The sequence below is a fragment of the Carassius carassius genome, chromosome 41 (assembly GCF_963082965.1).
Source record: "Carassius carassius chromosome 41, fCarCar2.1, whole genome shotgun sequence".
Taxonomy (NCBI): domain Eukaryota; kingdom Metazoa; phylum Chordata; class Actinopteri; order Cypriniformes; family Cyprinidae; genus Carassius; species Carassius carassius.
In genome coordinates this window covers 22,415,094-22,487,182 of record NC_081795.1, presented here as the reverse complement: position 1 = coordinate 22,487,182, position 72,089 = coordinate 22,415,094, and the positions used below count along the sequence as shown (strand labels likewise).

The 72,089-nt window shown below is 39.5% G+C and overlaps 1 protein-coding gene across 1 annotated transcript; it reads left to right on the top strand.

Moving 5' to 3' along the window:
- The first annotated feature begins 29,022 nt into the window (after nucleotides 1-29,022).
- On the top strand, nucleotides 29,023-59,801 carry LOC132122961 (beta-secretase 2-like). Its single transcript, XM_059533489.1, has 9 exons — nucleotides 29,023-29,507; nucleotides 50,801-50,889; nucleotides 51,466-51,682; nucleotides 52,279-52,410; nucleotides 54,487-54,621; nucleotides 54,852-54,953; nucleotides 55,088-55,237; nucleotides 56,255-56,423; nucleotides 57,948-59,801. Exons 1-9 carry the CDS (start codon nucleotides 29,232-29,234, stop codon nucleotides 58,187-58,189), a joined length of 1,512 nt encoding a protein of 503 aa, XP_059389472.1. The 5' UTR covers nucleotides 29,023-29,231; the 3' UTR covers nucleotides 58,190-59,801.
- Nucleotides 59,802-72,089: the final 12,288 nt, after the last annotated feature.

The following is a 72,089-nucleotide window of genomic DNA, read 5'->3' as shown; positions in this document are numbered from 1 at the left end:
GACAACGCCGTATCATCCTCAGGGTGACCCGCAGCCTGAGCGGTTCAATCGTACCCTCTTAGCTATGCTTGGAACCCTGAATGCTGAGAAAAAACGAAATTGGAGCCAACAGATACCTTACTTGGTGCATGCTTATAATAGTACCAAAAATGATGCTACTGGGTATTCGCCCTATTTCCTGATGTTCGGGAGAGAAGCCCGGTTACCTGTAGATATCTGTTTTGGAACTTCACCAGATGGGATGGATGATGTGTCACACTCACAGTATATAAGCAATATGAAAAAAGAGCTGAAACGGGCTTACCAGTCAGCAATGGAAGAGGCTGACAAAGTCCATCAAAGGAATAAAAGATCATATGACAAACGAGTGTCATTTCAATCCTTGAATTCTGGGGATCGTTTGTTGATCAAGAACTTAGGGTTGAAAGGTAAACACAAGCTTCAAACCAGATGGAGTCCAGTACCCTATGTAGTCTGTGAGAAACTCCCAAATATACCAGTATATCGGGTAAAACCTGAAACAGGAAGCGGAAAGGTCAGAACACTTCACAGAGACCAACTGTTACCCATAGGGCAACTTGTGAGGTGGCCACAGAGCAAAGTGGAGAGAAACCCAGTGAGGAGGAAGAAAAGAACGGATGTTGATGCTCCTGCACTGACAAATGAAGATATATCATCTTCTGAGACTTCCTCTGAGTTTGAATACAATGTTTCAAAACCTTACAGATCATATCTGGAGGGAACACTGAATAAGAATGACACTTTGCCCAGCCAGTCAGAATTGGTATACCAGGAAAGGAACCTGCTCCATGAAGACCTTGGTACTGAGGAAGAAGAATTGGTACATGAAGAGGATGCAGAGAGCGACGTTTCAAGTTCGTCCAGTTCTTCTGTAGAAGATGAAGAGGAAAGTCAAGAAGAGACAAGCGAGCAAATGGAAGAAAGTGAACCAGTTAGGGAAAAAAGGAGAGTAAAGCCAGTTGTTAAACTCACCTATGACAAGCCAGGGAAGTCTAGAGATCAGCCCCTAACTATTGTGCACAGAGGAGTAATAATTCAAATAGGAAAAAAAGTCAATCACAAGAAACGTAAAGCAGTAGTGTAGGTAAGATCCTAAAAGAAAATATAAGGTAGTCCACTAGTCTGTATGGGGACATCCAGACATTTAAAGGGGGGAGGGTGAAGCCCGGTTGAAATTTATTCATATAGTTTGGGTATTCATTTGGTTTAGTAATATTTCCTTAATATTATTTTCTAATATTTTATTTATATACATGTATTGTATGTGTATTGGTTTCCTTGTATAATATTATTTTCATTGAAAAGGAAGGAAAATGTATGATTATGTGTTGAGTTAAAAGTACTTGCCACTGTTAAGAGCTGGGATTGGTTAAATGTTGAGGGGCGGGGACGGGAGTGACGTCCGGGGAGAAGAGGTGATGGCTGGAAGATCGTTCATGTCTGAGAACTAGTTTGATAAAAGATACCATTTTAGGACAGTTGTCCATACGAGAACTGATTTAAAGTTGGTAAAATGTTGTTTGAACGTGTGGGGATAGTAATTTCCCCTTTGATTATCAAATGACTGAGTAGCGCGATTCTCAAGAAACAGCGCTTATCATACGTGAGAGACGCGAGGTCGCGTGTGTGGAAAACTACCGTGAATCGTCTCTCTTACCAAATCCATAGAAGACATCCAGATAGCGCCCTGAGATACCAGGGATTCTCAGTGGTTCCTCTGGCAGCGTTGGACGAGTTTGCTGATCTGCCGTCAGTTAGTCGGACAGCAATCCCCCTCGTGCTGGAAGTTTGTGCGTCATGAAAGCCGGCTTGAACTAACGATCGGTAAGACAGTTGTTTATTTCGTTTACTCGTTGAGTGAAGCGGCAACCTGTTTTGTGCCTCAACGAACCCCAGCATCGTATCAGGCCTGCATCAGGGTATTTATTTTATTTAAATTTGTATATTTGAATTGACACCCGGGTGTTTTTGATTACTGTTGGGGAATGTTTTGTGAGCCGTAACCGTTGTGTTGAGACAACAAAGACTCGTTGAACTTGAGTATACTAATCAACACATTGGTGATATTGGTGGCATTTTGTGTTTACTGTCCATCTTATTAGTTTATCTGTTATATAAATAACCAGAGTGATACGGAATATTAATACAGTGTTGTATTTGTAAATTGTTGATTTGAGTTTGAAGGAGGAAAGATCCTTTTGTTGTAAAACTTTAAAGGGTTAACTTTTATTTTATCTCCAATTGCTATTTGATTTTTTAAATTTTTTTATTTGAGTAAACTACTAAAAGTTTATATTTTATTTCTGACTCTGTGGTTATTGTAGTCTATTATTAAGCACACTAATTGAAAAGATAAGGGTTTATTGAAATAAAATTAATAATATTCAGAGGCTACTTAGAGAGATCTAAAAATAAACTTACCCAGGGCCCCTCCCACTTAAATCGAAGGGAGAAGGGCGCTACAATTAATTAACATTAAATAAATAAAATAGAATTAAATGTATGCATTTAGCAGACGCTTTTATCCAAAGCGAGTTAGAGTGCATTCAGGCTTACATAAATAACATAAATAATAATGAACAATATTTCCACAGAATTTATTAATCTTAGTTCATGTTAATTTCAGCATTTACTAAATTAGCATTTACTGCACTGTGGACTAACAGGAACAATGAATTACTCTATTTACATTTATAAATTGTGTAATAAATGTATTGTTGATTGTTCATTCATATTAGTTAATACATTAATGTTAACAAATGGCATCTTATTGTAAAGTGTTACCATTAATATTTAATCATCATACTGTTGAACTTGACAGTATTTTCTCTCTTGTTATTTTATAGGAGCTTAAATAAAGCTCCTATAAAACCCCCAAGGTTTTCTATAGATATCACGATATATCAATATTATGAATTCTTATGGCCACAATAACCATGATATGAAAAATCTAATATCGTGACAGCCCTATTACATACGTAACTTAGAGGTATTCCTTTTTCAGGGACTCGAGCTGTGTCAAAGACACTTGATGGCCATGCCACCAGACTTCCAAATCCCTGCCTAGTGTGGAAGAGCACAACTAATGCGAGAGAAAAGGGAGCCAGGAGTGGCTAAAGTAGGTGGGGCCCACCATCCCGAAGGCCAACTTCTGAAGGAGTGAGCTTTGACCCCCAAAGTAGAGGGGAGATAAGAGGATTCGAGGCTATGGACTACCATCCTGATCCACCACTTAGCATAAGCTCATCTGGCCAGAGGCCTCAGCCACAGTGCACCATGGAGGGAACGTGTAACTAGGGGGTGTCTTCCCACTGAATGGCCACCATGAAGACCTCTAGGGTGGAGTGGGTTAGCCCTGTGGCAAATCGGTCCTGCTGGAACTCCTCGCCCCTCGCGGACGACTGATGCGCACAAATAAAAACCAAAACATGAAATAAAGCCCAGGTCTGGCCCTCTCTCGTCCTTCACTGTCGTCGCTCCGGTTTTATATCCTCCCATCTCCTCCTTGGGACTCAAGACCGGTGGGTCGAACAGGTGTTGTTCATCTCCAATCACTCCACCGGCCTCGCTCGTTCCCACGTCCCTCGGCCCCGCCCCACTCTTCCCAATGGAGTATGTATCTTTTCAGATCGATCGTGACACCAGTCCTTGGACTTAATCTGAGACACAACCTGTTTGAGTGCGAGCATGCTGATCTTCAGTCCCCTGACTGATCGGGTCAAAGGACGCAGATCCAAAATAGGACGCAACCTTTCATCCTTCCTCGGAACGGTGAAGTACCGGCTGTAGGACCCAGACTCTGCTACATGAGGAGGGACAACCTCGATGGCCTCCATCCTCAGAGAGTGTCTACTTCTGTTCCATTACCAGAGCCTGCTTGGGACCCACTAGAGTGGGGGTAATCCCGTTGAACCGAGGAGGAGGAGAACCAAACTGGATTCTATAGCCTCTCTCTACATTGTGCAGGACCCATTGAGACACATTTAGCAGTAGTTTCCAAGCTGCTAAATAGTCTACTAAGGAAATCAGTCTCTCGAGACTGACCTCTGGTGTAATCACAGCAACTGGCTCAGTGCCCTGAATTGGCAAACCGGCAGGGGACAGCCAAACTAGCTGCTCTAGAGACCTAAGTGGAGGTTGCGAGCCACTTAGCACCGCTACGTTTCCAGTCGGTAACTGAGAGAAGTGCTCGCTGGATAATGCTGCACCCTAGAACACCAGCAGGGTTGGCAGACTGATCTCCTGAGGGCACTGAGGAGAGACTGGCACCGTGTAATCCGGTGTATACCACTCTTCCACAGAGGGGCCTTACCTCCAGAGCCACAGCATCAGGAGTCTCATAGCAGAAGTCTCCTATTAAAAATTATGGTCTTCAGACCCACATCGTCTACTAGGAAGAATAGACCAGAGCCTGCTCTGGGCAGGACCCCAATGAAGCACACTTGGCAGGCGCTCCCACACCGCAATGTAACCTCCTAAGGGAACCAGTCTCGCAAGACTGGCCTCTGGTGCGCCTAGAGCCACTAGCTCGGTGCCCTGAAGCGGCAGACTGGCAGAGGACGACCATACTAGCTGCTCTAGATACCTCCGTAGAGGTAGCGAGCCTATTAGGTCTCGTTTACACTGCAGGTCTTGATGCCCAATACTGATTTGTTGCGTATATCCGATTTTTTAGGATGTCCGTTTACACGTTATTTCAACCCATATCTGATTCATGTGTTTACACTTGCCATACCATCTGAAACATTGCGCATGTGTTTTTGCCATTTACCGGCTCAACGTGCTTCCTCCTGAAAATAATGTGATCTGTGCTGACAAAATGAGTCACAATGATGAAAATATATATGAATAAATAAATAAATAAATTACATTTTCCATTAAAAGATCTTAAACCTTGATTAATGATTTATTTGAATCTGACAAAAAATGACTAAGCCACACCCATTTGAAGACGATGGAGTGAAGTCCTCCGTCTTTTCTTATTATTAATTACTATATTAATAATCCCACAATACAGCTATTTGTTTATTTTATCTTTGCATTTATAAATAAGAACAGATAGCATAGAAACAAACAACAAATAATGCATTACCTTTATCTTTTTATATTCAAACTAAAGCGTTCATGTACGAAAAAAAACAAATAATCAAATGTAAAAATAATTTAAGTGTGTTCACTACATATAAATTGTTTATTAATACTACAAAAAAAACAGTTCAATGAAGTGCAGTGAGCGATTCCTTCTTTTCATAGCGTGCTGCAGAGTGGTTTGTGATTGCAGCTCGCTTTTCTGTTGAATCTCTATCGTACTATCACTCTCTGTTGTCTAAAGTAATAAAATATAAACGTAATTCCCACAATTCCCACCACTCTCTCTGTCGGCAACGAGGAATTCACATGTGATAAATTCAGGGAAATAGTTAGGTTGACAGAGAAGGTTTCAGAATTAGAGACAAGCATTAGGGCTGGCCAATATATCTAACGATATGATCATGCGCATCTAATCAGTAAATCTGGTTTCGTGATTACCGCTAAATCACCATCACCTGCTTTCAAATGGAGCGGCACTTAATAAACAGCGGTAGATCACCGACAAGCTACGCAATATCACGTTCATTATCCCAGATGAATCGCTTTTGATAATGAACGCGATATTGCGTAGCTTGTCAGTGATCTACAGCCCTGTCTATTAAGTGCCGCTCCATTTGAAAGCAGGTGATGGTGATTTAGCGGTAATCACGTAACCAGATTTACTGATTAGATATGCATGATCACATCGTTAGATATCGTGGGTCAAAACACAGTCTTCTGTTCCGATCAAAACATTGAACAGGTTCTCCCCACTCAGTGACATTGTCTTAGAGTTTGCACTTGACTAACTGGGGCCCAGGTCAGGAAGCAGACAGACTGGCTAAACCAACTATCTGCTAGCTGACTCACACCACAGAAATGATTACATTATTTTAAATAAGTCTACCCCCCAGATTTCTTTTATAAACATAAGCTGTGTCCAAAATGTAAAGGCTAAAAATTGTTGCTACAATTTATATAAATATTTTCAGTATTTCTCAGAGGGCGGGCTTCAGGTATAACTAGTTTTAAGTAATGGTGCTTCATATAAAATTATCCAGAGAAACAAGTGTTAATGACAAATCCCCTGTGATGCTTGTACTGGGTACTGTATACAGGCCACCAGGGCACCATAAAGTCAAAGTCACCTTTATTTATATAGCGCTTTAAACAAAATACATTGCGTCAAAGCAACTGAACAACATTCATTAGGAAAACAGTGTCAATAATGAAAAAATGATAGTTAAAGGCAGTTCATTATTGAATTCAGTTATGTCATCTCTGTTCAATTAAATAGTGTCTGTGCATTTATTTGCAATCAAGTCAACGATATCGCTGTAGATGAAGTGTCCCCAACTAAGCAAGCCAGAGGCGACAGCGGCAAGGAACCAAAACTCCATCGGTGACAGAATGGAGAAAAAAACCTTGGGAGAAACCAGGCTCAGTTGGGGGGCCAGTTCTCCTCTGACCAGACGAAACCAGTAGTTCAATTCCAGGCTGCAGCAAAGTCAGATTGTGCAGAGGAATCATCTGTTTCCTGTGGTCTTGTCCTGGTGCTCCTTTGAGACAAGGTCTTTACAGGGGATCTGTATCTGGGGCTCTAGTTGTCCTGGTCTCCGCTGTCTTTCAGGAATGTAGAGTTCCTTTCTAGGTGCTGATCCAGCATCTGGTCTGGATACGTACTGGATCCGGGTGACTGCAGTGACCCTCTGATCTGGACACAGACTGGATCTGGTGGCCACGGTGACCTCGGAACAAAAGAGAGAAACACACAAATATTAGCGTAGATGCCATTCTTCTAATGATGTAGCAAGTACATAGGGTGTTATGGGAAGTGTTTCCGGTTCCGGTTTACCTAATTAATGCAGCCTAAAAATCCTTTAACGGATTTGGATAATAAAAGCATATTAGTATGTTATGTGTATGCCAGGTTAAAGAGATGGGTCTTTAATCTAGATTTAAACTGCAAGAGTGTGTTTGCCTCCCGAACAATGTTAGGTAGGTTATTCCAGAGTTTAGGCGCCAAATAGGAAAAGGATCTGCCGCCCGCAGTTGATTTTGATATTCTAGGTATTATCAAATTGCCTGAGTTTTGAGAACGTAGCGGACGTAGAGGATTATAATGTAAAAGGAGCTCATTCAAATACTGAGGTGCTAAACCATTCAGGGCTTTATAGGTAATAAGCAATATTTTAAAATCTATACGATGCTTGATAGGGAGCCAGTGCAGTGTTGACAGGACCGGGCTAATATGGTCATACTTCCTGGTTCTAGTAAGAACTCTTGCTGCTGCATTTTGGACTAGCTGTAGTTTGTTTACTAAGCGTGCAGAACAACCACCCAATAAAGCATTACAATAATCTAACCTTGAGGTCATAAAAGCATGGATTAACATTTCTGCATTTGACATTGAGAGCATAGGTCGTAATTTAGATATATTTTTGAGATGGAAAAATGCAGTTTTACAAATGTTAGAAACGTGGCTTTCTAAGGAAAGATTGCGATCAAATAGCACACCTAGGTTCCAAACTGATGACGAAGAATTGACAGAGCAACCATCAAGTCTTAGACAGTGTTCTAGGTTATTACAAGCGGAGTTTTTAGGTCCTATAATTAACACCTCTGTTTTTTCAGAATTTAGCAGTAAGAAATTACTTGTCATCCAGTTTTTTATATCGACTAAGCAATCCATTAGTTTTTCAAATTGGTGTGTTTCACCGGGCTGCGAAGAAATATAGAGTTGAGTATCATCAGCATAACAGTGAAAGCTAACACCATGTTTCCTGATGATATCTCCCAAGGGTAACATATAGAGCGTGAAGAGTAGCGGCCCTAGTACTGAGCCTTGAGGTACTCCATACTGCACTTGTGATCGATAGGATACATCTTCATTCACTGCTACGAACTGATGGCGGTCATATAAGTACGATTTAAACTTTGCCAACAAAGTGTTCAAGTCTATGCAAAAGAATTTTGTGGTCAATTGTGTCAAACGCAGCACTAAGATCCAATAAAACTAATAGAGAGATACACCCACGATCAGATGATAAGAGCAGATCATTTGTAACTCTAAGGAGAGCAGTCTCAGTACTATGATACGGTCTAAATCCTGACTGGAAATCCTCACATATACCATTTTTCTCTAAGAAGGAATATAATTGTGAGGATACCACCTTTTCTAGTATCTTGGACAGAAAAGGGAGATTCGAGATTGGTCTATAATTAACTAGTTCTTTGGGGTCAAGCTGTGGTTTTTTGATGAGAGGCTTAATAACAGCCAGTTTGAAGGTTTTGGGGACATATCCTAATGACAATGAGGAATTAATAATAGTCAGAAGAGGATCTATGACTTCTGGAAGCACCTCTATTAGGAGCTTAGATGGTATAGGGTCTAACATACATGTTGTTGGTTTAGATGATTTAACAAGTTTATACAATTCTTCCTCTCCTATAGTAGAGAATGAGTGGAACTGTTCCTCAGGGGGTCTATAGTGCACTGTGTGATATGATACTGTATCTGACAGCTGAATGGTTGCAATTTTATCTCTAATAGTATCGATTTTAGAAGTAAAGTAGTTCATAAAGTCATTACTGCTGTGATGTTGGGAAATGTCAACACTTGTTGAGGCTTTATTTTTTGTTAATTTAGCCACTGTATTGAATAAATACCTGGGGTTATGTTTGTTTTCTTCTAAAAGAGAAGAAAAGTAATCGGATCTAGCAGTTTTTAATGCTTTTCTGTAGGATATGTTACATTCCCGCCAAGCAATACGAAATACCTCTAGTTTTGTTTTCCTCCAGCTGCGCTCCATTTTTCGGGCTGCTCTCTTTAGGGTGCGAGTATGCTCATTATACCATGGTGTCAAACTGTTTTCCTTAACCTTCCTTAAGCGTAAAGGAGCAACTGTATTTAAAGTGCTAGAAAAGAGAGAGTCCATAGTTTCTGTTACATCATCAAGTTCTGAGGTTTTGGATATGCTAAGGAATTTGGATACATCAGGAAGATAACTTAAAAAGCAGTCTTTTGTGTTAGAAGTGATGGTTCTTCCATACTTGTAACAAGAAGTAGGATTTACAATTTTGGCTATATGAAGTTTGCACAGAACTAAATAATGATCTGAGATATCATCACTTGGCTGAATAATTTCAACACCATCAACATCAATTCCATGTGACAGTATTAAATCTAGAGTATGATTTCGACAATGAGTAGGTCCTGAAACGTGTTGTCTAACACCAATAGAGTTCAGAATGTCTGTAAATGCTGATCCCAATGCATCGTTTTCATTATCAACATGGATATTAAAATCCACAGCTATTAAGACTTTATCTGCAGCCAGAACTAACTCGGATGTAAAATCACCAAACTCTTTAATAAAGTCTGTATGGTGCCCTGGTGGCCTGTATACAGTAGCCAGTACAAACATAACAGAGGATTTATCATTAACATTTGTTTCTCTGGATAATGTTATATGAAGCACCATTACTTCAAACGAGTTATACTTGAAGCCTGCTCTCTGAGAGATCCTGAAAACGTTGTTATAAATTGAAGCAACACCTCCACCTTTGCCTTTTAGACGCGGCTCATGTTTATAACAGTAATCTTGAGGGGTGGACTCATTTAAAATAATGTAATCATCAGGTTTTAGCCAGGTCTCTGTCAAACAGAGTACATCTATATTATGATCAGTGATCATATTATTTACAAAAAGTGTTTTCGTAGAAAGGGATCTGATATTCAATAAGCCAAGCTTCATCATTTGTTTATCCATATTGCTTCTGTTTTTTATTTGTTGAACCTCAATTAAATTGTTAATCTTAACTTGGTTTGGACGTTTTTTGTTTTTTCTAGTTCGGGGAACAGACACAGTCTCTATAGTGTGATATCTAGGTGAAAAAGTCTCTATGTGCTGAGAATTAACTGACCTCTGTGACGGGAGGCGGCTAGCAGACGGTCGGTTTAGCCAGTCTGTCTGCTTCCTGACCTGGGCCCCAGTTAGTCAAGTATAAACACGAAGACTATTTGCCAAATTTCTAGAGAGAAGAGTGGCGCCACCCCAGGAGGGATGAAGACCATCTCTTTTAAGCAGGTCAGGTCTGCCCCAAAAGCTTGTCCAATTGTCTATGAAACCTATGTTATTCTGTGGGCACCACTTAGACATCCAGCCATTGAGTGATGACAATCTGCTATGCATCTCATCACCACGGTAAGCAGGATTTTATGACAGAATTTATGAAAGTATTTGCTGATTTTATATCCGAGTTAGTGCTGGCTGCAGATAAAGCTTTAATTATTAGTGATTTTAAAATCCATGTCGAAAAGATGCATTGGGATCAGCATTCATAGACATTTTGAATTATTAGTTTACTCTATTTATTAGGTTAGACAACATGTGTCAGGTCCTACTCATTGTCAAAATCATACTCTAGATTTACTACTGTCACATGGAATTGATGTTAATGGTGTTGAAATTATGCAGCCAAGTGATGATATCACAGATCATTATCTAGTCGCCTCTGGCTTGCTTAGTTGGGGACATTAAATTACTAGTGTTTTTGTTTACTTAATTGCACAGATACTATTTAAACTGAACTGAGCTGAATGATGACATAATTAAATGATGAACTACCTTTTTTGCTTTATTGACACAATATTTTCCTATTTAATGCTTTTCAGTTGCTTTGTTACAATCTACAGGTGCATCTCAATAAATTAGAATGTTGTGGAAAAGTTCATTTATTTCAGTAATTCAACTCAAATTGTGAATCTCGTGTATTAAATAAATTCAGTGTACACAGACTGAAGTAGTGTAAGTCTTTGGTTGTTTTAATAGTGATGATTTTGGCTCGCATTTAACAAAAACCCACCAATTCACTATCTCAACAAAATAGAATATGGTAGAATATGGAATAGAAAATGTTAAGAGAGAGAGAGAGAGAGAGAGAGAGAGAAGGAATATAACTAAAACATAAATAAAGTGAAATAACAACATAATCAGTAAGTAATACTGTATGCTCAATGTAAGCTTCTAATAACTATGAATTGAGAAGTGAACATTAACCTGGGACAAATTTAATCTCGACAAACTATGTATCATTATTAAGATCTAAGCATCAAGCATCGACGACAGATCGCTGTTTTTCAATGGAAAGCTTATAAAGACTGTATTTTCTACATTTGTGTAAGCAGTACACATACAAACATGAACAATGGAAACGCTGTACATACCAGATACGCCGTAATAACGAGTGATAAACATATCCACTTCTGTAAATCCCAGTTTAGTTAGAAAGGGAAGGGTCCACTGAACGACATCTCATGGAGCACGTTTAGTCCAACGAAGCAATAACGTTGTAATATTGATCATAATTCCTTTGTTTACGTTTCAGTTCTTCAGCGACAGAACTGTTTGTGTCCGTTAGGGAATAACTCACGGTCAGAAACTGCGTCTTGGTAGTAAAAAAACAGCATGGTTTTGCAGCGTACAGTGTCACAAACAGAATGGGACAATCCACCGGAAAAAAGAATGAATAAAGATAGGCGAAAGATAGTATATTTGAATTTTGGCGCTCTCTCCTGACGGCTCTTGACGCGATTTGACGCACCTGTCAGCTAATGGAGGTGGAACTTATAGCGATCGCCTTTTTCTTTGTTTGTTTTATTTTTAAACAGTTTTTATATATGTGAGAGTGTGTTTTATGTTGAATGTGAATGTATCCGCATAATTACCATCTGTTTGAGTGCAAATCAGCCCAGATCAGCTTGCTATTACTGTATGATCACGGCTATCAAAGTGAACGCGTCTATATGAATAGGGAGTGGATTATTTACTTTTATGGCGCATTTGTGTTATTATCATCTGTATAAGTGGCCATCAGCACTTATTTGCATCGTAATTCATTGTAAATGCTACATTTCTAGCAATCTCAGGATTTTCTGTAATTGGCAAACAAAGTTAAATCTTTTTTTATTTTTCTTATTATTCTTATTTTTCTTAATCAGATTATTCTTATTGTATTTTTCTAGTGCTCAAATGAATCACTTATATGATGTCTAAGTTTCTTGAATTGTTTTATGATTGAAAAAGCTATGCAATAGTATGGTTAATGACTAAATAGTTTGTAGTTTTTTAAATATATTTGGGGGTGGGGGGTGTAGACATAGTCTCATAAAAATATTTGCAGGAGTCTCATTTTTCATGACATCTTATTCAGATTTGAAATAGAAACTAATGAGACATGTGACTTTAAACCCTTTACTTTTCTAGATTGCTCCAGGACTGATTTCATGTATTTTATATTAAATAAAAAATATTTAAGTGTGGTAAAAAAAAATTCAAGGCCCCTCAGTGTCTATAACTTTTAATATTTTTGAGCATTATCAAAAAGTAAAGCCCAAAGGGTCTTCTTTCCAAAGACACCAAAGTTATGTTTGTAACACACTGAAGTAGAAAACTGTAGATATAGTAGACTCAAATTGGAGAGTACTCACCGCTGGGCGTGGGGGATGAGAGGGGCACATCTTATTGAAATGCCCCAGGATTCCACAGTACAGACATAACCCCGAGGCTAGATGTCGGGCACAATCCATGCGTGAAAGGCGACTGGTATCTAGCTGCATCGGTTCTGGTACTGGAGGACAGGCAGCCGGGCTGTACATTGGACTGACATCTCGAGAGACATTGGGAGATCTTGACGGCCTTCTACGTGAAGCTCTCCAGGCCGACATTGTCATCATATAACGCCATTTGTACTCTTATCAGTGGATCTAAAGCCTGTCAGTAAGCAGTGAGTAGCACTGTTTAGTTCCATCCACAAGATGCCGCCAGAGTCCGAAACTGCAGAGTGTAATCAGTGGCCGAGGAATGAATCGGTCGGCGATGGAGAGCGAGCTGGTGGATAGGCCAAAAACCTCCTTGAAGTGGGAAGAGAAAGCATCGAGCAAGTTAATTAGTGTGCTCTGCAAATTCCAGATTGGCTCGCGCCCAGAGCAGAGCTCGTCCTGCTAACAGGGAGATCAGAAAGGCCACTTCAGAACGTTCAGTAGAAAACTTATGGGATTGCATCTCAATATAGATAGAAACTTGTAGAAGAAAACCGTTACATTCAACCACCTCACCCGAATAAATGGCAGGGATGGCCATGGGACAGGCAGAGTCAGACTGAGAGCCATTCTAAAAGCGCTGACCAGCTTACACTGAACAAAATTATAAGTGCAACACTTTTATTTTTGCCCCCATTTTTCATGAGCTGAACTCAAAGATCTAAGACTTTTTCTATGTACACAAAAGGCCTATTTCTCTCAAATATTGTTCACAAATCTGTCTAAATCTGTGTTAGTGAGCACTTCTCCTTTGCCGAGATAATCCATCCTCCTCACATGTGTGGCATATCAAGATGCTCATTAGACAGCATGATTATTGCACAGGTGTGCCTTAGGCTGGCCACAATAAAAGGCCACTCTAAAATGTGCAGTTTTATTGTATTGGGGGGTCCGTGGGGGGGCGAAAACCAGTCAGTGTCTGGTGTGACCACCGTTTGCCTCACGCAGTGTAATACATCTCCTTCACATAGAATTGATCAGGTTGTTGATTGTGGCCTCTGGAATGTTGGTCCACTCATCTTCCATGGCTGTGCGAAGTTGCTGGATATTGGCAGGAACTGGAAGATGCTGTCCTATCCACAGCATCCCAAACATGCTGAATGGGTGACATGTCTGGTGCGTATGCTGGCCATCCAAGAACTAAGATGTTTTCAGCTTCCAGGAATTGTGTACAGATCCTTGCAACATGGGGCCGTGCATTATCATGCTGCAATATGAGGTGATGGTCGTGGATGCATGGCACAACAATGGCCTCAGGATCTTGTCACGGTATCTCTGTGCATTCAAAATGCCAACATTAAAATGCACCTGTGTTCGTTGTCCATAACACACGCCTGCCCATACCATAACCCCACCGCCACCAAGGGCCACTCGATCCACAATGTTGACATCTGCAACCCGCTCACCCACACGATGCCATACACGCTGTCTGCCATCGGCCCTGTACAGTGAAAACTGGGATTCATCAGTGAAGAGAACACCTATCCAAAGTGCCAGACACCATCAAATGTGAGGATTTGCCCACTCAAGTCGTTTACGATGATGAACTGCAGTCAGGTCGAGACCCTGATGAGGAGGACAAGCATGCCGATTAGCTTCCCTGGTTTCTGACAGTTTGGGCAGAAAATCTTGGGGTATGCAAACCGATTGTTGCAGTAGCTGTCCGGGTGGCTGGTCTTAAACGATCTTGGAGGTGAAGATGCTGGTTGTGGAGGTCCTGGGCTGGTGTGGTCACATGAGGTCTGCGGTTGTGAGGCTGGTTGGATGTACAGCCAAATTCTCTGAAACGCCTCTGGATATGGCTTATGGTAGAGAAATAAACATTCAATTCATAGGCAACAGCTCTGGTGCACATTCCTGCAGTTAGCATGCCAATTGCACGGTCCCTCAAAACTTGCGACATCTGTGGCATTGTGCTGTGTGATAAACCTGCACATTTTAGAGTGGACTTTTATTGTTGCCAGCCTAAGGCACACCTTCGGAGAAGTGCTCACTAACACAGATTTAGACAGATTTGTGAACAATATTGAGAGAAATAGGCCTTAGATCTTTGAGTTCCGCTCATGAAAAATGGGGGAAAAAACAAAAGTGTTGCATTTTTGATTTTATTCAGTGTATAAACAGCAGGTTTATTGAACGCAGAGCAAGGAGTATCCAGGTAAGTGAGCCAAGAGTCGGAGAAGTCTCTTGGGTCTTATCTTCCTTTGCAGGGAATCTGTGGGGCTGAAGGAGTGGAGAGACGGTGGAGTTGTTGAACAAGGAGATTGAGGAGAGGAGAGATCAGGTAACTATCAGATGAGTAAACACAGGTTAGTGTCAGGTAAGTCAAGCAGAGTATGTTTGAGACCAGACAGTGAGTGTGCAGGAGGAGTGTGAGGATATAGTGCTGCTGATGAGTGCTGATAGATGGCAGTGCTCAGTAATCAGTTGATTGGGATCTGGTGACTGTAGTTGGTGGAGACTGAGGTGATTGTGATCACTCCCTGACAGCCATTATGTTCCCTGTTCATCAGAATGTGTTATTTGAAAAGGTGAAATAAAAAGACAGTGTACTGGTTTAAAATATTTTAAAAAAATGGCATGCCAAAATCATCACAGATGCATTGGGCCTTGTGTGTAGTAATATCGTTTTTTTAATTTTTTTTATTTTTTTGTATTGCTAATGCCAATGTGGGCCAAGTCTGCTTTGTATGGCCTCGTAATACATCTTGGAGTGCGTAAGCCATACTTTTTTTTTTTTTTGGAACTTTTAAAGATGTGGTTAGTTTGAAAGAGGTGTGCCAGCATTTATTTTCTATTTTTCTTCCCTCAAAACACTTTATGAAGGCACATGAGGGTAAATAATGACAGATTTTTCATTTGGGGGTGAACTACTCCTTTAAGTCTTGCAGACGTGCTGTCTCTATCAGAGCAGAGTTTGTGCTTGTAGCAGAGAGATGACCTTTGGGACAAGGGCAGATTGACTGAGGCTGACAGGACAGAGACAGTCTGTAACATTATTGAGCTAAAAGTCAGCTCAAAGTCTTCTGTGATAAGATCATTTAATTGAGAAGGGTCTCTAGAATCTGACTTTGTCTTTTCATGAATAGGGAAGAGCCATTCCATTAGAGTAATTGGGAATATTGTTTTCATTTAAAGGTGACATGTATAAAACCAGAAATATATATATATAACACTCTAATACTTCAAATGTAAACTGTGCAGGTTGCATTACATATTCAAATGTGTCACATTCATTGTGAACCTAAGTGTGAAAGATGCTTGATGTGTACTGTTCAGGGAAATATTTTTAGTAAGTGGTGACTGGAATGTATTAGTAAGTTATTTGTTGTTTTTAAAGAATTGAGATCCAGGATAGGAAATGCAGAGATTTCATTTTTGGGTGAACTATCCCTTTAGGGATGGAATTAGCATGTGTTTTCCATAAATTAACTTTTAAAATAAAAATATAATAATAGCATTTTGTATATTTAATTATAACTTAGGTACTTTTATATATTTTTTATTATTTTAATACATTTTATTTTTATATTTTCCATGTCATTTATTACTTTTAGTATATAGTTTTTATTTTTCTCCTTTTTTTTTTAAGTCTTAATTATTTGAGTAGGGGGAAACACTAATTTGAAAATGACAAATGTTGGCAACTAGCTGGAATAAAATAAAAACAAAATAATACAAAAAATAATTAATTTTTATGAATGATTTAATAAATTATTATTTTTTTTAAATAAGTATGTATATATTTGCGTGTGTGTACAGCTTTTAAAAAATAAATTGTTACTTTTATTCAGGAAGGATATGTTAAATTGATAAAAAGCAATAGTAAAGACTTATATTGTTACACAAGATTATTTTGAATGAATGCTGTTCTTTTGAACTTTTTATTCATCAAAGAATCCTGAATCATAGTACCACAGCTTGCTACTACTACAACTACTAATAACAATTAAGCAACGCAGCTGTTTCCAACATTGATAATAAATCAGCATATTAGAACGATTTCTGAAGGATCATGTCATGTGGCACTGAGGACTGGAGTAATGGCTGATAAAAATTTAGCTTTGCATTTCACTGTATGTTTGAACAAATAAATCCAGCCTTCATAAGCAGAAGAGACTTCTTAAAAAGACAAAATCTTACAGACTTTTAAATGGTAAGGTGTGTGTGTGTGTGTGTGTATACTGTATATATATATATATATATATATATATATATATATATATATATATACATACATTTTCATTTTAGTTAAATTTTATTTCAAATAAAGATTATTTATTTAATTTTAAAATTTTTGGTGGGTTTAGTTTTAGTTAACCATTATTACCCTGATGGTATTGCAATATTTTTTAAAGGTTTATTTGTATATCTAATGCCTAATCTACAGTATTCTTGCATTAAACAAAAACACTTTCCCTGGGGAGTAGAAGTCTGATGATCCAGCCTGTCAGTTTTCCACCCTCAGCCCCTTTAATTGTAGTCTTCACACACAAGCCGGCTATTCTTCTCAGGTTCTTCCCCGATGTGACCTGCCACACTTAAACAAGCATCACACTCCCATAGCTGCGAACCACCACCCCCCCCCCCCCCCCCAACCCCTTGCCTCCCACTGGTCACTTGCTGTGCTGCTGTATGACACGATAGCCCCACCCCTTCTACTGCAACCGCTGCTGGCTTGCCATTGGCTGGCTGTAAGGCGTGGGGTAGAATATATGTGGCCAACCTTGAAGTACTAAACTAGGGCACTGAGAGGGTTAGAATGCTAAAATGAGGGGAGGAGAGAGAGGGAAATGTTGAGGGAGTGGTGGGAAGGCGGGGTTGGGGAAACAAGAACAGTACAGGGCTGTATGCTTTGTTTTTTTTTCACAGTTTTAGCACATTGCTAAATTTACATTTTAGCAGCATTACAGGGCAATAACTGAATCACTGAGAACCCAAAAACATTATTACACAGATTGCGCTTTAAGACATCCACTATTTTTTGTGAGATCACTGAAAATGATACTAAATAGTAGTATTGTATAGCAAATAACTGCATATTATATACCATTTACTGTTTATTAAAAATCGTCTGTAAAAAAAAGTTAGTTAGTATTGTTAAGGGTTTACACAAATGGGGTGAAAAACTGCAGGGAGTTTGAGAGCTGATTAAAAGATAATTAATTACATCAAATGTTTAATTTATAATACATAAATAAGTGGGACTGAGTAATAATTGCAATATAGCTTAGTACAATTATCCAATCAAAGGATGTAATTGAATTAAATAACTATAGTCTGATGTGCTTTGTGTTTAGAGTAAAGCAAGACACTGTGTTACGATGATCTGGTGTTTTCAGCATCTCAGATAATCTCGGTTCACAGTAAATGCTACAAACTCCATGACTGCATGTGTTGCGAATTTAACATGGATTTGAGTATGCAACTTACACTAGGGTTAACTTTATTTATGCATTTGCATAATTTCCATAAACTTCTATAGCATTTTACCAGTATTACACCAATATTAAATCTCAAGGATTTCAAAAGCTTGACAGTGTGAATTTAAGACATATTGTAAAATAAAATTATTAGTATTATTATTATTATTACCATTATTATCAAATATAATTTCTTGTGTGTTTTACAGTAAAATTGTAATTAACAATATATCGCTCTATTTTTATTGAGTTAAAACATAATAATAATTAAAGCTGGAAGCAGCATTTATCGGGGTTCAAGCAGTTTAGGCCTCTGAGGTGGTCTCGGCCAACTTGGATGTATGGATGACAGTTAAACACATCCAAAATGGAGAATAAGCTAACAGACAGACACACACACTGAAATCAAATTATTTTACTAATGTCACGGCTTACGCTGCTGGAAGGAACACGGAGCCGAGGGATAAATGAAACAAGGATTTATTAAATCAAACATAGGCAAGGTAAGTAGCAAATAACAGGTGGCAAGTGGCAAGTAACAGGTAACAAGTGGACAAGTAGACAAGTAGACGAGTTGACAAGTAACAAGTAGACGAGTAGACCAGACAAAACAGAACTGAAAGGACAAGGCTTTTATACAAGGGATAATAGGGAAAACACAGGTGGATGGAATGACTAAATTAACAGGGACATGGAACACATGCGGAAATGACTAGACACACCTGGGAACTAATCAAACCACATAGAGACAGAAACTGGGTCACAGGGGCAAAAACACACAAAATGAGTCCAGGTGTGTGACAGTACTCCCCCCTCCCGGTAGGTGCGTCCTCGCACCGTAGAAACAACAAAGGGAGGCGTGGGTGGGAACTTGGGAGGAGGTTCCGGTGGAGGTGGACGGTCAACGGGCCGAGGCGGAGTCCAGGCCTCAGAGGCTGGAGGCGGAGGTGAGGGAGACGCCGACCAAGGCGTCGCTGGAGGATGGCGGTCCCGCTGAGCTCGCACCACAATGATGGTAGGCTGAGGGCGAGCAGAGGGGCAGCCAGACGACAGCGGAGGAGGAGGCAGGAGTGGGTGGGAGGGTGGTAATTTTGGAGGAGCAGGCATTGGAGTAAGCTCTGGGGATGGAGCCCTTCCTGGGCTTAACGGAGGATCAGGAGCCCGTCCTGGGCTTAAAGGAGGATCAGGAGCCCGTCCTGGGCTTAACGGGGGAACAGGAGCCCGTCCTGGGCTTACAGGAGGATCAGGAGCCCGTCCTGGGCTTAACGGGGGAACAGGAGCCCGTCCTGGGCTTAACGGGGAATCAGGAGCCCTTCCTGGGCTTAACAGAGGATCAGGAGCCCGTCCTGGGCTTACAGGAGGATCAGGAGCCCGTCCTGGGCTTAACGGAAGATCAGGAGCCCTTCCTGGGCTTAACAGAGGATCAGGAGCTCGTCCTGGGCTTAAAGGAGGATCAGGAGCCCGTCCTGGGCTTAACGGAAGATCAGGAGCCCGTCCTGGGCTTAACTGAGAAACTGGCACAGGTGAATTGGAAACCCCCTCATTTTGACCCATTTGGCGCTCCACATTTTGCTCCCTCGTGGTGGGCAGTGTCGCCGGCTCTCGCACCTGGTCTGACGGGTTGCTCTCTGGCTCTCCGTCATCGGTGGGCTCGGGCTTATGCCTCGTACCGTGGGGAGATTGTAGGCTAGGCTCAGGGTCCAGAGTGGACCTGGCGAGATCCTCCATTGGGCCGACCGTGAGAGGTGACCCATTTCTCACCAGATTCCACTCTATGAATGCGGCGAAATCCTCCCGAGGACCATCTTCGGGCGACAACGCTCTGCACCTGGAGTTCAGGCTGGCGTGATAAAAGGTGCAGAGCGCGTGGTCCGGGTAGCTGGTGGCATTAGCTAGGAAGAGAAACCGTCTAGTATGGTCCTCGAGAGAAAGTCCCTCCTGCTCCAGCAAGAGGAGGAGGTATTCCGGGCGATAGAGGGGATCCATTACACACTACGGAAAGAAAAAGACTGTGAAAAAACGGAAAACAAAACGGAGGGAAAACACGCAGTTTTTAACTTTTTAGGTCGGGTCTTCTGTCACGGCTTACGCTGCTGGAAGGAACACGGAGCCGAGGGATAAACGAAACAAGGATTTATTAAATCAAACATAGGCAAGGTAAGTAGCAAATAACAGGTGGCAAGTGGCAAGTGGCAAGTAACAGGTAACAAGTGGACAAGTAGACAAGTAGACAAGTAGACAAGTAGACAAGTTGACAAGTAACAAGTAGACGAGTAGACCCGACAAAACAGAACTGAAAGGACAAGGCTTTTATACAAGGGATAATAGGGAAAACACAGGTGGATGGAATGACTAAATTAACAGGGACATGGAACACATGCGGAAATGACTAGACACACCTGGGAACTAATCAAACCACATAGAGACAGAAACTGGGTCACAGGGGCAAAAACACACAAAATGAGTCCAGGTGTGTGACAACTAATATATTAATACTCTGTAAGCATGTGCTCACACACACACACACACACACTCACAAAGACACACATATGCATGTACACACATTTTGTTGCAGATATAGATATTTGAAATAAGTGATAGGTGACACTAAACTTATTGCAAGTCTTCTCTTTTTAAGAGTTTCGATGTCATTTTCAGGTTAAACTTTAATGTCAATGTCAATGTCACCTTTATTTATATAGCGCTTTAAACAAAATACATTGCGTCAAAGCAACTGAACAACATTCATTAGGAAAACAGTGTCAATAATGCAAAAATGATAGTTAAAGGCAGTTCATCATTGGATTCAGTTATGTCATCTCTGTTCAGTTAAATAGTGTCTGTGCATTTATTTGCAATCAAGTCAAGATATCGCTGTAGATGAAGTGTCCCCAACTAAGCAAGCCAGAGGCGACAGCGGCAAGGAACCGAAACTCCATCGGTGACAGAATGGAGAAAAAAACCTTGGGAGAAACCAGGCTCAGTTGGGGGGCCAGTTCTCCTCTGACCAGACGAAACCAGTAGTTCAATTCCAGGCTGCAGCAAAGTCAGATTGTGCAGAAGAATCATCTGTTTCCTGTGGTCTTGTCCTGGTGCAAGACATTAATGTGGCAAATTGTAAAAACTGATATATTTGTATGAACAAAATGGAAAACATTGACTCAATGAGATTTAAAATGTTGTAACAGTGGTTTTATAATGTTTTGGCATGAATCCATAAAACCTTTCAACAGTGCTCTTTAAGTTAGCTGAATGAGCCCATTAGTGGTCTTCCACTGCCATCTATTGGTTATAAATTGAAATTTTTCATGCAACACTGTGTTTTAACCTTTATAACTATTATAGTGTTATTTTTGGCCCAAATCTCTCTTAAATTTTGCATGCTTTTTTAGAATGAAATTATGCATTATTTTACACAGTCTTGAGAATTTTTGGCTTTCTGTTTGTATTAATAGGCCTTTGGTTACACCATGTAAAGAACATATTATAAAATGACTGGTATATAGTTGCCAAAATTTAAATTAAATTTTTTTTTTTTTTGATAATGATTGACCTAGAGAGGCTAGAGATTTGTACTGAAGTGGTTTAATTGATTTTCAGCTTAAACCCTTGAACTAGTTTGTTAAAATAGCTTATTTAATTAATTTTATGTAATATTTAAATAACTGTTTTATTTACAACATTGGTCTCAGAGGCAAAGTTGAGCAGAATGAGGAGATCTATCATGGGATATGAAGATCTAGTGTTTGTTTGAATATATGAGCATTTTCAACCAATTTGAGGCCATTTACCATATAAATCTTGTGTTTTGAGAACTTTTCTACTGTTAGAGTGCCACCTTATGGTCCGATCTCCACAAAACTTTGCATGATTGTTAAGAGTCATCTGCTACATGATTTCTACAAGTTTCGTAAAGTTTTGAGTTTTTGTGTCGGTTTTATAGGCTTTTGTTCAAATGTCTTTTTATAAATGACCCGGTTATAGCTAACCAAAGGATAAAATTAATTTTTTTTTTATAATTATTATTTTTTTATAATTATTGATCTAGAGAGTCCAGAGAATATTACTGCAGTGGTTTGGTTTTGATTGGGCAAAAATCCTAGGACTAGTTCGCAAAAGTAGGTTTTTAACATATTTGTGAATAATTAATGAACGATTTGATTGACAGCTATGGTTCTTGAGACAAAGTTATGCACTATAAGGAGATCTATCAAATGATATGCATATTGTGTGAATCTGTGTAACACCACGTGATTACTGAGCCAAAAATTCAAAATTCTTACAGACCTTTAGGACCATGAGTCGAACATGCCCACCGAGTTTCATTCCGATTGACCTCCATTAACCTTGTCAAAAAGGTGCTTAAATTTCATTGGCCAATGGCGGATTGGCTGAAAAACCTAGTACTAGTTTGCAAAAGTAGGTTACGGACATACGTCAAATTTGTGGAAAAACGAGGCCTCCTAGAACCAAAATCAGAGTGACCGTTTTTGATTCCGCATGACCCAAGGTTTCGAAAAATGTAAAATATTTTTTTGTCTACAACAAGCGGTTTAGGAGCTATATAATAATAATACTACAGGAATTCCTGTTCTAGTCAAATAATAAAAATTACTGTATATCAAATAAGTAAATGTTGCAGCGGGAATTTCTTCAGGGTAAACTGTCTCCAGTGCACTGTACTCACTGTGGGACACAGTATTCTATGGGCAATGGGTCTGATTGAAACACCTGAATTTAATAATTAAAGGATGTGTCCTAATACTTTTGTCTTAATAGAAGTGTACCTTAGAAGAGTATCTTAATAGACAGGTTGCTGGTTTCAAATGTGCCTTAATGCCTTCCCACCTCCTTGTGAAGCCAGTATATTTCACATTTCAGATTTTGAAAGCAGCTGTCTGTGTGGGTGATAGCAACACTCATTTTTGTTTATCTTTTTGTGCTCGACAATTAGAATAAATGACCAGAAAGTGTGTCATTCTGCTCATGAACAACTGTAAAATAAAAAAATAAAATAATAAAAAGATGAGTCCAATAAAGCTCGTGAATTTGACTGCTCAGCTTCACAGCTCAATCCAATACTGGGCTGCACTGTTGCCTAGTAACGATGGCACACAACTGACCTTATCTCGTGTTGTCATAAAAATGTATGAAGTCCCCTCTATTTTCCTTCCTTGGTTCTCTATTCCCCACTCTCCATGCACAATCACTCGCACGCATCCAAGGGCAAACCACACTATGCAGTTTCTTATTCCCTGCTACAGCACTGCTATCGTGTGTGTGTGTGTGTGTGTGTGTGTGTGTGTGTGTGTGTGCGCGCGTGTGTGCATGCTTTGCCTGGGAGCTCCCTTGTTTCATTACAACGTTGTTATCTGAACCAGAACACTGTCTCACAACACACACTGGGTAGGAGGGAAGCAGATCACATGATTTAAATTTAACACTCACACACACACACACACAGATGTATAAGGGAGAAAGAAAGGGAAATGTCTGAAAGGGAGAGGGGCTTATAGAACAGGCTGCACCTTTATTGGATTGGCCTTGACAGTGATTATTTCGGCAGAATCCATTCAGCCTCTGGAGGGAGGAAAGACACCAGCGTTCAATAACACCTGACACTTTTTTCCCATCATCCACCACACTGAGGTTACAATGTAATTCTACTGTGTCTATTGCAGCATTGCGCCAATTTCTTTGGAATATAACTTTACCTCTAAAGATTGAATAAATTTATGTTCAATTTAAATTCAATGTCTGAAACGGCAGGCAGCTTTAGGGGACACTGAGTAATATTCATTGGTGTCTGCAAAGGCAGGCATCCATATTACTATTGCTCATACTTAAAGTTTGGAGATTTGAACAAACATCCAATTCGAAGTATTAAACTTTTAGTGTAACTCATACATTTTTATGTGGTTAATTAATTTTATATACATATTTAAACATGATTCATTGTATGATTTTATATTTGTGAAGTTATATTCTGTATAAGAGAACTGTACTATACTATACACATTTTTTTTTTTTTTTTGCTTTTTGTTTGTTTTAAAGTTTTTAATGTAGATAAATAACAGTTTATTATTTTATTTTGTATTACACTCTTAAAAACATAGGTGCTTCAAAAGTTTTTTCAAGCGATGCCATAGAAATACCATTTTTGGTTCCACAAAAAAAAGAAAGAAAAGAAAAAAAACATTCAGTCAAAGGTTCCCTAAAGAACCATATCTTTCTTAACTTTTTATAATCGGAAGAACCTTCTTTCACCACAAAGAATATTTTGTGAAACAGGCTCTTCAGATGTTAAAGGTTCTTTATGGAACCATTTAGACAAAAAGGTTCTTCAATGGCATCGTGAAGCAACTTTATTTTTAACAGTGTCGTTTTTAATACAATTATTTTTTATATATTAATAATTTCATATATTATATATTGATAATATATTAGTAATATTTTTGTATATTCATAATAACTTGTGGCTTATATTAGACAGTTTGAACAGGTGGTGATTCCAAATTAATCCACATATCTGAAACACCATATGCTGATGTTATTCAGATTTAAGAATGAAATAGAGACAAAAGTTGTGGAGTTGTGCATGTTTATGGTAATACATGTAACAACATTTGAATGGCCATCAAGCTCCAATTAGGACTGTTCAAAAAGAAAGTTTTTTCGTGTGTTTGTGTTTGTGTGTGTGCGTGTGTGTGTGCCTAGTATTCATCACATTATGGGGACCAAATGTCCCCACAAAGATAAGAATACCAGTAAATTTTGACCTTGTGGGGACATTTTTAGGTCCCCATGAGGAGACATGTTTATACAGTAATTCGCACAGAATGGAGTGTTTTAAAAATCTAAAAATGCAAAGTTTCCTGTGATGGGCAGGTTTAGGTGTAGGATTGGTGTAGAGCGATATAAAATACGGTTTGTACAGTAGAAATAAATACCATTACGCCTATGGAATGTCCCCACAAAAAAAAAATAATATTAGAAACCTGTGTGTGTGTCATATTTTCCACTGCTTTTCTATGTACACATGCACTATACTGATATTATTGTTAACTAAAACTAAAACCAAAACCTTAAAAACACCTTTTCAAAACTTGAAATTAAACATATTACTAAAAGTATATAAATGAACAAAAACTATGATAGCATATCAATGATACTAATAACACTGCTTCAGACTTTCACATGACACTGTGCTTTAAAACCACGGTGATCAAGCAAAAAGTGTTTTGTTTAAAAATTAAATGTTTCTTTTAGATGTTTATATTTTTACAATTCTTTGTGATGGGCCATGGCTTCAACTGTGTATTTATACTGGCAGGGGTTAACAGGGCCATGCTAACCAGTGAAACCTTAACTTCGTTTGTCCAGCACCTCATCCTTTCAACCGTCCAATACTCCCTGTCCTCCATCTTCTTCTATGGTAAATCGTGTTAAGTCACATTAAATTGAGCCAGATCAGTAATGGCCCAGATTCAAGGTGATTTTTGCTGTACACACTGTCATCCACAGCACATATGTGTCACATGGAGGAAAAAGATTTGAGCCACATTTAACTGCAGAGTGAAAGTAGCCTATGCAATGTGGTGTCTAAGTGGATTTAACTTTTAATGGCGATTGCAGCCTACCAAAACATTTCTCCTCTCTGTCCTCTAGTTCTTTTTCAAAGAAGTCGGTGATTAACACACCTCGCAGTCATATCACAGAAGGTGTTTGTGATGCTGAATGCAGAAAGGCTCCAGCCCCAGGGGGCACCGGGAGGCAGTGAGGGTGGCAGCAAGACTTCACCACTCGACCTCCCGTTGTCCTGGGAACAGATGCGGCGCAGTGTGGTGTACGAGCGTCTGTCGGGGCGCAGATGGCGGGCGAGGGTGATACCTCAGAGATGGCAAGCAGGCAATGCCCCTTAAGAGAGCAAGCTGGCAGGTACAGGGACGGTGAGCTTAACCCTGCCAGCTGAGTGGGTCGTCAGGAAGTGTGCAGCGATGCACACTGCAGAACGGACAGTTACACACCAAAAACAGACTGGATGTTGAAAACCTAGTGTAGGTGAACACTAATGCCTATAAGCAAGCAGAAAGAAGAAAGGAAGGAAAGAAAGAAAGAAAGAAAGAAAGAAAGAAAGAAAGAAAGAAAGAAAGAAAGAAAAAAAGAAAGCTTGTCAGTTATGTTTCAGTTCTCAGTTCTGTAAAAACAATTTCCCTGACGTTTTTTATAATGTGTCCATTTGAGTCTGCATGATAAATCGTAAACAGACATAAATGAGAGTACAGAGCTGTAAAATGAATGTGGATTTATTTATTTATTTACTTCACCATTAAGAAGAATAGGATTCATTTGAGATTTTAGGTTTTGTTGCAGATTTTGGTATTTTGACAAGCCAGACTGAGACATTGTTGAGATCTTCTCTGAAACTTCCAAGGAGACATGCAAGATGATTGCATTTAAATTTAATTTAAATGTATAAAATAAATAAGTAACAATTAATTTAATTTAATTTGTACTTTTTTTATCTCTGGTGATGGTGGTCATGTCATGGAGAAGGCCAGACTGAAGATGAAGCCAGAATAAATAAAATTGATCAGAGATTGGTCTTTCGAAGTTTAGGCTTTATGAAGTTCTCTGTTATAACTAAAAATTAAATAGGCTATTGGTCTATCTATACTTTTAAACTATAGCATATATTATCGAAAAAACAGATGTTTCTTCTGAACTTAATGTTGATAGCATCTGATCATCCTTACCCCTCTGAAACTTTAGAGAGGACATGTGAGAGATCACTGGGGTTTAATTCTCAGAAGAAAAATGTGTGAAGCATGTTTTCTCTCCATTTAATGTCACTGCCGTCTAGAATAAACAACTGCTAGATTAAAAAAATGTCATTTGTATTTTTATCTTATGGGCAGGTCTGAAATAAAGGCAAACAGTCCCAATTTTATTTGAATTCAATTAACATGGAAGGTAGTGGAAATAGAGAAAAACATAGTCATATATGTTACATTGTCTTTTACACAACAAAGGACAGAATGTAATCTTTATTTAAAATATTAAATGTATTTTACAGTACAGTCTCAAACAAGCTGGTTTGGTCTACTTTGAAAAGTTTGAAAGTATAAACACCTTTAAGACTAAATGTGTGAAGATTCCCAGTCATCAAGACAGCTTAGTTGTTATTTTCTAGTCAACTGGATGTGTTGTCCTGTTTCTCAGAGACTCTTCTTTACAAATGTAACCAGTGAGAGTTTATAGTTACTAATGATGAGTCTATAAACATGCTTTTAGCAGAAACACTGCCTTATTCAATTTAGCAACATAAAACGAGCTTTAAACATTCAGATGACCGCAGTGATTAACATATTAGTACTTGCAAAGCAGAGAGAAATTAGAAAAAGAGAAAAGAAGCGATGGTACTATATCGGTACTATATTGCATTGTTCTAATACTTATGGAAGGGTTTTGGAACTTGCTCTTTCACAGGAAATGTAATTGCATGCATGCAATTGGAACTGGATCATTGCTTAACCCACAAATTCTGCCCCATCAGCTGCAAACTAAAGGGTGCAGGTCGGGACAAGTTGGAAATGACCTTTTTGGACAGGTCACTACCACACACATCCCCCTCCTTTCTCCCCTTTAATCCCTGCAGATTGTCCAACTCCTCTTTTTTGTCTTTAATTACACAATACCCAATATCACCATGCAAGATGCCAACAGATGCACCGCGTCTAAGACAAGCATTATGATCTTAGAGATGCTTCAGTAATTCAGACAGCGCAAGGCATGGAGATTATTTTATTGAGGAACGTGCCAGGTCTGAGGTCGAGCAGCAGAAATGTACAACAGGTGGGCAGTTTCAGGGCATGAGAGTGGTATTATCAATGAAAGAGAGCATATGCTGTTAATATAAAATATAAGGATCACCAAAATCACACCAAATATAAAATGCTATATAACCCACCATCTCTACACACAAAAGTTTTTGAAGGGGATGTGTTAAAATGGCAGTGGTGCTGTGCTGTATGTCTTATAAGGAGACCGGTGCAGTTAGCTCTGACCGGTTCTCTGTCTTGCCTCTCAAGTCTTGCTCCAATCAGGGTTCGGCGAAGATTAGGAAGCAATGTTCCAGCAAAGGCGATTTGGACTGTAAACAGTTAGCCTGCTCACTCCGATAATCTCCCTCATTCACGCACAGTTTGTTAGATGGGGGAGCGGTAAACTATGCCCTCATCTGACTATCAATGGTACTGCAAGACAATAGACTGAATGGAAGGAGAATTATGGATAATCGTGCAGCCTCTCTCTCTCTCTCTCTCTCTCTCTCTCTCTCTTTCTCTCTGTGTGTGTGTGTGTGTGTGTGTGTGTGTGATTTTCAATGGAAACAGTGCATACCTGGAGATAGATAGATAGATAGATAGATAGATAGATAGATAGATAGATAGATAGATAGATAGATAGATAGATAGATAGATATTTTACTTAAAATTATATCTTTACTTAATTAAAACTGCACTGCCTTAAAAGCATTTGTAATTATTTTGGAAAATGCAAATAGTTATCATCAAATTCAATTGAATTCAATTCGAATGCATTTCTATAGCGCTTTTAATAAATATGTTGCTTAGTTTAGTCAGAATGGGCTACTTATAAACAGCCCGATTTAAACATTACTCTCCACAAAAATTGTTCCCTTTATGCATTGCAGATTGTTTCTCAAAACATACAGAACGCCCTTCTTAGAACGCATTTTAAGCGCCACCATCGCGTTCTCAGCCTATAGCCGGTCAAAACTGCTGTCTAGCAGCCGCAGCACACAAGCTTTTGAGACACATCCCAGTAGTATTTCCCTCTAAGGTGCCTCTGGCCCCAGCAAACGCTGGGAATGTTTGGATATGCTCGTCATATCCGTCATATGCTCTTTCAGGAAGTTATCAGTTGAACACATTACACACATTTGTATCCTTGTAGCATCTGTCTGGTTCACACACTCTCTGCTGAATATTATTCCCATAACTAATAATGAGAATTGAACTATCGATGACAGAGTTCTGCACTTTGAAGCAAAGCTGAGTGTTGTCTGTCTGGTCAACGTGAAGTTTGGCGAGATGTGGCTCTACGGGCTTTTGCTACTTTCCCTTTCCTTCTGGACGTCCCATTCAGTGTTTAAAATACCTTTAAAAATGTTTGCGGGGAAATTCAACGCGTCTGTGCAGCTGGACCTCAAGCCTTTGCGAAAGACTGAAAGCGCAGTGGAGAGCGGACTTTCCCTGGCTTCGGATCCAGCTGGGATTGTCAACTTTCTGGACATGATCAATAATTTAAAAGGAGACTCTGGTAGGGGATATTACATGCAGATGGTCATTGGGACGCCTGGGCAAACGGTATGTCATTTTTCAACATGTTGATACCTCTCAGAATATGTAAATATTTATCTTGAATATTTTGATAATGTTGAAAAATATTTTTCAAGTATTTTATTTTTCCTTCTGTATGAAGTGACATGTTTTGTAACGGGACATTTATTAATTTTGTAACTGTCTCCATTTAAGACAATGGTAATGTTACATCGGAACTTTTCAATATTTAGACTGCATTATTATACTGTGGCCTTAAAAGTATCTGAACATTTAGGTCGCACGAACAAATGAATGTCGTTGCATTAGATAACTAAACATCCGTCAAATCAGCCATTAGGCTATTAATCTTAAAGAGACAGCACAAGCAATAGAAAAAAAAGTCCTAATAATAATTTGTTTCACAACAACATGTGTGCTAACTGTGGTCACACTGCAAGAAGACTTGAGCGAATTTGAGAGGATCTGACCACTATTAACCTCTCATACGTCCATTAAAATTACTTTGGGAGATTCAAGTTAGAAGAGTTAAATTATTATAATTTTGAGAAAATGTGTTCATATCGTTTTGTTTGTGATCAGCTGTTAAACATCAGAATAGATGTGTACTGTGGGATAAGGCTGATCTCAAAGCAGTGTTTCAGCTTGTAAAAGTATATCAGTTATGAAGCATGTGATGTGAAAGTTTCTATGAGATGCCTTGGGCGCAGGATGGAGACCAAAGAGCCCTTGATCTTTGTGCTGAGAATATGTAAGCGCCAACTCACATGGGTTCACATGACAGTGGACCCCTTGATGAGAGCAGCTGACTCAGATCAGGGCCTGAAGCAGACTCGTGTGTGCACTTCTCTTTACAGCCTTTATGCTTAGTTGGTATTGCTGTTATTAATTTCTCTTTCTTATCAAAAACCCTGCAAAACTCCCAAGTGTTTAATTAATATTAGATGTGTTTAAAAAATGTGTATTTGTAGTTGAGGTGAATCGTATAATCGATTGATTAGACTGTACTGTCTGTCTCAGACAGTCTTACCTGACTAGTATCCATATTGTGTAACATGGGTGAAAATATTTTATCTTGTAATCATTCAAAGCACAAATTTTTTTTAATTAAATGAAACTGTTGAATAATAAATCTGGCCACAATCTGGTTAATAATTTGAAGGGCTGTGCCCAAAGAAAATACCTTATTCAGAAAGGCACTGATAATGGCTTCAAATTTAAAAATGAAACCTATAAAATAATAGGGAAATATTCAGCCTACACAGTCAGTCCTTGTGTTTGCTGGATAGAAGATGAACCAGGGATAGCACAAAATTAGTGATGAAACTGACAGCTGTAGACACCCCATCTCTTCTTTTACTAGTTGTAGCACAAAATAAACATGAATGAACATCAGAAGGTATGTTGAAAGTAGGGTTGTAACGATATACCGGTATGACGATATACCATGATATAAACATGTAACATTATCATACCGTGTACATTTGCTTATATACGGTATTGGGAGAAAATAACAGACACAGAATCTCACCTGCGGCTAGGCAACAACTTTCCACTTAACTGTTCTCTTGCTCCACCCACACGTAAGGCGGAGACAACAGCAGAGACAGAGGCCATTATCTCTAATCTCGAACCCCCATCGAAATATGAGTTCAAACTGGCACTAGTATGGGAATACTTTTTATATAGAACAGACAAATGCTTATTTGTCCTTGAGGGTAGACACAGTTTGCAAAAACTGTTGTCGGAAAGTAGCCGCAAAACGAGGAAACGCATCGAACATGTTTACTTATTCAGAATATCACCATCCCGTGCAGATACAGCTATGTCCCATTTATAACTTAAGGTTAAAGCATTATGATTTCTGTGATGCGGAGTGAATCCCAGAATCCAGTCATGACAATGAATTTACAGTAGCTAGCTACAATGCAGATGTCTCATAAATGTGCGATTTGATGGATTGATGAATAAATCAAAAACAAAACTGTAAAATAATGAGAAAAGCACTGCTCTATAAAAATATAGGCTAATCGGTTTGTTTTGCATGTCTCTCTGTGAATGAGCAGCGTTGTGTCGTGTACTACATACTCAAGTATGCGCCAGCGAGGCTTAAAGTGCCAGGATTAACAGTGGCTGCTGTCTCACTATCTGAGGACTCATTGAGAAAACAATTAATAATCATTTCATCATTTGATTTGAGAAAACCACTGTCAAAAACAAATACACTGACACTCAAAGCTCTTCAATACAACCCGCCCAAATAAAAGTCTGCTTTTTAACTTGAAGAATTTGACAGAAATTACGATTGTACTATAATGTAGCCTACTTCTAAAATAATAATAATAATAATTTACATAAACATTTTTAAGGAATATATATTTTTCCCTCATTTTAATTGAGTAAATCTCTGTTGTGCAGCCTTTTGCGAAAACATAAAAAAGTAAAGGTTTTAAAACTTTAATTAAATTGTTAAATTTACCGTATTTTTCTCATAGTTAGGCTGGTCCTACGACTTATAGTCAGGTGCGACTTATTTATCAAAATTAATTTGACATGAACCAAGAGAAATTAATAACTAAGAGACATGAACCAGGAGAAAACATTACCGTCTACAGCCGCGAGAGGGCGCTCTATGCTCCTCAGTGCACCTGTAGACTACACTGAACAGCATAGAGCGCCCTCTCGCGGCTGTAGACGGTAATGTTTTCTCTCGGTGCTTGGTTCTAAATAAATTCGACTTATATATGCTTTTTTCCTCATCATGACGTATTTTTGGACTGATGCGGCTTATACTCAGGTGCGACTTATAGTCCGAAAAATACGGTATATGCATTTTATGCAGTATATTTGTATTAAATCATAAAAGTACAGAATCTATATACAGAAACCCGAATTTATTAATTTGTATGTATAATTAATGATGAATATGAGTTATTAAACTAATAAATAATCAGTGATTAAATTTTCTTGTTTTTGATTAATGAAATTTGAATAAACACATGCTTTCAAACGTTTGTTCAACCAAAAAAAAATCTAATTGTTTAATACCGTATACCGTGAAACTGTATTACCGTGATATTTTCTGAGATGATTATCATACCGTGAAAATCTCATACGGTTTCAACCCTAGTTGAAAGAGACAGTCAACTTTGTATGCGTTAGCATATTTATATTCAAAACTATGAACAATTCAGAATTACACTTAAAACGGCTTCTCATCCAGTTTGAATAACTTCAGTTTCAAGCCCACTTACAGTTTTAGCAGAATGTAGATACAAATAATTTAGCGATTGATACAGATTATGATTCATAATATCTTTAATAAATATGCTGAATAATGCACACATGTAAGTTAGCTGTACTGATGTAACTGCAAGAATTGCAAGAATTTGTTTCTGAAGGCAAACGTTTAGCCAAAAAGTTTCTTTTTTTGTTGTTGTTTTTAAGGTAAAATGGTGTTTTTAAAATATACCAAATTATTAATATCATTTACACTCTTAGGAGTTACTCAAAATGACAGCCTGAACTAACCAATTAACCTTGGTTGCACTACAGGACTTTGATTTGGCGCACAAATGTTTTTTTTGTTGTTGTTGTTGTTGTTGTTGTTGTTTTTATTGTCAGGTAAAAGCACTTAAATCCCTGCTATAGGCCTAACTGTAATTGCATGATTCTCTCTGTATAGCTAAAACAAGCTTGAATTTAAGTGATCATAATTTGTCACGTAGCATGTCTCTCTGGAAACATTATAATGAAATCTGCAGTGTCATTGAATATCATGTTTATTCTCTCATCTCATCACAATTGAATGAGTAAGGTGAACTGCGAGAGGCCAGGATCTTCCCGCATCCTCTGCGAATATGTAATTAAGGGTACTCTCATGTTAATTTGAGGCGCTCTCTCTAAACGAGCCACTAATTGCAGAATCTGTCGCATGTGAAGAGGCGTTGGACTGGAGTGGCTCACATCTGCTAATTGGTACAAACAGGTAGCAGATGCGTTCCCAGTGACAGAGCGCCTGCCAATTAGCTAAGCCACCTCGATAGGGGTGATTAGAGCCGCTTCACCAGTAGAGGAGCCATGGGAGCGCAGTGAGGAGGAGTATACAGGCCGGGGAGAGGCAAGCAGGGCAGGCGCCAGATTCCCAGCACCAAAAGGAGTATGTGTGTGCCAGGGCCTTGTCGTGGACTGATTTACAGATGCATCTCAAAAAATTTGAAGTGCTTTATTTTTTGTAATTTAATTTAAAAAAGATGGTTACGACTTGCAGCTTAGGAAAATTCAATACCTCAAAAAATTAGAATATAAAATTTTGAGCTTGATTAGTTTGATTAATTTTGAGTATAAATATTGGGTACCCATTAGGCTAGAACATGCAACCACAATTATGGAAAAGACTACTGCTTTGACAGTTGTCCAGAAGACAATCATCAACACCCTCCACAAGGAGGGTAAGCCACAGAATGTCATTGCTGAAAGCGCTTGCTGTTCACTGAGTGCTGTATCAAAATATATTCATAGAAAGTTGACAGGAAGGAAAAAGTGTGGTAAGAAAAGGTGCACAAGCAACAGGGATGACCACAGCCTTGGGAAGATTGTCAGGAACAGCCGATTCAAGAACTTCACAAGGAGTGGACTGAAGCCGCAGTCAGCGCATCGAGTCACCACACTCAGACATCTTCAGGAAAAGGGCTACAGCTGTCACATTCCTAGAGCCAAGCCACTCCTGAACCAGAAAAAAAAAATGTCAGAAGCATTTCACCTGGGGTAAAGAGAAAAAGAACTGGACTGTTGCTCAGTGGTCTAATAAGGGCCCAAACATAACCCCAAGACCAGGGGCCCCTGCCTGCCTAAGTCCTGCCCTGCCAATAAATATTGGGAAGTCGTGGCCTGGTGGTTAGAGAATCGGACTCCCAATCGAAGGGTTGTGGGTTCGAGTCCCGGGCCGGCAGGAATTGTAGGTGGGGGGAGTGCATGTACAGTTCTCTCTCCACCTTCAATACCACGACTTAGGTGCCTTTGAGCAAGGCATCGAACCCCCAACTGCTCCCCGGGCGCCGCAGCATAAATGGCTGCCCACTGCTCCGGGTGTGTGTTCACAGTGTGTGTGTGTGTTCACTGCTCTGTGTGTGTGCACTTCGGATGGGTTAAATGCAGAGCACAAATTCTGAGTATGGGTCACCATACTTGGCCGAATGTCACTTCACTTCACTTCACTTCACTTCAATCACACGATTCTGTTGAGCTTATGAATGCAATGGCCATTTAAAGGCGTTCAGATGAGTCATCACTGAAACACTGGTGTTTTGTTCAGTGCGCGAGCGCTGACTGAATTGTGCTCTCTGGTGAATTCTTTCTGATCAGAAACAACAAATTCCACATGGGAATGTTTGATAGTGGTTGAACTCTGGCTAGACTGAAGTTAATGATAATGTTCTTTGATAATGTAGCCTAAATGCTGTTTGTAACTTACAACATTTTTATTAAATTCACGTTAAATACAAAGTCTGTCAAATAAACATATTTTTATGGCATGACACCCTTATCTGATAGGCTACTTAAGTGAAAAATATGGGTTTTATGCGTAGTTAATATATAAAATTAGGCTACTTTGTCCATCTCTCATTATAGACCACTAACATGATCCATAAAGGTACAAAAAACCATTTACTTCCACATATTTGAGAATTTAGATATTTCTTGATATAGTTAACATGTATGGGAATATTTTGAGTAAAAAATGAAAAATTAAATAAAAATAAGCCTACATTAGTATAGTGCTATAGTGGCTGCTGTGTGTTAAGAGCATTTTTACATTGTTTCAAAAATAATAACTAATAACAATGAAATTTTGCATGGGTTTTGAGTAACCAAAAACCCTGTTATTTATTTTTTTGAAGACCGTGTACTCTGTGCTGTTTGTCTGAGCATTTGTGCTTAATAATCATATTGAGGTAAAGCTGGCGAGGAATGAGGAATTATACACGATAACAGGTTTCTGATCAAGTTTCTGCTTATTGAGAAATGTCCCTAAACACAATAAGAAGATTATTCCTCTTGAATTTCTTTTGCTCCCTGCAAAACATACTATTCAATTTACAAAGCAGACAATTTATTGACTTCTGCTTGTTGATCTAATCAGTTTACTTATTAATGTGAATAACCATGATTTGTAATGTTTAACCCTTGTTAAAAAGATGTGTGCTTAAATGTATTGAACGTGCACTTAGATTAAATCTTAAAAAATATATTTTCCCAAAACTGTACTTGCAGATATATATATATATATATATATATATATATATATATATATATACTTAAAGGTTTAACATGCTTATGTACAGTTTTACACTTTCAAAGAGTCAAATTAAAATTTTACTTTAAAGTACAGTTTAAATCATTAGGCTTTAATAAGCTTTTGTTGTCCTAAGTGTGGTTATTTTGATGTGTTTACTAACATACTAAATAAGATGTATAGTACTTCATTTTAATTTAACTGTAGTGTGTTATTTGATGTTATATTTAAAGTTAATGTAGGCTATTTTAAAAGTCTTAACTTGCAACTTCCTCATTACAAATGTATTACAGATATATTCAAATACATGACATACGAATTTGAATATAGATGATTATAAAATATGTTTTAGTTTACCATAAATACTTTATGCATTACACTTTATGCATATTTCAAAGACAATAACATAATCTAACATACTGGAGTACTTGAGTTAAATAAAAAATAAAATAAAAAAATTAATTGCATTTTGTATAAATTTAAACCATAAAAAATTACATAAGGGTCTGAAAACGTTACATTCGGTATATTAAGAACACTATTTCCATAAATACTCTTTTTAAAAGTATACTAAAATATACCTCAAGGATAATATACCTAGGATAATAACCTGTATAAATAGCTGGTCATTATCATTGTGCGTTATACATGTGGAGAGTGTGCAAATTTCCTGTATGCATAACTGGATTACTTATTGTATTTGCTAAAATGTACAATGGCAAATGGGCACTGTATCCCACAATGCATTGTGCTTGACTTGACCTTACACATGCACCATGATTACACCATGATTATTTGTTATGATTATGAGTTGTATTTTTATAGATATTTTATGCTAAGTAAGAGTAAAAATGCCAAATAACTATAGTTATTTCTAAGCATTTCCAGATAACTGGGTACCAGTATCTAATATTTATTTATTTATAGACATTCTAAACACCACAGACAAAAAGGAATTCAACTTCAAAAAGCTGGGGCCTTTTCTCAGTATTTCTCCTCCTTAAAACAGATGTAAAAATCATTACTTAATAACAACTCTAGATTTTCCATAATGTTTAATTCAGACACACAATTAAAATGCATTCCTGGGTTTAAGTGTTTTTAAATTAAGCTGTTAGAATCAGTGCAGTGGAGCAGATCTGTGAGTATATAATGATGGCGTTAACGATGAGGAATGCCCATAATGGCCTCTTTGGCAACTGGGTGAGATGGCACAGCTCTGTTATCTCATTAGTTCCCCCTCGTTGAACCAGTGCTCCAGCAACATTATTCCAACTGTGTTTCAAACAGAAACATATGCGTGGAGAGGCTAAATTGGAGGGCTCTGTGCCAGCAGTGTTTGATGGTATTTAGGTGGTTGACATTTAGATATAAAAAAAAAAAAATATATATATATATATATATATATAATTTACAACAATACCATATAGTTGTTTGCACACAATTTTGGGCTCTGAAAATGTGAGATTTTCAATTTGTATTTTAACCCCAGCTGTGTATATTTAAACTTCATTATAGCATCTTTTTTGATGCTTAGAAGACAATGTATTATTATTATTATTATTATTAATAATAATAATTTCTGATATATTACATATATTCTCAAATTTCTGATATATTACACATATGCAAAATTACCATAAACTTAAACATTAGTTACTCTTCAAGAACCCGAGCTGCTTGAACGCTATGGGGAACGCCGTCTGCGTGACCACACTCTGAATCACATGTGTAATGAGCCCAATTGAGGAAAGGCAAGATGTCATGGGTGGGTGACGTCATCGACCAGGAAACTTAAAAGCATGTGCAGCACAGCCGGCGTTAGCCTTCTGTCATTTCAGCAAGCGGTCTGTGTGTTGTCAGTCTCAATCTGTGTTGTGAGTCTATTTACGCTTGTTTGTCAAAATTCAACCACTAATAAATGCCATGTTCAAGGCATTTAGTAAAACCAAACATAAAGAGGAGAGTGAGACCTTTAGATCGTGTGTTCCTCCCTGCCCATGCTACATCACGAGTAGAGAGATCTATGCGCGACTTGTTTGGGAGTGAAGCTTGCAGAGTTGGCTTTCGAGGCCGAGTTGAGGTGCATTCGTGGGGTTCGCAGTTAGATCTGCTGGAAGGGATGGAGACAGGCACATCCTTATCTTCTTCCTCATCCACTAGATCTGCCCGATCTCTGGGTTCGGAAGCCCGCTCTGTGGCTACTTCCTCCCGTGGTGAGGGCTCCGAGGAGGTTGACGTGGAAAGCATTGATGAGGTCTCGCCCCCTCTAGTGCCCCGGTTCGAGGAGCTGGTGACTCGTGCGGTAGCCAAGTTAAACATCAATTGGTCTGCCGAGACAAAAGCCAAGCCGCAGAGCAGCCGGCCACCACCTCCATGCCAGAGCCTGCCATTTTCCCTGACCTCCACACCGAGATGTCAAGGTAATGGGCTAAACCTTTCTCGGCCCACCTCTTCATCTCTGCCTCAGGTTATTATGGAAATGTGGCAGGTTTGAGTGAGCGTGGTTATAGGGTGATGCCCCGGGTTGAACAGACGATAGCTAGCTATCTGTCCCCAGGCGCAGCATCATCCTTGAAGACTCCGGCACTGCCCTCCAAGCCACTGCATACAACATCAGCGCTGGTAGGCAAGGGGTACACGGCAGCAGGTCAAGCACACAATGTCTGTGTTACAGGCATACCAGGCATAACTGCTTAAGGAGCTAGATGAGAGCAAGGAGCTTAACTCTGATAACATAGCAGAGTTGAGGAGAACCGCAGATCTCGCTCTCAGCACCACCAAGGAGACCACCCGTGCCACTGGGCAGTCCATGGCAGTGATTGTGGCAGCGGAGAGGCATCTGTGGTTGACCTTATCTGATATGAGAGGAAAAGATAAGGTCTTCCTCCTTGAAACCCCACTTGCGCCCTCTGGCTTGTCCGGCGACGCTTTCAACTCAGTCGTTGACAGGTACGAGGAGGCCCGTAAACAAGCGGCAACATTTCAGCAGTTCCTCCCTCGTCTCTCTCTAGCTCTGGGGGGCTGCTAGGCAGGGCCTAGCCAGATCTGCGGAACGTGCTTCAGGCTAGGAGGTTCTTAGCCAAAAGGTTCTGGCGCAAATGGGTCAGGACTTCAGAGGGCGGCCCCTACTGAGGTAGAGCTGCGTACACCGCATCACACAGTGCCTGTCTCGCCTCAGTGCCCTCGGGAAGTTGGTCTGCCAACCCTGCCAGGGTTTCAGGGTGCAGCGGCTTCCAGCAAGCGCTGCTCTCAGTTTCTTCCGCATCTGAGCATAGCGGAGCTGAGAGGCTTGCCACCCCTTCGGGGGTCTCTAAAACAGTTAGATTGGTTGCCCCCACCGGTGCCCAGCTTCAGGGCACCAATCTAGCTGCCTCAATAACACCATAGGTCAGTCTCGAGAGACTGATTCCTTCAGTAGATTATTTAACAGTATATGTATCTCAATTGGTCCTGCACATGGTAGAAAAAGCCTATCATATTTTGTTCGGCTCTCCACCACCGAGGTTCAACAGGGTTATTCCGAGATTGGTCAGACCCGAGCAGGCTCTGGTTATGGAACAGGAAGTGAATACCCTATTAAGGAAGGAGGCAATCGAGGTGGTGCCTCCTCGCAAAAGGGAAGCAGGAATTTACAGCCGGTATTTCATAGTTCCAAAGAAAGATGGGGGGTTGCATCTGATCATAGATCTGCATCAGCTGAACCGCTCAGTCATGCGACTGAAGTTCAAGATCACCATCAAGCATTTCGTTTCTCAAATCAGGTCCAAGGACTAGTTTGTCACGATATACACTCACCTAAAGGATTATTATGGGTGATGCAAGGTGTACGCTGGCGCGTTTGGCTGCCGCTGCCACTGCTCACTGGGACTAGAGCCCTCATTTGGATTATTTTATACCAATCGAAGTTTGACCAACCCCTCTGAAAGGACCTGAAAAGCCCTCTTTCATCGCATTCACGAACTTGATTTGGAGTTATTTGGATTTGTTATACCAATCAAAGTTTGACCAACCTGAAAATCCCTGTATCTCCGTTTCCACAAACTTCCATGAACTTGACTGGAGTCCACCGTGAGAGGTTTTCCTGACGGCTGCTCCATGATCTGGGCTGTCCTCCTGTGTCTGACTGTTTTCCGTCTGTGGGACTTGTGCACGGCGCTGGCTCAAATAAGCGGGCTATCGGCAGACAGGCTGCCTTGTCGGCCAGCGGTTTGCGAGGCTGCGTTGCATTCATTCTTGTTTGGCATGGCGTTCAGTTATTCCTCTTCACAATTCCGTGGACTCAACCCTGCATTCACTCCTGGACTTAACATCTCCATTGTAAATAAACTCAGAGTTCTGTGTCGCTCCCGTTATGTCCATCGGAGTACACGCAGATGCTTTGTTTACCATCAGCAGCCTGAGCAGTGCATTCCGTCGATCTGGACACGTCATCAGAGCGCTGCCAAGCAGGACAGAAAACGCGGAGTGGATCACAGCCTACTCCGGCCCCTACAGAAACATTCTGTTATCACAAATCCAGCATCCCCTGTAAAAATTGAATTTTTAAATGCACAATCCCTTAACAACAAGGCATCTTTTATTCATGACCATATAATCAACGAGCAGATACACTTTGTGCCTAGTTGAAACCTGGCAACAACCAGAAGTTTATTCTAGTCTCAATGAAGCCTGTCCCTCTGGCTACACCTACCTCAGCAAGGCCCGCACCACTGGCCGAGGTGGTGGCCTTGCCGTTGTGCACCGGGTAGATTTTGAGTTGTCCTCCCTTTCCCTGCCTGTCCATTTATTTGAATGCCTTGCATTCAAATGTAAACCGCCACTTTCCACTACAATGCTTCTGATTTACCGGCCTCCAAAACCGAATCCAGCTTTCATTTCCGAGATGTATGATCTTCTCACCACACTTTACACAACCCCAGGGAATATCATCATACTTGGTGATTTTAATATTCATGTAAACGACTCTTCTTCCTACTCTGTAGCTGAATTTAATAATCTTCTTGACAGTCTTAATTTCACCCAACATGTCAATGTCCCAACACACTCCAGAGGCCACACTCTTGATTTGTTGATCACCAACTCTACCTCCATCACCAATCTCTCGGTGCACGATCTGGGCGTGTCAGACCATAAGGCCATCACATTGGAGTTACCCACTCTGTTCCCCATCAGTAAGCCCAGCAGAAAAATAAGTTTTAGGAACCTTAAAAATATCAACCCAGTCACCCTGACTACTGACCTCTGCCATCTCTTTGCTGCAAACCCCCTTTCAGTCACTAATTCTGTGGATCTCTACAATTCATCACTCAGCTCACTTCTGGACCGCCATGCCCCAGTCAAGTCCAGAACCGTCACCTTCACATGCTCAGCCCCCTGGTACACCAAGGAGCTGCGGCTACAAAAGAGAACAGGGCGTGTCCTCGAACGGCGTTTCAAGGACTCAGGACTCGCTGTTCACAAGCTAGCCTACCGGGAACATCAGAAGGCCTACAGCAAATCCCTCAGTGACACACGGTCCCGGTTCTACTCAACACAATAATCAACAATAGCCCTGGAAACTCCAACCAACTTTTCTCAACTGTAAATCATCTCCTTAAACCCCAGACTCCCCTATACTTCGATAATATGCAGGAACAGCTTCATCCGATTCTTTAAAACAAAAGTAGGAAAGATACGCTCCATTCTCTCCAGCCCCCACACTGTATCTGCTTCCCCCCCCCCCCCCCCCCTTCTTCACCCTAGTTTTTCTACCCCCCCAGTAATATCCACTGACCCTCAATCTGGGACTACCCAGCTCCTCTGCTGTTTCAAGGATATCACTCAGCATGAAATTGAAGTCCTGCTAAGGAAGATGAAGCCATCCACCTGTGACCTGGATCCATTTCCCTCAGCCCTGATAAAAAGTCACTCTTCTGCAATAAGTCCCATGATCACCAATATCATCAATCAGTCTCTTCGGTCCGGCCATGTCCCCACGTCTCTGAAAAAAGCGGTCATCAAGCCACTACTCAAAAAGCCCAGCCTTGATCCAGAAGTTCCTGCTAACTACCGCCCCATCTCCAACCTCCCTTTCCTGTCAAAGGTGTTGGAAAAGGTAGTTTCCGACCAACTCCACAACCATCTCATAACTAACAGTCTTTATGAGAAGTTCCAGTCTGGTTTTCGCTCTGGCCACAGTACAGAAACTGCCTTGGTCAGAGTCACTAATGACCTACTGATGACGGCTGATGCTGGATCTCCATCACTTTTCATCCTTCTCGACCTCACTGCAGCATTTGACACCGTGGATCACCATATCCTTCTACACCGCCTCCACTCCTCTATTGGACTCTCTGATACTACCTTGGCTTGGTTTACATCATATCTCATGGACAGAACAGAGTATGTTTCCCTGGGTGGTGCTAAATCGGACACACACTCTGTCACTTGTGGTATCCCTCAAGGATCAGTCCTTGGCCCCACCCTCTTCGCACTGTACATGCTCCCCCTTGGTTATGTCATCAGCCGGCATGGAATATCTTTCCATTGCTACGCTGATGACACTCAACTCTACATTAAAACAAACCCAAGCCCCTCTGCAGCCCTCTCCACAATTTCCACCTGCCTGGAGGAGATAAAGGCGTGGATGACGGCTAACTTTCTGCAACTCAATAGCTCAAAAACGGAAGCCATTGTTGTTGGCACTCCACATCAGACCCGGTCATCCACCATCACCAGCATCACCTTCTCCGGCCATGACATCCATCTTTCATCCTCAGTCACAAACCTTGGTGTTAGAATGGATCCTCACTTGACCTATGAGGCCTACATTAAACAGCTATGCAAAACCTCATTCTTTCACCTCAGGAATATTGCAAAACTTCGTCCCATACTCACTCTCCCTGATGCAGAAAAACTTGTCCACGCCTTTGTATCCTCCAGGCTGGACTACTGCAACGCACTCCTCATCGGGATCCCAAGTAAGAACATCCAGCAGTTGCAATACATTCAGAACTGTGCTGCGAGGATCCTGATGGGGGTGCGGAAGTACCACCACATCACACCCATCCTAAAATCCCTCCACTGGCTTCCTGTCCAGTACAGGATTGAATTCAAAGTTTCCCTTCTGACCCACCAGTGCCTCCATGGAACTGCCCCCTTATATCTCAAACAACTCATCACCCCCCTTTCCTCCTCACGCCATCTCCGCTCTGGACAGGCCTACCTCCTCCAGCCTCCGAGGACTAGGCTTCGAACTATGGGCGATCGCGCCTTCTGTTCAGCTTCACCCAGTCTGTGGAATGCTCTCCCTGTCCATCTAAGGGCCCCACAAACTGTTGACTCTTTTAAAAAAGGACTTAAAACCCATCTTTTTAGAAAAGCCTATGGCTAAAAGTGCTATTTTTATGTCTTTGTTTTCTTTTTACGCTAATTTTAAAGTTTATAGTATATAGTTTGTTGTTTTATGTGCATTGTAGCACTTTGAGGTCATTGAATTGATGTAAAGTGCGTTACAAATAAAATTTATTATTATTATTATTATTATTATTATTAGGAACACCTGTTCAGTTTCTCATTAATGCAATTATCTAATCAACCAATCACATGGCAGTTGCTTCAATGCATTTAGGAGTGTGGTCCTGGTCAAGACAATCTCCTGAACTCCAAACTGAATGTCAGAAGGGGAAAGAAAGGTGATTTAAGCAATTTTGAGTGTGGCATGGTTGTTGGTGCCAGACGGGCCGGTCTGAGTATTTCTGAGTATCTGCTCAGTTACTGGGATTTTCACGCACAACCATTTCTAGGGTTTACAAAGAATGGTGTGAAAAGGGAAAAACATCCAATATGCGGCAGTCCTGTGGGCAAAAATGCCTTGTTGATGCTAGAGGTCAGAGGAGAATGGGCCGACTGATTCAAGCTGATAGAAGAGCAACTTTGACTGAAATAACCACTCGTTACAACCGAGGTATGCAGCAGAGCATTTGTTGAGCAACAACACGCACAACCTTGAGGCGGATGGGCTACAACAGCAGAAGACTCCACCGGGTACCACTCATCTCCACTACAAATAGGAAAAAGAGGCTACAATTTGCACATGCTCACCAAAATTGGACCGTTGAAGACTGGAAAAATGTTGCCTGGTCTGATGAGTCTCGATTTCTGTTGAGACATTCAGATGGTAGATTCAGAATTTGGCGTAAACAGAATGAGAACATGGATCCATCATGCATTGTTACCACTGAGCAGGCTAGTGGGGGTGGTAATAATGGGGGTGTGTGTAATGGTGTGGGGGATGTTTTCTTGGCACATTTTAGGCCCCTTTAATGCCAATTGGTCATCGTTTAAATTCCACTGCCTACCTGAGCATTGTTTCTGACCATGTCCATCCCTTTATGGCCACCATGTACCCATCCTCTGATGGCTACTTCCAGCAGGATAATGCACCATGTCACAAAGCTCGAATCAATTCAAATTGGTTTCTTGAACATAACAATGAGTTCACTGTACTAAAATGGCCCCCACAGTCACCAGATCTCAACCCAATAGAGTATCTTTGGGATGTGGTGGAACGGGAGCTTTGTGCCCTGGATGTACATCCCACAAATCTCCATCAACTGCAAGATGCTCTCCTATCAATATGGGCCAACATTTCTAAAGAATGCTTTCAGCACCTTGTTGAATCAATTCCACATAGAATTAAGGCAGTTCTGATGGCAAAAGGGGGTCAAACACAGTATTAGTATGGTGTTCCTAATAATCCTTTAGGTGAGTGTAATTAATATGAAAATACCCATTAGGGCTTGAACAACTAAAAAACAATACATTGTTGCATTCAAGTGTTTATTGTATTTGTTTTATCATTCAAAACGTTTCTATTTTCTTTTTACTCAATTACAGTGACAGCTGGATGTCTTTGTGCTTATTAGGGATTTCCTGGAATATCAAGTGCTCTATTATTTCTGTGATGCATATCTGGATTTTCTGGTTGAGGGCACCCTCTGGCATCCAGTATAAATGACTTTACATGTGTTTATAGCACTAAATAATGGCCAATCCATAAAAATTATACTTTTCTCAAAATAAATTTGTAGACATATGATAATCAATGTTTTTATGCAGTGTACAGAAGTGTACTGGAGTTTTAATGAAAGTGTACTGGAATTTTTAAAATTGCAAATCACAAAAATAAATAAATAAATACTCATATGTAAAAAACGATCAAAACTGAACTGAAAACTGTGGTTTAAAAAGTCTGGTTACTGTCAAAACCTTGGTTCCCTGAGAGAAAAATACATTGCATAGCATTTGCAGTGGGAACTCATCCCCTTCTCCAAAATGCTGGAACTTTATAGGATAATGCCAGTTCAATTAACTGGCCAATTGTTGATAATCTATACTAATTGCATGCAAATACTGATGAGCCTGTGGGCATTATAAAATGGGTTGATAGCAGCAATTGCCTCAGAATCTAAAGCCCTTTTCACACTGCACGTCGGACCCGGCAAAATGCCGGAACATTGCCGGGTCGCCTTCTGTGTGAAAGCAAACACGTCCAGGGATTGATTCTGGCATTGAACCCGAGTAGGGGACCTAGTAACATTGCCGGGTTCAATCCCGGGACGAGCGCTGTGTGAACAAAAGCCAGATCTAATGCCGTGTCTTAGTGATGATGCATGTTATCGCGCGACTCTTTTACCAGCTGTTTTTAAGGAAGATCAACGTTTGCGACAAAAAAATATGTGCAAACTGTAATGAAGAAGAGATCAGTTTGTTCCTCAATTTCCGCTCTGACGCTGAGATGCTTGAGTGAAAGTATAATAGTATAATGTTCCTAACGTTTTCGACCCCTACATTACACGTCACGCCCTGATGTCACGTGTCGTTACGGGACCTTTACGGGTTGTGTGTGAAAGCACGCACATATTCCGGGTAATCACTGGCAGTGTGAAAGTGCAAAATCTAGCGACCCGGGAACAATTGCCGGAACACTTTACCCGTGTATTTGCCAGTATCGCAGTGTGAAAGGGGCTTAAGACTGAAATCTGCAGAACTCAAGCAGCGAGCCCGCTGATATGCACAATGTCTTGTTCTTGCTCTCAAGGAACCGAGGTAACGACAGTAATCAGAGATGTTCCCTTTTGGGCATTCTCTCTACATTGCGCAGTGGGAACAGTTTACAATTATGCAGTAAAAGCGGTGAAGATCAGCTAACATGGAATACATCAAACATGGGATTGAACAATACAAAAATGAGAAACCCTCTGCTTAAATACTGTTCGTCCCTTAGAACAGCCACTGAAGCACACAAAGAGCTGGTCCGACTGTTGAATGATGGCAGACCGGTCAATATAAATCCTTAAGGCCTTAACTGGTCAAACAGCGCTCCGAGTCTTGGTGTCACACAAATTTAAGTGTGTACATATGCCTAGTAGAATGTACACAAGACTCAGTGAGCGTGTCAAGAACACAGGGAGTCAGAGTACTTAGCTCCTCTAGGATCCCTGAAGCAGCCGCACATGTAGGCTCCACAGATCCAGGCTGGGATGCCTTATCGAGCCATTCATTTGAGACAGCAGTTCTCTCCTGATTTCGCCAAGTGGGGGCCACCAGTACCTAAAGCCAGCCCGATAGGAAGCACTGAGTACTGGGGTATACCATACCCTCGAAAGCAAACCTCAGGTAGCATCTGTGATGTGGAGCTATCTGAATAGGAAAGTATGCATCTTTCAGATCTACAGATGCAAAACGCCCCGGGAGGGATTTGTGCCAGGATCTGCTTCAGTGCCGTCATCCAAAATTTGCACTTAGATGGGTCTCAGGTCCAGAATCGGACAGAGTCCCACATCTCTCTTGGATACCACAAAATAGCAAGCAGACTGTGAACTTCCTGTCTCAAAACAGGGGCATTTTGCAGCAGTGTCAGTGACAGAACCATGCCATTGAAACTGGGTGGTCTGCGTCTAAACTGAAGAAAATACCCACACTCTATTATGTCCAGCACCCAGTGCAAAATGCTCAGAATAGCTGTCCATGCATCTAGGAACTGACATAGCGGCCAAATGCCTCCGGTTGCTATTGCTAGCAACAAAGTTCATAGACTGATGACTTGTCTGGGGGGTTGATGAGGAGCATGATCTTGAATGCTGCTGGAACGTGTGTCAAAGTCAAAGTCACCTTTATTTATATAGCGCTTTAAACAAAATACATTGCGTCAAAGCAACTGAACAACATTCATTAGGAAAACAGTGTCAATAATGCAAAATGATAGTTAAAGGCAGTTCATCATTGGATTCAGTTATGTCATCTCTGTTCAGTTAATTAGTGTCTGTGCATTTATTTGCAATCAAGTCAACGATATCGCTGTAGATGAAGTGTCCCCAACTAAGCAAGCCAGAGGCGACAGCGGCAAGGAACCGAAACTCCATCGGTGACAGAATGGAGAAAAAAACCTTGGGAGAAACCAGGCTCAGTTGGGGGGCCAGTTCTCCTCTGACCAGACGAAACCAGTAGTTCAATTCCAGGCTGCAGCAAAGTCAGATTGTGCAGAAGAATCATCTGTTTCCTGTGGTCTTGTCCTGGTGCTCCTCTGAGACAAGGTCTTTACAGGGGATCTGTATCTGGGGCTCTAGTTGTCCTGGTCTCCGCTGTCTTTCAGGGATGTAGAGGTCCTTTCTAGGTGCTGATCCACCATCTGGTCTGGATACGTACTGGTTCCGGGTGACTGCAGTGACCCTCTGATCTGGACACAGACTGGATCTGGTGGCCACGGTGACCTCGGAACAAGAGAGAAACAGACAAATATTAGCGTAGATGACATTCTTCTAATGATGTAGCAAGTACATAGGGTGTTATGGAAAGTGTTTCCGGTTCCAGTTTACCTAATTAATGCAGCCTAAAAATCCTAACGGATTTGGATATTAAAAGAATATTAGTAAGTTATGTGTATGCCAGCTTAAAGAGATGGGTCTTTAATCTAGATTTAAACTGCAAGAGTTTGTCTGCCTCCCGAACAATGTTAGGTAGGTTATTCCAGAGTTTAGGCGCCAAGTAGGAAAAGGATCTGCCGCCCGCAGTTGATTTTGATATATTTTTAGGTATTATCAAATTGCCTGAGTTTTGAGAACGTAGCGGACGTAGAGGATTATAATGTAAAAGGAGCTCATTCAAATACTGAGGTGCTAAACCATTCAGGGCTTTATAAGTAATAAGCAATATTTTAAAATCTATACGATGTTTGATAGGGAGCCAGTGCAGTATAGGGACCGGGCTAATATAGTCATACTTCCTGGTTCTAGTAAGAACTCTTGCTGCTGCATCTTGGACTAGCTGTAGTTTGTTTACGAAGCATGCAGAACAACCACCCAATAAAGCATTAAAATAATCTAACCTTGAGGTCATAAATGCATGGATTAACATTTCTGCATTTGACATTGAGAGCATAGGCTGTAATTTAGATATATTTTTGAGATGGAAAAATGCAGTTTTACAAATGCTAGAAACGTGGCTTTCTAAGGAAAGATTGCGATCAAATAGCACACCTAGGTTCCTAACTGATGACGAAGAATTGACAGAGCAACCATCAAGTCTTAGACAGTGTTCTAGGTTACTACCAGCGGAGTTTTTAGGTCCTATAATTAACACCTCTGTTTTTTTATTTTTTATTTAGCAGTAAGAAATTACTCGTCATCCAGTTTTTTATATCGACTATGCAATCCATTAGTTTTTCAAATTGGTGTGTTTCACCGGGCTGCGAAGAAATATAGAGCTGAGTATCATCAGCATAACAGTGATAGCTAACACCATGTTTCTTGATGATATCTCCCAAGGGTAACATATAAAGCGTGAAGAGTAGCGGCCCTAGTACTGAGCCTTGAGGTACTCCATACTGCACTTGTGATCGATACGATACATCTTCATTCACTGCTACGAACTGATGGCGGTCATATAAGTACGATTTAAACCATGCTAATGCACTTCCACTGATGCCAACAAAGTGTTCAAGTCTATGCAAAAGAATGTTGTGGTCAATTGTGTCAAACGCAGCACTAAGATCCAATAAAACTAATAGAGAGATACACCCACGATCAGATGATAAGAGCAGATCATTTGTAACTCTAAGGAGAGCAGTCTCAGTACTATGATACGGTCTAAATCCTGACTGGAAATCCTCACATATACCATTTTTCTCTAAGAAGGAATATAATTGTGAGGATACCACCTTTTCTAGTATCTTGGACAGAAAAGGGAGATTCGAGATTGGTCTATAATTAACTAGTTCTTTGGGGTCACGTTTTGGTTTTTTGATGAGAGGCTTAATAACAGCCAGTTTGAAGGTTTTGGGGACATATCCTAATGACAATGAGGAATTAATAATAGTCAGAAGAGGATCTATGACTTCTGGAAGCACCTCTGTTAGGAGCTTAGATGGTATAGGGTCTAACATACATGTTGTTGGTTTAGATGATTTAACAAGTTTATACAATTCTTCCTCTCCTATGGTAGAGAATGAGTGGAACTGTTCCTCAGGGGGTCTAAAGTGCACTGTCTGATGTGATACTGTAGCTGACGGCTGAATGGTTGCAATTTTATCTCTAAGTGTGTCAGAGCATTAGATGACACATCACCTTCACACACTTTTGAGCCTCAGAGAAACACTCCACCACTGACTCCACGGTGTCACCAAAGAGGAAGGAGTGTCTTACGGTCAGAGTCCTTCATGTCAGCTAGGGTTAACCATAGGTGCCTATGAAGGACCACCATAAAGCCCATGGATCGACCAATGGCCTGTGATTAGTTGCCATCAGCATGAATTCTGTCGCCCTACAAAGGTCTTTCAATGATTCAATGACATTGCCTCTGTCCATGGATTGCAGTAGCTTGGCTTGGAAAACCTGCAGCAATGCCATAGCATGTACGGTCTCCTTGATGGGGGGTGGGGGGGGGGGGGGGGGGTTATACACATGATCTATGGGCTTCCACTCCATCCACATGGGAGAAGAGAGACTGCATGGGAGTGTGGACGTGGGCTGGGGGTGCACATGCTCATGGACGTCTGGGAAAAATTGTAACTTCCTTCTCAACTGCAAGTACAAGAAGTCATAGTCTGAGTCGATAAAGGCAGCCTCAGCATGGCCTAGTCAGGCAACGCAGTGCTCATGGGTGTTTGGCGGGCTGATGGGGCCTGTGCAGAACCTACAGAAAGTAGCCATTTAATGCTGAAGAAATTATATTTTCTTCTGTTCCGTCTTCAACAATAGCAGCAGTATAAAAGAGAAGATTCTGAGGCACTTGCTGCTCTCGCCGCATTTTATACTGCCCACAGGCTTATCAGCATTTGCATGTGATTTGCATATATCAGCGACAGTTGGCCAGTTTATTGAACTGGTGTTATACTATATGATTTCAGGATTTTGGAGAAGGGGAAGAGTTCCCATTGTGAATGCTCCGCAATGTAGAGCAAATGCTTGAAACGGAACCAAGGTATAAATAGATCCTTTAGAACTATATTGTTGCATACTGTGCAGACCTGCTAACCGTTGGAAAATATTTTACATACTCAAAAAACATAAAAACGTATTTTTTCCAAGGTTTGCAGGTCCGTTATTTGCTGTTGATAACCCGGTAACACTTACATGCTGAGGGATGTGATTTAACAATCCTTACATGGTGATCACTCCACTCACAGGAATTACATTGCTAATGCGTTACCAACAATGTATCTGCAGTCCAAATAATTGACAATTTTACTGCACAAGTTTTTTTACAAAAATAAAAAGGAGCTGGACATTTATGCTTTTGCCCCCTAGACGTCCGTTAAAAGTACATTACTGTAAATGACACACTGTGTGTGTATTGTAGCTGAGGTATGTTGTTTTTATTTTTGTTTTTCTGTGGTAATCAACATTATATTACAGATGATCATAAGCTGCACTTAATGCAGTATTCCTCTGGAACTATTTCCAACTAATGCATAAAAAAATACCCACAAATTAGTGATACATGTTAATACATAAGATAATGACATTGTTTTCTTTTGTTGCAGTTGAACATCCTGGTTGATACTGGAAGCAGCAACTTTGCTGTAGCTGCAGCAGCACATCCCTACATCATACACTACTTTAACAGAGCACTGTAAGATCACACCCCTACATCACACTACTATAACAGAGCACTGTATGATCAAATCCTTACATCACACACTACTATAACAGAGCACTGTAAGATCACATCCCTACATCACACACTACTATTACAGAGCACTGTACGATCAAATCCTTACATCACACACTACTATAACAGAGCACTGTTGAATCACATCCCTACATCACTCATTACTTTAACATTGCACTGTAAGATCACATCCCTACATAACACACTAACTGAACACTGTAAGATCACATCCCTCCAACATACTGTACCACAGTATAGTTTAGTTACATCATACAGTACTGTAACAGAGCATTGAAAGATAAAATCATTAAATCCCAACACTATAACAGAGCATTGTAAGATCACATCCCTTTATCACATTCTACTACAACAGAACACCGTAGCATCAAAACACACCTTACCACTACATCACATTCTTTTATAACAGAGCATCCAGTTAAAACAGACATTCATTATATTCCAGTCTTTTAATGTGTGTCAGCTATTGATGTCTGTAAGCTCACCAGTGATGAATCAATGTCATGATGATTTGCTCAGTTCCAGTACATATCAGAGCTCCGGGAGTGGAGTTGCAGTAAAATACACACAGGGAGAATGGGAGGGGGAACTGGGAACTGACCGGATCACCATTCCTCAAGGGCCCAGTGGTACCATCACTATCAACATAGCCGCAATCATCTCCTCAGAAGGCTTCTTTCTGCCTGGAATCAACTGGCAGGGAATTCTTGGACTTGCATATCCTTTGCTGGCTCGGGTATGTCACATAAACATGTGTTACATAGGTGTTTTATTGAGAAAAGGTGTGTTGTTATAGATATATGCTACTGTTTGATTTAGCTCAGCTATGGCTGTCACATGTTAAATTATGGTGTCACAAAGGTGTGGCTCAGATCTTCAAACATCAGTGGTATATTTGCTATTATTAAGAGCCATGTTTTAGAAAGTAATGGATAATAATTGTAAATATTTTGTTTTGTTAAACTGCTTGATAAAGAAAGCACTATAAAGCACCGGGATAGAAATTTTTTTTGTAAAGGTACGTTGCATTGTAAATAATTATGGGAATTATTCAGTGTCATGGTTTATTCCTAAAATATTAATGTAACATAGTATCAAACTTTAAAAAAAAATTTTTTTTAACATTTATGGGACCATATTTTTTTTCTTATCTTCTATTCCTTGTCTTTTTGTTTCATTTTATGTATTATTTTTTTTTGCCAGTGAATTCTAAATACTCAATAAAATATTGATTTATACTGTTTAGGCGTTAGTATTATATTGTTTGAAAATAAGTTTTTACAATTTTGTTTCAGATTCCTTTGGATGAATTTTGTATTTTTCTTATTTCAGCCTGACCCATCAGTGGAGCCCTTCTTTAACTCTGTTGTGAGACAGACCAGCATTCCAGATGTGTTTTCTCTCCAGATGTGTGGAGCTGGAGTGTCTGCCAGCACTACAGCTGACCCGGCGGGTGGCAGTCTGGTGTGTACCAAACCAGAAGTAGTTTTGCACCGAACTACAAAAATATACAATCCAAATTAGTTACAAATGAATCCAGCTAACTGCTATAGTGTGTACACCAATTAGATCATGTTAAAATGAAAACTATTCATGTATTATATACAGGACCTCAAGCATAAGTAGGTCATATTTTTCATGTTAGATGTTTGAAGTATCTGTATTAATATTTATTAATTCAGTCACAAAAAACATTCTATTGAAAAGTCAATTAAAATCATTGTGTGATGAGTGGGGCGGGGCCGAGAGACCTGGGAACAGGAGCGAGGCCGGTGGAGTGATTGGGAATGAGTGACACCTGCTCGACCCACCGGTCTCGAGTCCCACGGAGGAGATGGGGGGGGGTGGAGAAGAGCGCAGTCTCGAGGGTATACCCCCCTGGCCTGCGAGGGGCGATGGGGGTCCCAATCACTCCACCGGCCTCGCTCCTGTTCCCACGTCTCTTGTCCCCGCCCCACTCGTCACACATTGTATTTATAAAAAAGTCTGTCTTTGTATTTGTTCAGTAAAAGAAAAAAAAAAGAAAAAAACTTATTAGGCAAGAACAATTTTAGTTTTACCAATCACAAATTTAAAACAATTTTCTCTGTCTGTCTGTCTGTCTATTGTAATTGTAGGATCTGTTTCAGTTCTTAAATTGTATTTTAAAAGAAAGCTCTGATTAGACTAGGATTATATAAGCGTTTACTGTCCATAATTTTCATCAAAGTGGCCAGACTTTGGTCCCATAGTCTACAAAATCTGTGACCCTGATCAAAATTGGCCCCTGGCGAAAAATTTAAGACTGGGATCTCATGTTATTAACGGGTAAACTGGAGTTTAATCATATGGGTTGGTGCCGTAGGAAGCATTCAGGCTTCCTGCTTTCATAAATCAGATCAGTTAACACCTCTCAAGGATAGATGCAATTGGGTTTCTCAGCACTACACAGGAAACATAATAGCACAGTGCATCTCTGCGTCTCACACTTCTGCTGCCTTCTATTTAGGACAGTGTGTCTCATTAGTGAGAAGCTAATTAAGCTAAAGAGAGCCCCCTGCTGCTGTCACATTCTGTTAGCAATACGGGAGCATTGGAAGAAGAGGTGGCCATGTGTCTGCAGACAGGAGCAGATGGGAAGCACTTTGGGGAGGGGTGTGTCCTGTGTCCACCACTGAACAATGTCCAAAGGTTTTTGGAAATATTTGACTAGCCTCTTAATTGGATGCTATTTGCAGAAGTCAAAGCACCAGATCTGAATCCATTTTATTTTTTTATTATCTTTGTTTTGGATGTATTTTGATATTATTTATTTATTTATTTTATTATTATTATAAAAAATTTTTTTATAATAATCTTTTTTTGTGCTTTGTCTGATATTACTAAATATAAACTAAATATAAGCTAAACAGGTAGATCATTGTGTTGTTAGTTCCAAAAGAGAACCTGCTAATTCTGATTACACCAGTTCTGCCAGATATGAGATTCTTATTTTTCTGTCAAGATAGTTTTCTCTCTGTAAATTATTTATTTAATAATATAATTAATAACAGAAATCCTGTTCAGGGACTTTACCTAAGAGTGAAGTACACACACACACACACACAAACACACACACACACACACACACACATATATATATATATATATATATATATATGTTTTTTTTTTTTTTTTTTGGCTGTTATACAAATATCGAAAAATATCCTATGTAAAAAATTAACTTTAATGTGAAACAAAATGTTGAGCTGGGCTTTATCCAATTCAGTTCTCAGTTCTCAAAATGTATGCAAATGTGTGCATATTTTTTTATTTATTATTAGATAATACCTCATTTGCATATTTAAGCATAACAGAAAACTTGTAATATACTGTAAAACAATGTGCTGTGGCTAATCAGTTGGGTAAACTATTAGTTAAAATTGTAAACCCTGTTAATCTATAGTTTTTTGCCGTAATTTTAATTCATTGTTAATATTTTGGAAGATTTTTAGTATATACAAAGGAAAAAGATGATATTCCTCAGATTAAATGCTTTGATGTCTTTGTGTTTTGTTTCAGATCATGGGAGGAGTTGAGCCAACGTTGTTCCGAGGTTTAGTTTGGTACACACCAGTCCTAGAAGAATGGTACTATCAAGTGGAAGTCTTGAAGCTTGAAGTTGGAGCCCAAAATTTAAACCTAGACTGCAAAGAGGTATATGACACAGTCCAGCTAAGAAAGTATGCACTTTTTCATTTATTTTTAATAAAGCCAATTCAACCAGAAAATCTAGTCCATCCTTTTAGATTGTGACAGAGTTATAAGATATATGGCAGAGAATATCACTGCTAAGTATAGTGCTAAGAGAGAAGCAGAGCAGGTATTGCTTTTTGTTTGATGGAGGCCTTTACTGATCTTTCTTTCCCTTTGGTCATTTCATTCAGTACAACTCGGATAAAGCCATTGTGGATAGTGGGACGACTTTACTTCGACTTCCTGGAATTGTGTTTAGTGCTGTGGTGGAGGCCATTATGCAATCATCGCTGGTATGACCTTCCATTTTGGCAAATGACTTGCCTCATATACACAATCTTGTGCATGTTTAAGGGACTCAGTCTTCAAAAATGACTTCTCAGTTACAATTGATTGTGTGCAACTCTGTTCTCTCCTGCTATGCTAGATTGAGGATTTCTCGGCTGGATTTTTTGATGGCACCAAGCTTGCATGTTGGATGAGAGGCGAATCACCATGGAGGCTTTTTCCGAAAATCTCAATCTACCTCAGAGCAATGAACACCAGCCAGTCCTTCCGCATCACCATTCTTCCACAGGTAAGGACTTTCCCTAAAACTAAAACTAAAATTTTGCATGCAAGGGTCTCCCAAATAGTGCTCTTGACTCAAATTTTTTCACCAGATTAGCATGTGCACGTGCACCTCTGTGATTTTTGTAAATGTACTTTACATTCACTGGTCGCACATCCGTATTGTATTGATTTTGCACTATTCAGTTGTTCCACAAGGTGGCAACATTGGCCCAGGCCATTGTTTCACAGTAGAAAGCCAAACAAAAGAGTTGGAACAACAAGAAAATACTGGCGACTTTAACAACAACAGACACCCACATTGACGATTGCTTGTGTGAGAAGGTTATGAGACACACATAACTTTATTTTAAAAGATTACAAAGATAACTTTATCAGCTATAACTTCTGGAGAAGAATAGCCTATATACTGGACAAAGAGGAAACTTTCTAGAGCACAGGTATAGACTGCCTGCATTCGTGCACACTATCAAATGAAGCTATTTGTTTGATTGTATGCATACACACAAAAATAAATATACTTTCAACATTAGGGAAACACTGAACGGCCATAGTTTAGTTTGGTAGTAGTTTATTGTTAACTTGAAACTAAAACTATTTAATATATATATATATATATATATTTTTTTTTTTTTCTTTTTTATAGATTTATTTTGTATTTTATTTTTATTTTTCAGTTAGTTGCCAAGGCAGCATTTCTAGTTGTTATTCAGTCTATTTTAAGTTGAAGCATTAAAATTACTAACTGAAATAAAACTATAATTGAAATAAAAATAAATTGAACCTGCAGGCTTGGTTTTAAAGGTGTATGTCCACTGAGGGTCCCTGCTGGTACTGAGACTCAAACCTGCAACCTTCGGGTTACAAGTCCACCTCTCTAATCATTAAGCCATAACTGACCCCACTCTAAATTACTTATATACTTTGTAGTTTTTGTTGTGATGTTATATAATTTCTTAAAATGACCAGAAACCAGGATTGTACATTATTGCTTCACTGTTGACATCAGATTTTGTCTACGCAGCTATACATCCAGCCAGTCACCAGTATTGATGGCACATTGGACTGTTTCCGTTTCGGAATCTCCCAGTCAGCAAACGGCTTAGTCATTGGAGCCACAGTAATGGAGGGCTTCTACGTCATCTTTGACCGTGCACAAAAAAGGGTGGGCTTTGCTGTTAGCACTTGTGCAGGTAGGTGGGTTCAGATGTGTTTAGATTTAATATTTAAAATTCAAATCTAGAAATTGTTTCTGTTAGTTACCCCTATACAAGAGTGTCTACATCACGATATGGCAATGTACAGTTGAAGATACAGCCTGAAAACTTTTTTTAACATAATATTAGCTACCACAACACACATTATTAGTCTACTTAAATATACCTACTGTACAAAGTACACAAATTAAAGACTTCAGTAAAAGTACATTAAATATACTATCAAAACATTAAAAATCAAAACTTAAACATATACACTAACTAACAAAACATTAGGCAATGTAATAAAATATCAAATGGCTTTATATAATTTGAAACTGCTATTGTACAGCAGTGGGGAAGATGCATGGGCATTAAAGGGTTGGTTCACCCAAAAATGAAAATTTGTCCATAAATTACTTACCTTCAACTCATCCTAATCATCCTTTCTTCTTTCAGACGAATCAAGTCAGAGTTATATACAAAAATATTTGGACCTTTCAAGCTGTTTCATAGCACTCAGCGGGTGTTGCATATGCATCAGCCCAAAATATAGAGGTCAGCTCTGCGCATGCACCGCAGAAGTGATGAACACAGAAGCTCAGGGGAGAGATCAAAACAAAACAACAGTCACTAATTAGAAGTAGAAAACAAGAATTTGTAAAGAAGAATGTCGGAGGATTTCAATATAAGCCAAGAGGAGACTGGTTTTCCTTTGCTAAAGTAAGGAAACTTTGCTTCCTTTGCTCCTGTTAACAAATGTTGGTTTTCATGAGACTCATACATCATCAGCCCAGAGCTGCTTCCGTGTACAACTGGCTCAAGCTACATTAAAGTAATTAAAATAAAAGAAAATTATTACAAAAACACATCTATTCACTACAGAAGACCTTTGTTCACCCCTCGGAGCCGTGTGATACACTTTTTTATGGATGGGAGCTTTTTATTTAACTTCTTTAGGACTGATGCATGTAACACCTGCTGAGTGCCATGAAACAGCTTGAAAGATAAAAAAAAATGAATATAACTCTGACTGGATTCGTCTGAAAGAAGAAAGTCATATACACCTAGGATAACTTGAGGGTGAGTAATTTATGGTCTTATTTTCATTTTTGGGTGAACTAACCCTTTAATCTGTATTATTTTACCTAAAATAGCCTGTCCCTTACAGACGGCAACAAACAAATGAGGACATTCCTTATTCAGTCATTTTAATAGGCTTAAACAGCTTGACCTTTAACTGCAGTTTTAGTTAATAAATAACTGAGTCATGACCTATATATGATTTTCATTTACAATAATAACTACTAGAATTTGATACAATGCTTTGGAATGTAATGGAGAAGTTTACCAAAATAAAAATACTCTGAGAAAGTAGAGCTACTAGAAAAATGTACATACGTACAACATTGAACACCACCTGGCCAGTGGCCCTCATGTAATTTGAGTTTCAGAGGTCTAGGATCTAAGGGCACCTATCTTTGTTAACTTTTGTAAATACCTCTTCTGTCCTTCCAACAGAAAACGGTGGTGTGCCATTTGCAGAGATCGCCGGGCCCTTCCTAGCTGAGGACACTACGTCAGACTGTACAAGTGGCATGTCTCTTAGGGAGCCGGTGATGTGGGTGATGGCGTACGGTTTGATGGGCATATGTGCCTTGGTTCTGATCGTACTCCTCATTTTGCTCATACTGCCTTGCCGACGGAGCAGAGACGGTGAGATTACAGATGAGTCCTCGCTGGTGCGGCATCGCATCAAGTGACGTCAGGCGTCAATGGAAGATGAGGAGGCACCAAATCAGCAAAACAGGGCTGAAGGGAACTCAGAGCAGGTAACGGGGGTGTACACACCACACTGAGCTCTGGTGCAATTTCTGCCAGATCACATTTATTCCTGTTTGTCTGGGTGGAAGATGTTGGGATTTGGACATTTGTTGACTTGTGGACTGAACTTGAAGAGGATAAAACTACTGAAGAATGAAGGAATCATGATTATACATGTGATTTAAAAAAAGAATATATAAATATATATAATAAAAGTGCCAAAATATGAGTGTCAGTATGACATTGAAGTGGATTAAATGTTAATATTGATGCTCCAGTGTTTCCCCAATGTATGCTGCCCTTTTTATAGTCGTCAATGAAATAGTGTTAATAAAACTACTGGAAATCAACAATGGGCTCACAGGGGCCTAAATGAGGTTTATGGTTCAATGAAGTAAGTTTATTTACTGTTCTTATGTAGAGACTAAGGCTTCCTTTTAGTTGTCCCTACTAGCAGTGCACTGAAAGGAATAATTCACCCAAAAAAGAAGTTTGTCATATTCCTCTATGCAGTTCCAAACGTGTAAAATACGAATTATTCACAGAGCATGCTCTTGAATGTACAGTACAATGAAAGCATTGGGGACGGATGATATTGTATGGCTTCAGAAGACTTGTAATGTAGCACAGAAGCTGTATGAACTACGATTATATATATATATTTTTTTTCATAAAGCAGTTTTCTGATGTGACCTGTATTCAGGAACTTCTGACGAAAACGAACAATGCACAATAAAATAATAAACCTGATTTCACATGTCACTGGGCAAAGACTGCAGGAGAGTTCATTGTTCCTTCCACTTAAAGTTCACTCAGACAGTCTGTATGACACATTTATAGTATACTGTGTGAATTAATTGGGCCTCATTCAGTAAGTGTGCGTACAAGCAAATGAGTGCGTGAAAACTCCATACAGACTTCTTCACGAACAAATGATTCACCAAAAAATGGTTCTCTGAATAACAATGCAGACATGTATGTACAGGTGGCTAATCAGAGGTCTGTAAACTGGGTTTATATGAAAGGTGTTAATTGAGTTTCGAGGTCTGTGCAATTGGTATTGCTCAAGGATCTGTTGAGAGAGTGTTTGGAGAGAGCGGCATAAGTTTGACGAGTAATGAAAGGCTGTAAAGGAAAGTTATTGCGTAAGGCCCTTATATGGAGATGCTTTGGGCATGTTTTATGAAAATGACTAACTTTATGTTCACAGCTGCTCATTTTGAATACTCCAAATTCACTAACATTAGAAAGAGGTTAAGAACGAATTGTTGTGCATGCACATGTTTTGTGAATTAAGTGGAAAGTTTTCCTGAGAAGTTCGAAATGGCATATAATTATGATTAAGCTACGCAATTATTAGTGAAATAGACCAATTGTTTCACTCCATTATGTTTGGTATCATTTTAAATGTGTCTGTGTGATTGGTACAATGATGTCTTTCTTATAAGATCAGATCAAAATAATAAAGATTTAAAAAAATTGGGAAACTCTTCTCTGCTTTGAAGTCTGTGTAATATCTACCTTTTATTAAAAATAAAATTTTGCCCTAGATACGTTTTGACCCCTCCAGTCATGGGATGTGTGTTGAGTTAAAATTCCAATTTGTTATTTATTCCATCATATTTTTTCCTGATTTTTGAATTTGTCTAGTCAAAACTCTTTGTCTTTGTAATCCCAGGTATACATCTTTTACTCTGATATTTTTTATGATTTTATGTTTAATCTGTGTAATTGAGTTTGGATTGATTTTTTTATTTCTTATTCTTTCATTTACATGTGTTGTCCTACCTGGTGAATAAATTTTTAAACTTGATTTGTTCGGGAATCTTGATTAAATTGTTATCTCTATCAGATTCTAAGGCTTTGCACACGAGATGGTTCGTTCTAAACCCAGATAAATGCAATCCTGTGTTCTCTTGCTTCATGTTTCACACTGCTCATACTCGGGGGTTAACAGTTAATCGTAGGTATTTCACAAATGTGACATATTAGATTTGACACTACATTCCTAAACCCTGGGTTAATGTCCTTATTTGCATATTTGTGGTATCAACCACCATGACTGCATAAATACAGCATGTGAGCATTATAAATAATTGCTCATGCTTCTGTATCGATTCAAAATACCTATGGTTTGAATTGAGAGGTAGCTACTTCATTTGGGACCTTCAAATTTCTTCTTCTTATCTGACTTAGCAAGTTGTATCTATATGATCAAAAATAATTACTGACCAATGTTGAGTGTTTGGAATGAAATCTACTTTTACAGTAGTGTTTACTGCATTTAGTGAGTACTCTACGTGAACTAGACCTGTAGTATTGTATACAATATATTGCTTGGGATAAAGCATTGGCAAAATAATTACTAACTAATGTTAAGTTGTAAAAAAAAATTATTAAATAACTAACTGGATTGTATTTTCTAAAGAAAAAGAGCATTATGAGTGGTTTTTAGTTCATTGCTAAGTGCTTCCTATGGCGTATCGGGTGGTTGCTGATGGGGTGCGAACCAAACAGTAGAGAAATTTACCAGATAAATAAACCGAAATGTTCAGAAACGGCCATGCAATGTTGCAAATATAATGTTTCTTACTGCTAAAACTATATTGAATAATGTACTTACATTAAAAGAGTAGTTTAAATATGCTATGAACTGTTGTTCATATATACTACATGCTGTATTCTCCTCTGAAATCAGCATGGAATATTTCAAGAGGGAGTGCGCACACAAGTCTTTTTGTGAGTTATGTAACAGCCTCTCTGCTGCTGTTTTAAGCAGGTTTGCTTCATGAAGCCACTAATGAACCTAAAGCAGCTCTAATCATGCCGCAGCTTCAGTCCTTTCACTGGCTCGTTCACTCTTGATAACTCCATTAACTGCGCCGACACATTGATTAATGAAGCAGAGATTGTACAGCATGTGGCTTGCAGTCTCATGGGATACTGTAGTAGGCAGATGTGTACAGTAGAGACATCATTCTGTTATCAGTAGTTAAAATTTGCTTATATATTCAGGCATACAGCATCCTCTAAAACTTTTCAAACATCCTAGGCTTCAAAGTTTTAGACTATATCAGCATGAAAGATTATTTCTTGCCATAAATGCATTAAAATAACTTAAAAAATTAACATTGTTTAGGATTTTGAGAACTATGGTGAAGTGCAGAATTTTGATTTGACTACTTTTATTAACAGTCCCTAGTTGCTTTCACATAGAAAAAGGTAGCTTAGACACTCTGCTAAATATTTCCTTTCTTCTTCCATAGTGGAAATTTACAAAGAAATTTTATTGAAACTGAAAGGTTCTCCAGCTCTTGTGGCATTAGTCTGTATGAGACGTACACACAGGCAGATGATGATCTGGGTCTTGATGTCATTTTCTGTTAACTGAGAGTATAAGTTCACATTACAACATGAACCAAACATTGATTATCAATTCATGTTTTTACCCACTCTTTCTTTTCAATTCTTTCGTAAACATTCCCATTTAACACATACATTTCAAAGCTTGTGGTGTTTTTCAATACAAAATGTTTTTAGTTTTTTTGTTTTATTGCAGAAGCATTATTATTCTACATATATATTTTTAGCAAAGTATTACAAAAAAATATATAAATAAATAAATTAACAGACCATTCAGCTAATTGATATATACAGTGCCCTCCATAAGTATTGGAACAGTAAAGACAATTTATTCATCCGCTGTGGAGTCAAGACATCTGCAAATATGATGAATATAAAACAAAATATAGACCCACGAGGAACAATTCCACTCATTTATATAGGAGAGGAAGAAGTGTATAAACTTGTTAAATCACCTAAACCAACAACATGTATGTGGACAACCAGAGTATGCTTTTTACTGCTGTGGGCCCCCAACATCACTACCCCTCCTACACTGCGAATTTCGAGCCCTGAAAATGATGTTTGGTTAAAACAAAGCGATAGAGTAAAATCTTTTTCCTGTGCAGTGCTGGGATGGCTGGCGGGAGAGTACGTGGGTGATTCACGTTTATATCATTCAAACTCCAGTCCAAACACCACTGGCCAAGAGCTTTGGGCTCTGCTCTCATGGAGAATATTTATTTATATAGCATATTTTATTTTAGATCAAATAGAAACTAAGTTTAACTTATAAAGTTTTATTTTGAAATTTAAGTCAATAACAATTGGCTGAAGCCAGAGTCAATGGTGAAAGTCTTTGCGTGAGGAGACCCTGAAGCCAGAGTTGGTTTAGTCTACCCCCCCAAGATTACTTTTATAAACATGAGCCACATCCAAAAGGTAAAGGGGGAGGTGTTGCTATAATTTAGAAAAATATTTTCAGTATTTCTCAGAGGGCGGGCTTCAGGTATAACTTGTCTGAAGTAATGGTGCTTCATATAAGATTATCCAGAGAAACAAGTGTAAATGATGTTTGTACTGGCTACTGTATACAGGCCACCATACAGAATTTATTAAAGAATTTGCTGATTTTATGTCCAAGTTAGTGCTGGCTTCAGATAAAGTTTTAATTAAGTCATATTTATCATTTGAAATGTCTCAGGGCAAGTGGTACAATGGTCACAATCTTACAATAGTAGACTCAAAGATATTACAGATCCTAATAGTTAAGATATATTTTGCTTTCTGTAATGGGAATGCCCTTTCCCAGGGTCTTCCATGTAACTTACTTTCTGTTCCCATTGAGGTGTAAAACCACCCAGGTCTGGGACCTGGCTTAATGCAAATTCTAATTGATTGTACATGCCTCAATTTGGGGGATGTTTTATCTTGGTGTTGTATTTAAAGGATTGCAGCAAAAGTGTCCAGTCGATTCTGTAGTCAGAAAGCCCGTAGTGTAGTGTGTGTCTCTGCTCTCCATACTATGTATTTTTCTTTTTTTTTTTTTGTCATAGAATTTTTATTGTTGCAAACTGCATTTTTACATTTTATACCACCCCACCCACCATAAACAACCCTACCCAGCCCCAACAAAGCAATCCCCAATCTGATAAACAAGGCATCTGAAGATCAAAAAAAAAAAAAAAAAAAAACACACATATGTGCATACATTAATGTATATCTACATACAGGCAAAGATACATACAAAATTGAGATGACACATATATAGACCCCCATTCAATCCACGTCTAAGGTTGGTAAGTCATTAAAGAATGTAATACATTTTTGCCATTTTTTGCCAAAGGAATCTCCCCTACCTCTGATATTGTACTTAATTTTTTCAAGTTTCAAAAAAAAGACCAAATCTTTGAGCCAAACTGAAATAGAAGGGGGTTGTGGGGAGGTCCAAGATAACAGTATTCTGCGCCTGGCGAGGAGAGATGCGAAAGCTACGGCATCGGCCTGTCTACGGCTTAAAGGCTGACGCCGAGATGGAACTCCAAAGGTTGCAATCAAAGGGCAAACCGCTAACTTGACACCCAGGACCTCAGAAACTATTTTAAAGAAAGAATTCCAAAAGTTTTGTAACTTGGGACACAATACAAACATATGGCTAAGGTTACATGGTGAAAGTTTACATTTATCACACAAATCTGAAACATTGGGATACATTTTAGAAAGTTTTGTCTTCGAAAGATGAGCTCTATGAATAGTTTTAAATTGTATAAAACTAAGCCTAGCACACGAAGTAGTGGTACGTACGTTGTCTAATACTCTACTCCAGTAGTCATCTTCAAACTCTAATTCAAGTTCCTCTTCCCAAGCCCTGATAGTTTTGATGTTGTGAGCATTATCTTTTGACAAGATAATTGCATATATCTTTGAGATAATCCCCCCCATGTGAGGATTCAGTTTAAAAGCCTCTTCCCATGTAGACTTTGTAGGCAGAGAGGGAAACCCGGAAAACAGAGAGGAGGCACAGTGCCTAATTTGAAAATAACGAAATAGGTGAGAAGGAAGCAAATTAAAGGATGAAGATAATTCAGAAAAACTTGCAAACATATCATTAATGAAAAGATCTTTAAAGCATTTCAGACCTTTCTTTTCCCAAAGAGAGTATACAGAATCTGAAATGGGAGGAAGAAAGAGATGATTATTTCGTATAGGAGCCATGGTTGATGCTGAGGTAAATTTAAAATGGCGTCGAAATTGAAAGAATATTTTGAGAGAAGAGCATACTATTGGGTTTTTCGTGTAATGTGAAAGGGACATAGGGAGAGAAGAGAATGCCATAGCAGGGAGAGATGTTAAAATGCAAGACTTAGCTTCTAAGCGGCACCATGGTAAAGAGGGGGTCTGTACCCAAAACACTAATTTCTGAATATTCGCCGCCCAGTAATAATACATAAAGTTAGGCAGGGAAAGCCCTCCACTTAGCCGACTTTTTTGGAGCAAAATTTTGGAAACACTAAGAGTTTTCCCTGCCCATATAAATGAAGAGATTAGTTTGTCTATATTCTTGAAGAAAGATTTAGGTAAAAACAGAGGAATAGCTTGAAAGAGATAAAGAAATTTTGGCAGAATGTTCATTTTGACAGCGTTTATCCTACCTAGTGGAGATAATGGGAGAGTTGCCCATCTTAAAAAAGCGGACTTCATGTATGAAACCAAAGGTGTAAAATTTGCTGCTTTTAAGGCGGAATAAGAAAGCGTAACATTAACACCAAGATACTTAAATTTAGAATTCACCAAATGGAAGGGTATGTCATTCTGTTTTAGTTTTTGGCCAGACTGATTTATGGGTAGACATTCACTCTTCTGTAAGTTCAATTTATACCCAGAAAATTTCCCAAAATCATCTAATAGATGTATTATCCCGGGGATAGATGCAGTTGGGCTGGTAACATAGAGTAACAAGTCGTCAGCATATAAAGCCAATTTATATTCAGTTCCCTTGCGGATTATGCCCTGAAATATCGGAAGTGTTCTAAGCATTATTGAAAGGGGTTCAATAGCTATGGCAAAAAGTATTGGAGATAGGGGACATCCCTGGCGCGTACCCCGTGATAAAGTAAAATATTCAGATTTGGCATTATTAGTATAAACTGAAGCTTGAGGGCCAGCATATAATAAACGTATCCATGAAATCAATCGATCCCCAAAACCGAACTCCTCTAATGTCCTAAACAGATAAGCCCATTCTATCCTATCAAATGCCTTTTCGGCATCTAACGAGATGATCACCTCAGCGGTGCTATTGTTTTGTCCTGAGTATAAAATATTAAAAAGAGTACGGATATTAGAAAATGAATGCCGTCCTTTTATAAATCCAGTTTGTTCCTCTGAGATAATACTAGGTAGTATTGCCTCTAAACGAGAAGCTAAAAGTTTGGCTAAGATTTTAACATCAGCATTGAGCAGGCTAATAGGTCTGTACGAGTTACATAATGTCGGGTCCTTCCCATCTTTAAGCAATAGAGTTATAGATGCTTGTCTCAATGATGGGGGCAACATACCTAGCTCTAAGGATTCCTCAAATACAGATAAAAGAAGTGGAGCCAATTTAGCATGAAATTTCTTATAAAATTCAGACGGCAGCCCGTCTGGGCCAGGGGATTTCTTCGATTGCAATGAATGAATTGACTTAACAATTTCCTCTAAAGTAATGGGTCCATCAATTTCAGATGCCAAAATAGAATCAACCTTGGGGAAGTCAACAAGCCCAAGAAATTGTTCCATTTCTTCTTTATGGTTCAAAGCTTCAGTTTTGTATAGGGAGGAGTAAAAATCTTGGAAGGTCGAATTGATCTCCTCAGGATCTGAGGTTAATGCGCCACCGGGTTGCGCAATTTGAGTAATAAAACGAGAAGCCGCTCGTCCGCGCAGCTGATGGGCCAGGAGCCGACCGATCTTATCCCCATACTCATAGTAATTGCCACGCGTGTGTAATAAAAGTCTCTCTGCCTCACCTGTGGATAATAGATTAAATTCTGCCTGCAAGTTAAGCCTTTGCTTATGTAAGTCAGGAGTCGGGTTGTGAGTATATTGGTCATCTAAAGCTTGAATATTGTCAGATAGCTTTTTAATCCTATTCCTCCGTTCTTTATTAACATAAGCAGAGTAAGAGATTATCTGTCCTCTTAAAAAAGCCTTCAAAGTTTCCCAGAGTAAGGAATAAGAGATTGAATCGGTCTGATTAGTAAGGAGAAAATCATCTATTGAATTAGAAATATATTCACAAAATGCTGAGTCAGATAGGAGTAAAGAATTGAACCTCCAGGGTGGTCGAGAAGTGCGATATGAAAATAAAAGAATGTCAAGACTTAGAGGAGCATGGTCTGAAATAACAATGGGCAGATATTCTGAGTTTACAACCTGGGGAATTAGAGAGTTGTTGATAAAAAAATAATCTATACGAGAAAAAGATTGATGGACATACGAATAAAATGAGTATTTTCTCGCTGTGGGATTAATGTGTCTCCATGGGTCAGTGTAACCATTTTGAACCATAAACTCAGAAAATACCTTTGAAATAGCAGATGGAGCTCTCATAACAGTACTTGACTGATCCAAATCTGGATCAATCACACAGTTTAGATCACCCCCAAATATAAAAAAATGTGTGTTCAGAGCTGGGATCTTAGAAAACAAGTTTTGAGCAAAGAGAGCATTGTCAAAATTCGGGGCATATACATTTACCAAAACTACTGGTGTTTGTGAAATTTTCCCTTTCACAATTACATATCTACCATTCATATCGGAAATGACATTGTCAATCGAAAACGGCACAGTCTTGTTAACCAAAATGGCAACTCCTCTTGACCTAGAATCAAAGTTGGAATGAAACGCGTGTGATATCCAGCGAGATTGGAGTCTACATTGATCCTTGAGGCGCAGATGAGTTTCCTGGAGGAATACAATGTCAGGTTTCTGTTGTTTTAAATGTGTCAGAATTTTGGATCTTTTAATGGGGCCATTCAGTCCTTTCACATTCCAACTCAAGAACCTAACTGAACCTCTGGTGCTGTTCATCAAGTTAGGTTAATTTATAATTAGAAGAGGCCAAAAGCAGAGGAGAAAAAAGTAGTGTATGCAAAAAAACAAACAAAAAAAAAAAAACCCTGCCCTGAACATCACTCAATTTCTTCTCTCCATTCCCAAATAACGGAGGCAGAACGCCAAAACTCAGGAACATCCGATGCTGGTGAACCCTATCTATTTGCATCTATGTCGCATGAAGTCACTCCCGAACATGGAGTTAAGTTAACATCTATAACATTCAATTCAGGCAACCCGAAAGGATATTATTGCCTAAATTCACTTGGATGACGGTTAGCATTGTATCAAGAGCACATTGCTTTTACAATGGTGTCCTTTGCATTTTTCCTCTACAAGATACCTAGGATGCTGAATACCGTTCATTAAACCATCGCTGTGCTTCTTTGGGGCAATCAAATTGAAGCTTCTCATCACCGAGGTCGATCACCAGACGAGCAGGGAATCTAAGAGAAAACCGCACGCTCTTCTCACGCAGGCCGTTCCTCACTGCTGTAAATGCCGCCCTCCTCTTAGCAACACTAGAGTTGAAATCAGGGAAAATGAAGACCTTACGGCTCTGATGGAAGAGCTGGTTCCAATTCCCACGTCGAGCAGCCTTTTCTTTATCGCTAAAGTAGTGGAACCGCACGATCATTACTCAAGGCCTTTGATTCTCCCGGTCAGCCGAAGGCGCGGGCCCAATACGGTGCGCTCTATCTAGCAGCGGCGGAGTTGGAAAGATTTCTGACCCGAGCACATCCTGGAAAAACTGTGACATGAAGGCAACCGGGTCGCTTCCTTCTGCTCGCTCTGGGATGCCGATGACTCGGAGATTACAACACCGAGAACGTGACTCCAAGTCCTCTACTTTGTCGGTGAGTTGTTTGTTAGCCGAATTCAACTTTAGCACCGCCTGTTCCAGTGCTACAATGCGGTCACTGTAATCATTCAGGTGCTTATCGAGCTCGTCAATGTGTCGTCCCTGTGATTCAATGCTCGATTTAAAGCTCTCAAAGGACGCAACAACTGGAGCAAGAGCGGAGTCAATGGCTGCTTTCACCTGTTCTGCGATGGTGGATGATAGCTCGGAGATCAGGGTGGCACGGAGATTTTCCAGATCAAGCGGCAGCTTGTCGCCATGACTCTCTGTCACGGTCGCTGACGATTTAAGTTTACGTTGCCTTTCAGAAGCCATAACTCTTTCCGAGCATCAATCCAAGAATAAGTGATTTACAAAACGAAACCACCAAGTGTGCTAAAAACTTTAGATAGCCTGAAAGATGAAAAAATGCTCGGGAGCTCGCTTCACGTGCGTCTTCTCACTCACATACTCAGCCGGAAGTCCTTACTATGTATTTTTCTGAAGTCAGGTTTGCATCTTTACTTTTAGATTTGATTTGATGTCTTTTATTGATTTGATAACTTGAATTGGCTATGCTGTTGTTATAATACATATTTACCTGACTGAAAATAAATGATTACATTTGATTTTATTCTGTTTTACTCTGTAATTATTGACGCTAGTAGATTATGCTGTATTCTTGTTACCGCATTTCCTGTGTCAGGTTACTAACGGACTAAAATTCAGTTGAGATGGAGCATTAGGCACACCAACGGTATCTTTAGAGATCCAGCTAACACTTGGTATTAGTTCAAGTGTGATTAGATTGTAAGGGCTTATATGGAATTTACATACAGGTCAACTGGATGTTGTTTGAGCAACCTAAATAGGGTGAGCCTAACCTCTGTTTATTGTAATATTACTCTAGCTTAGTGTATATGGGAAACCATGGCATGACCATACCAAAACTACTATCAGGGAAAGTAATGTTGGTCGGCTTATATCTATAGTAGTGGTTGTGACCTCTGACTAGAAATAATGTTGCTTTATTCAAGTGTGTACAAATCTATGGGAGCTAATTAAAAGTACTTTTAGAATGTGCAAGCATAGGAGTGGCTGACACCGCATAGGAGAAGGGACACCAGACTTCTATGTGAAGTAGGGTAACTGGTGTCATAGTTACAGTTCACCTGTAAACAAAGTTACCTTGTGAGTAAAGGTGTATGAGTGCACACCTATAGGTCTTAGAGAGAGACATGAATTTGAGAAGTTTACACAGTCTAGGGGGCAAGGGGACAAAAATGCATTCTTAAAAGGCATGGAAAGCCGAGACAAAAGCAAATTTACGGCCAGGAGACCCATAGTAGCCAGAAAGGGCATTTATGTAAGGGTATAGGAAATACAGAGAAGAATGTAAGACACTAGACGGGGGTTCTAGTCATAAATCGCCCTTCCAAATCTCGACCACCCTCCATTACAGACAGGTGTACCCCGAGCTTTAGTGGATAGGTCAGGTCAGTGGTTAGGGAACAGAATTCCCCAAAATGTATGGTAAAAATAAAAAGTGATAATTGTCATGTATTTTGTATGTCTATGTTACCCGTACCTGAGTGACGTCATGATCTGCTAAGTAAAAAACAGGAAGCCCCGTCTAGAAACCTCACCTCATGTCTGTGTCGTCTGGTTCTTCACTTTAAAGTATATAACATACATAACATGGTGTCAGAAGACGGATCAAAAATATAAAAGAAAGAAAAAAAAAAGCACAACTGAAAAGATGTCGCTACTGCAGCCACCATCAGCTTTGTCTCTTCACGGCAATCTGACGGAGAATTGGAATGTATTCCAGTTTCAGAAATTCAAGTTGTACCTCATTGCGAGTGGCGTGGGAGAGAAATCAGAGACCGTGCAGTGTGCTACCTTTCTTTATATTGCGGGTGAAGAAGCCATTAAAGTGTACAACACATTCCAGTTCATGGAGGGAGAGATGAATAAAATAGCTGCACTAAAAAGGAAATACAAAGAATATTGTGAGCCCAGAAAGAATCTGCCGTACATTCGCCACATGTTTTTCACGAGATCGCAAAGTTCAGAAGAAACGATGCATACGTCACAGATCTTAAACACAAGGCGAAAGACTGTGAATTTGCCGATCTGACTGATTCACTGATCAGGGATAGAATTGTATGTGAGATAAGAGACGACAATGTGCGTGCAAGATTGTTGCGTGAGGCAATAGACACATGCAGGGCCAACGAGCTAACGTCAAATCAGATGAAAATGCTAGTTGAAAAAATAGACATGAACAAAATAAGCAGTGTCAAAAACATAAAGACAAAAGAAGGAAAAACAGTACAAAGTCAACAGAGAAGTAAACAGCATGCAATGGAAAGTCACCACAAAGAAACGTGAAATGTTCAAGATGTGGCTACCAACATGAATACAAAAAATGCCCAGCTTATGGACAAATTTGCAAAGCACTTTGCGAAAATGTGCAGAACGCAAGTCTCCACCAGGAAAATACAGACTGTAGAACAAAGTGATGAGCAAGATGATTACTTTGTTGGAACCATTGATGTGCAGACAACACAAACAATGGAAAATGTGCACACAGTCATCACTGTAACACAGAATGAAAATGACAAATGGACTGAAAGCCTGAAAATAAACAACAAGAACTTACATTTAAATTAGACATAGGGACAGCATGTAATGTAATACCCAACAATGTGTTCAAGTCACTGGAAACAAAGAAAACTACAAAAATCCGCCTGTCCCTTAATTACATATTCTGGCCACAAGATGTCACCTGTAGTACAAGTTCAATTTACCTTCACCTACAGAAACCAAAAGCACAATATTCAATTTCAAGTAGTCGATGGTAACGTACCTGCACTTCTTGGACACACAACCTGTGAAAAATTAGGGATGGTGAGAAGAATATATGAAATAAAGATCAAAGATGACCTGTTGAAAAACTTTGACGACCTGTTCTCTGGCCTTGGATGTTTACAAATTGAGCATCACATCAAAACAGACCCCAATGTCTCACCAGTGATTCATCCACCAAGAAAAGTTCCGGTGGCACTCAAGGACAAGATAGTTGAAGAGCTACACAAGATGGAAAGCATGGGAGTAATTGTAAAGCAAACCGAACCGACCGAGTGGTTGAACAGCATAGTAACAGTGGTGAAACCAAACAAGATACGCATATGCATAGATCCACAAGACCTCAATAAAGCGATAAAACGCGAACATTACCTGCTACTGACAGTAGAAGAAGTGGTATCCAGTATGCCAAAGGCAAAGGTATTCTCAGTCCTAGACGCTAATCAAGGCTTCTGGCAAATAAAACTGGATGAAGAGAGCTCAAAACTCTGCACGTTCACACGCCAATAGGAAAGTATAGATTTCTTCGCTTACCATTTGGTGTGTCTTCAGCCAGTAAAGTCTTCCAGCGTGCGGTCGCGCAGATGTTAGAAGGCCTTGAAGATGTGGTCAACGTCATTGATGATATCCTAGTATGGGGAGAAACAACAGAAGAACATGATCAAAGACTCATCAAGCTGCTGGAAAGAGCAAGTGAATGGAATCTAAAATTAAACAAAAGCAAGTGTCAGATAAGAACATCAAAAATAAGATATCTTGGACACATCATCTCAGAATAAGGTCTTAAGCCAGATGACGAAAAGGTGAGGGCAATCGTGCAAATGCCACCTCCTGAAAACAAACAAGCACTCATGAGATTCATGGGTATGTTGCAATACCTATCCAAATTCATTCCAAATTTATCTGATGTCAGCGCTCCTCTCCGAAAGCTGCTAGAAGATGATGTTCAGTGGCACTGGGAGGAAGAGCAAAGAGAAAGCTTCATAAAAATTAAGAATTTGCTGACAAATGCTCCAACCCTGAAATTCTTTGATGTACAGAAACCAGTGACACTTGACAGTTGACGCCAGCTCAGAAGGCATCAGAGCAGTCATTCTGCAAGATAAAAAAACAGTGGCTTATGGATCATGCTCACTCACAGATTCTCAAAAAAGATACACACAAATTGAAAAAGAGCTCCTTGCCAT

Excerpts from the sequence above, each read along its gene's own strand:
- LOC132122961 (XM_059533489.1), top strand. The coding sequence starts at position 29,232 with ATGTGGCTCTACGGGCTTTTGCTACTTTCCCTTTCCTTCTGGACGTCC. Across the intron at positions 29,508-50,800 it reads TTGGGACGCCTGGGCAAACG|TTGAACATCCTGGTTGATAC; the intron begins GTATGTCATTTT and ends CTTTTGTTGCAG. Across the intron at positions 54,622-54,851 it reads TAAACCTAGACTGCAAAGAG|TACAACTCGGATAAAGCCAT; the intron begins GTATATGACACA and ends CATTTCATTCAG.